Below are 60948 nucleotides of genomic sequence, written 5' to 3'. Positions count from 1 at the left end.
AGACTCTAAAGTCGCGCTGAAATCCATCCACGCGCACCCATTGTCCAAAACATACATTATATAATAGAAACAGCCTGTCCAGCCTAACCCAACTCAGCTCAATACCCCAAACCAGGAAGCCGTAGCTATAGGACAGCCAAATTAAAATCCACAAAAGTTTAAATTAGAGACCCCAAAGACTGAAACAGGAATAAAAGGATGTGAATAAATATTTCACGTCTTCATTATGAGTCTGTCCCATCGCGAATGATTCGTGTGACGCGGTGGATTTGGCGTCTCTCCCAGTCAGCATCTGTCCTCGCTATCTCTGGTGGAGGGATGCTCAGCAGAGCGCACCTGACATTAAGGCGTCGTGCTACAGGGTCGGGCTGGGCTGTGCACAGAACATTGCGGGGAGAAGTGCAAGCGGGCCATATGCATTAATAATGTGTACGTGGAATATTGTCCTCTGAATACAGCATCCTCGAGTTTACCAATAGGCCAAAAATAAACATATTTTGTAATTTAAAAAATACGACTATTTAATTATATACCTGCCTCAGGCCTGCAGGTTCAAATACGTGTGTATTTGAGTATTTGTTATTTAAATACTTTTTTTTCTGTGTATTTGAGTATTTTCAAATAAACAGCCCCAAACAAGTAGGCCTACTTTTATTTGATTATTTAAATAGTTACTTGTAAATACTTATTTCAAATACTATTTTCAAATGGCAGGGAGTGTATTTTAATCATTGTATTTGATTATTTTCAAATACTTTCCAAGTGTATTCCCAAATACATTCCAATATTCAACTATTTGTTTTTTCATATAAAGGCAATCTGATTACTTGTTTTTAATTGTATTGAAAAGTAATTTAAATACCTGAAATAGTATTTGAACCCAGGTCTGATCTGCCAAGGCTACCCCATTACATGTTGTGCAATCACTCTGTAAATATGATTCATTATTGGGTTGGCCCTAAACAACAGACAAGCCTACATGTGATATAGACACATTGATCTATAAAGACCATTTTCCTACTGTACAATTATTTCAGTGCCAATTACACTTAGCCACAGAGACGTATCCAGTTTGGACCACCTGCTCTTTATCCATTCAAGATTAACTAAACTGTGTTTAATGGTCATATAAGCATATAGGCTAGTAGACTAGCCTTTATGAACGAATGTGTTGAATCCAAATGTATACTAAGGAAAATATTTCTGTAAAAAGCTAGGGATGGGGCTGGAGAAATGTAAGCACTCTCAAATTCATAGACAATGCTATGAACCTGGGACCATTTACCAGATTTATTTATTTATTGGCTCTTAACCAACCATGTTATTTTTTTTTTCTTTTTTTGCGTTGTTCATAACCTGTTTTGCACATAATGTTGCGGCTACCGTCTCTTCTGACCGAAAATAGCTTTTGGACATCAGAACTGCAATTACTCACCTCAGATTAGACAAAGAGTTTTTCTTCAATGAGTCGGATGGGAGGGAAATACTACAGACACCCAACCAAGCCCAGATCCCCATCATTCACAGGAGAAGGAAACTGAGATTTCGCAGAAAAGGATCAGGGTGCCTTGTGAGGATCAGGCGACGAGTAGCTAATATGCCTATCCATAAATATATAAACAACAGCTGGTCCACGATATCTAAGGAAGTCTCAAGGTCTCAAGGTCTTTCTCCCCTGAGGTAGAGCATCCAGAGGTGGCACTCCTAGTGGCCGGAGACTTTAACGCAGGAAAACATAAATAAGTTTTATCTCAGGGGGAAAAAATATAGGTCACCTGTACTCCACACACAGAGACGCGTACAAAGCTCTTCCTCGCCCTCCATTTGGCAAATCTGACCATAATTCTATCCTCCTTTTATAGACCGAGTCACTGGTGCAGGAAGCACCAGTGACTCGGTCTATAAAAAAGTGGTCAGATGAAGCAGATACTAAACTACAGGACTATTTTGCTAGAACAGACTGGAATATGTTCCAGGATTCTTCCGATGGCATTAGGAGTACACAACATCAGTCACTGGCATTATCAATAAGTGCATCGAGGACGTCGTCCCCAGAGTGACTGTATGTACATACCCCAACCAGAAGCCATGGAACACAGGCAACAAGAAATTCCGCTATGCCCTCCGACGAACCATCAAACAGTCAAAGCGCCAATACAGGACTTAGATCAAATTGTACTACACCGGCTCCAATGCTCGTCGGATGTGGCTGGGCTTGCAAACCATTACAGACTACAAAGGGAAGCACAGCCGAGAGCTGCCCAGTGACACAAGCCTACCAGACGAGCTAAATAACTTCTATGCTCGCTTTGAGGCAAGTAACACTGAAACGTGAATTAGAGCATCAGCTGTTCCGGACGACTGTGTGATCACGCTCTCCGCAGCCGATGTGAGTAAGACCTTTAAACAGGTCAACATTCACAAGGCCACAGGGCCAGACGGATTACCAGGACGTGTACTCCGAGCGTGCGCTGACCAACTGGCAAGTGTCTTCAATGACATTTTCAACCTCTCTCTGTCTAAGTCTGTAATAGCAACATGTTTCAAACAGACCACCATAGTCCCTGTGCCCAAGAACACTAAGGTAACCTGCCTAAATGACTACCAACCCATAGCACTCACGTCTGTAGCCACGAAATGTGTTGAAAGGCTGGTCATGGCTCACATCAACACCATTATCCCAGAAACCCTAGACCCCCTCCAATTTGCATACTGCACCAACAGATCCACAGATGATGCAATCTCTATTGCACTCCACACTGCCCTTTCACACCTAGACAAAAGGAACACCTATGTGAGGATGCTATTCATTGACTACAGCTCAGTGTTCAACACTATAGTGCCCTTTAAACTCATCACTAAGCTAAGGACCCTGGGACTAAACACCTACCTCTACAACTGGCTGCTGGACTTCCTGACGGACCGCCCCCAGGTGGGTAGAATAGGTAACAACACATCTGCCACGCTGATACTCAACACAGGGGTGTATGGAGGTGTGTGCTCAGTCCCCTCCTGTACTCCCTGTTCACTCATGACTGCACGACCAGGCACGACTCCAACACCATCATTAAGTTTGCTGATGACACAATGGTTGTAGGCCTGATCACCGACAACGATGAGACAGCCTAAAGGGAGGTCAGAGACCTCAGCTGCACCATCGAGAGCATCCTGACAGGTTGCATCACTGCCTGGTATGGCAACTGCTCGGCCTCCGACCGCAAGGCACTGCAGAGGGTAGTGTACCCAGTACATCACCAGGGCCAAGCTTCCTGCCATCCAGGAACTCTACACCAGGCGGTGTCAGAGGAAGGCCCTAAAAATTGTCAAAGACTCCAGCCACCCTAGTCATAGACTGTTCTCTCTGCTACCGCACGGCAAGCGATACCGGAGCGCTAAGTCTAGGTCCAAGAGGCTCCTAAACAGCTTCTACCCCCGAGCCATAAGACTCCTGAACAGCTAATCAAATGGCTAACCAGATTATTTGCATTGCCCCCCCCCCCCTTCTACGCTGCTGCTACTCTCTGTTATTATCTATGCATAGTCACTTTAATAACTCTACCTACATGCACATATTCCCTCAATTACCTCGACACCGGGGCCCCCGCACATTGACTCTCCAAAACCTAGGAAGAAACCTAGAGAGGAACCAGGCTATGAGGGGTGGCCAGTCCTCTTCTGGCTGTGCCGGGTGGAGATTATAAGATGGAGATTTATATTTGAGATGCTTCCAAGTAGCCACCCTTTGCACACTCTTGGCATTCTCTCAACCAGCTTCATGAGGTGGTCCTGGAATGCATTTCAATTAACAGGTTTGCCTTGTTAAAAGTTAATTTGTGGAATTTCTTTCCTTCTTTGAGCCAATCAGTTGTGTTGTGACAAGATATGGGTGTGTAGTGGACATTTCAGTACTGAGAGAGACTTGGACAACTTTCCAAACAATCATCTTTTTCAACATCGACTAATTATTGCAATAATTAAACTGTCGACCACACACTCTAAGTTGTGTTGCCGAGAGCTTAACTGATAATGAAAAAATAGAGATCTCATATAGGCCCTAAATGCTCAGTCAGTAATTTCTACTGTTCCCATAAGCAATCTTGGTCCATCTCCTAGTTATTATCTACACGGGATGTTGTTTGACTTCCAACCCAGCTTAGTTTCCCAGGTACCAGGAAGATGAGACAATGAGGCATTGTTCTAAACTCTTCCAGGCTATCTCAGGTCACACACATCTTGTCTATAGAATGCCAGCTTTTAAACACCAAGTCATTGTAAGCTCAAGCTATCCCTAGCTAAACCCATTTCCTTAACCAGACACCCAGACTAACTGCAGGAATCTATTTTGATTTTACTAGGCAAGTCAGTTAAAATCTCCTTGGGCTAAGATCCTGCTAACAGGATCGATATGACAACAGCCAGTGAAAGTGCAGGGCGCCAAATTCAAAACAACAGAAATCCCATAATTAAAATTCCTCAAACATACAAGTATTTTAAACCATTTTAAAGATACACTTCTTGTTAATCCCACCACAGTGTCCGATTTCAAAAAGGCTTTACGACGAAAGCAAACCAAACGATTATGTTAGGTGAGTGCCTAGTCACAGAAAACACAGTCATTTTTCCAGCCAAAGAGAGGAGTCCCAAAAGCAGAAATAGAGATAAATTCATCACTAACCTTTGAGTCAGAAATAGCATTATAAATATTCACTTACCTTTGATGATCTTCATCAGATGACACTCATGTGACTTCATGTTACACATTACATGTATGTTTTGTTCGATAAAGTTCATATTTATATAAAAAAAATCTCAGTATACATTGGCGCGTTATGTTCAGTAGTTCCAAAACATGCTGTGATTTTGCAGAGAACCACATCAATTTACAGAAATACTCATAATAAACATTGATAAAAGATACAACTATTATGCATGGAATTACAGATACACTTCTCCTTAATGCAACCGCTGTGTCAGATTTCAAAAAAGCTTTACCAAAAAGCACACCATGCAATAATCTGAGTACAGCGCTCAGAGACCAAAACAACCCAAACAGATATCCAGCATGTTGTGTAGTCAACAGAAGTCAGAAATAGCATTATAAATAATCACTTACCTTTGATGATCTTCATCAGAATGCACTCCCAGGAATCCCAGTTCCACAATAAATATTTGATTTGTTCGATAAAGTCCATAATTTATGTCAATGGACCTCCTTTTTATTCGCGCGTTTAGCCCAGTAATCCAAATTCATGACGCGCGATCACTAGGTGCACACGAAAAGTCTTAAAGTTCCATTACAGTCCGTAGAAACATGTCAAACGATGTATGGAATCAATCTTTAGGATGTTTTTAACATAAATCTTCAATAATGTTCCAACCGGAGAATTCCTTTGTCTGTAGAATTGCAAAGGAACACAAGCTAACTCTCATGTGAACGTGCGTGTCAGCTCATGCCTCTCTGGCAGACCTCTGACTCATTCCCCTCTCATTCGCCCCCACTTCACAGTAGAAGCATCAAACAAGGTTCTAAAGACTGGTGACATCTAGTGGAAGCCTTAGGAAGTGCAATATGACCTCATAGACACAGTGTATTCAATAGGAAAGGAGTTGAAAAACTACAAACCTCAGATTTCCCACTTCCTGGTTGGATTATTTCTCAGGTTTTTGCCTGCCATATGAGTTCTGTTATACTCACAGACCGAGTGTTTTCTATCCAAATATACTAATAATATGCATATATTAGCAACTGGGCCTGAGTAGCAGACAGTTAACTCTGGAACTTTGAAAGTTTCTTCAAGTGCAGTCGCAAAAACCATCAAGCGCTATGATGAACCTGCCTCACACAAGGACCGCCACAGGAAAGGAAGACTCAGAGTTACCTCTGCTGCAAAGGATAAGTTCAATATCGTCAACTGCACCTCAGATTGCAGCCCGAACAAATGCTTCACAGAGTTCGAGTAACAGACACATCTCAACATCAACTGTTCAGAGGATTCTGTGTGAATCAGGCCTTCATGGTTGAATTGCTGCAAAGAAACCACTACTAAAGGACACCAATGAGAACATACTTGTTTTGGGCCAAGAAACAGGAGCAATGGACATTAGACAGGTGGAAATCTGTCCTTTGGTCTGATGAGTCCAAATGTGAGTTTTATGGTACCAACCGCTGTCTTTGTGAGACGCAGAGTAGGTGAATGGATGATCTCTGCATGTGTGGTTCCCACCGTGAAGCATGGAGGAGGAGGTGTGATGATGTGGGGTGCTTTGCTGGTTACACTGTCAGTGATTTATTTAGAATTCAAGGCCCACTTAACCAGTATGGATACCACAGCATTCTGCAGCGATATGCCATCCCATCTGGTTAGCGTTTAGTGGGACTATCATTTGTTTTTCAATAGGACAATGACCTAACACACCTCTAGGTTGTGTAAGGGCTATTTGACCTAGAAAGAGAGTGATGGGGTGCTGCATCAGATGACCTGGCCTCCACAATCACCCGACCTCAACCCAATTGAGATAATGAGTTGGACCGCGGAGTGATATCTTCACTATTATTCTACAATGTATAAAATCGTAAAAATAAAGAAAAACCCTTGAATGAGTAGGTGTGTCCAAACTTTTGACTTGTACTATGTGTTTGCATCAATTTTAATGCGGGATGAAACGCCAATTCTACTATTGTGGCTAATCGTTACTGTGGCTCAGTTTAGGGAGGTCTTTACTTGGAGACAAAATACATTCAATTCTTATCTCTAACCTATAACTTTGCTCCCACCTACTGGATGAAAATAATAAAACTGAAGTATCAGACTTGTTGTAGAGTGCTCTCAATCTAGTCTGTTGTTTCCCAATGCTTATATACATGTTTGTATTATTTAACCTTTATTTAAATAGGCAAGTCAGTTAAGAACAAATTCTTATTTACAATGACCCCCATCCCGGCAAGACCCTCCCCTCCTTAATTGAATATCTCAGTATGGAATACTATAATTTCATAAATATGGAATACTATGTTCATGTTGTATATGTTTTAATAGACTCTTTGCTTCAGTACTATCTGTGACCATATTTTGGCAATCAGCCAAACTCTCAATGTGGTTCAACTAGCAGAACCAGCAAGTTACTCAGCTCTGTCAAACAAACACTTTCAGAGAAATGAAACTTAACAGGAAGACAACACCCTAAACTCTTGCCACTGTTCAGTCGGTTAGTCTGTGTATCAACATGGCAGAGGCAACTTTAGAAGATAAGGATTTGATTACCTGTTCAATCTGTCTGGACCTACTGAAGGATCCAGTGACTACTGCCTGTGGACACAGTTACTGTATGGGCTGTATTAATGACTGCTGGAATCAGGATGATCTTAAAGGTAACTACAGCTGTCCCTTGTGCATGGAAAGATTCACCCCAAAACCTGTCCTGAAGAAAAACATATTACTGGCTGAATTAGTGGAGAAACAGAAGAAGACAGGACTCAGATCTACTCCTCCTGCTCTCTGTTATGCTGTACCTGGAGATGTGGAGTGTGACTTATGCACTGGGAGAAAACTCAAAGCAATCCAGTCCTGTCTGGTGTGTCTCGCCTCTTACTGTAAGACTCACCTCCAGCCTCACTATGATTCCCCTGCCTTTAAGAAGCACAAAAAGAAGCTTGTCGAAGCCTCCACACAACTACAGGATAAGATCTTTCCTCATCATGGCAGTCTGCTGGATGATTACTGCTGTACTCATCAACAGTGTATCTTTCTGTTGTTTGTGATGGATGAACATAGAGGCCATGATACAGTTTCAGCAGAAAGGAGAAAGAAACAGGTACCAAACCACTTCTATGCAAACTATTCCAAATCATACATTTAACACATTATTAATAAATGATGTCTTTCAAAACATACATTTAAAAAAGTTATAATGATTTCATCTGAGTTCCATAGAAATGAAGCACTGAGTAAAACTGTACCTAGTTAACACTCGGTGACAGACAGACAGACAGACAGACAGACAGACAGAGTTATTTTAAAGATAATGGTAGGAGTAGTTACAAAATCTTTATTCTTTAAAGAAGCAGAGGAGACCCGGCCATCGCTATGCAACCCAGGTCATGAGGCCACAACATTTTCAGTACATGCAACTGACCATGAAGCCCACCTTCCAGGCTGCAGCGCCTTGCATGTTTTCCACTCAGCACACGTCCGGTCAGAACATGGGCCTCTGCTTATTTATTAGTATTGTTTTGTTTGTTTGGTTGTTTTTACTGTGAAGAGTTGAAATAGTAGGATACATAAGGCACCATTTTGAAAGGTCGTAGTGTGCAGCAGTTTTCCTCGTTATGTCAGTCACTGCCAGACCTACGCAGGCTATTTACTATGCCTACCTGTCAGAAATGTCCAGTTGATCAATTTAGTGACAGAGACAGGACAAGCAGGGCCCGTGTGCAAAATATTTATCACAGTGGGGGCACAACCAAATCTCGCCAGGGGCCCCCAAGAAGCGGGCCAGTGAAACAGAAGCAAATGCTGGGCGAGCGCCTCTTCCCGCTCAACCAGAATATGCACTGCAGCCTGGCTGGAAAGATTGACATGTTGCTGGAGAGTCTCCAGAGTCTCTCCGCGTCCAGTTGGATGAAGCCATGGCAGTGCTGCAGGTTTACCACAGATGATGAACTACTCATCTGGTGTTCCAAATGTCTAATAAGCCACTGAATTGGAAACCTTGAATCTCACTTGACTGAGGAAAAACATAACATTGAAAAATAACTAAAACATAAAACAATGCAGGAAAAATAAAACAATATTTTAAAGAAATGAAAAGGAAATACCTTGATTGAGCTTTGACTAGGCAAAAAAATGGTTAAAATAAAAAAATCTTAAAGTATTGGATTTTAAGAATGATGACAGAAAATGAAATTACTGAAGTAATGCCTGGGATATCCTGAATACATTTTTTTAAATATATTATATTTTATAAAGTGGCGTTGATGTAGGATTAGGGGGCACTACTCCCTGGTCTATAAAGCCAGGGTGAAGTTGCCTCTAGACACTGGTCTATAAAGCCAGGGTGAAGTTGCCTCTAGACACTGGTCTATAAAGCCAGGGTGAAGTTGCCTCTAGACACTGGTCTATAAAGCCAGGGTGAAGTTGCCTCTAGACACTGGTCTATAAAGCCAGGGTGAAGTTGCCTCTAGACACTGGTCTATAAAGCCAGGGTGAAGTTGCCTCTAGACACTGGTCTATAAAGCCAGGGTGAAGTTGCCTCTAGACACTGGTCTATGGTCAGTTGGTCATTTGGTCATTTGTCAGCAAAAGGCAGTAGGATGACGTGTACCATTGCACAGACCACAGACCCTCTATCCAGATCATCTGTGAGTATACTGAGACCTATTTAGTGATCAAGAAGTTGTGAGCTTCTGCTGGTGGGCCTTTTCTATATCCAGGGCAAGTTAAGGGTTGCGGTCGAAGTATGGTTTAAGACAATGTTAAATAGTTTGGACTGTTGTTCTCTCTCCTCTCTCCCTCCCTCTCCCCACCCCCCTCACGTAAACTATGAAAATGTAATATTATTTTAACAAACTCTACCATTTTATTCATTGTATATGACATGTCATTGTGTAAAATAAATACATGAAGTATTCTATGAGTCATGTGAAGTGAATCAATCATCTGTGTTTACACTCAAGCTTTATTGGGAAAAATGGCATTCCGATCTTGCTCAGTAGGCTACATTCAAACTTTATATACCATTCTAACCTATAGACATACATATTAACCATACTACATCCGCTGTTGCACAGTGTTGATTTTTATAACAAATACTCACAACAGTTGTGTACAGTATGTCAGACTGTCTAATAAATGCACAACATATAGAATGCTCTCTCTATGGCAAAACGCAGCCTCTCTAACAAGATGAGATCATCCAACTGAAGTTGTTATAGAGCGCAACCACCTAGTAGTCTTCCCAGTGTTCACTCTAGCTCTTCTTGCCACAATTTACGATGTGTGTGTTTGCTGGGACACAGTCCCTTCATGAAAGGAGATGAGACTCACCTGTTGCAAGATGGCCGACCCCAGGGAAGGATCAGTAGTCAGCTCCACTCTCACTGAGAGAGAGAGAGAGAGAGAGAGAGAGAGAGAGAGAGAGAGAGAGAGAGAGAGAGAGAGAGAGAGAGAGAGAGAGAGAGAGAGAGAGAGAGAGAGAGAGAGAGAGAGAGAGAGAGAGAGAGAGAGAGAGAGAGAGAGAGAGAGAGAGAGAGAGAGAGAGAGAGAGAGAGAGAGAGAGAGAGAGAGAGAGAGAGAGAGAGAGAGAGAGAGAGAGAGAGAGAGAGAGATGATGATGCTCGCTCTCTGATGATGCTCGCTCTCTGATGATGCTCGCTCTCTGATGATGCTCGCTCTCTGATGATGCTCGCTCTCTGATGCTCTGATGCAGTGGCTCCTGAGTGGCGCAGCGGTCTAAGGCACTGCATCTCAGTGCAAGAGGTGTCACTGCAGTCCCTGGTTCAAATCCAGTCTGTGTCACATCTGGTTGCGATTGGGAGTCCCAGGGTGATCCACAATTGGTTTGGCCAGGGTAGGCCGTCATCGTAAATAAGAATTTGTTATTTTGCCTAGTTAATCTTTAAAAAATGTGTTTGTCTTGAAGCAGACTTTCAATTCTAAATCTTTGCTCCCACCTACTGGATGAAAATAAACTGAAGCTTAGATTTGTGACTGTGCTCTCAATCTATTGTCATGTTTCCATTTGCTTATCCCCAAGTACTCTAAAGCATGTGTAGTTTGCTATTTGTATCGCTTTATGGAAAACTAGGATTTCATTAGTCTCCTTCCATTCAGTACTAGATTCAGCCAACACCACACCCCCTGCTTGTGCTAAGCGCACACAGAACCAGGAAGTAATTCCCACTGCAGCACAAGCATTTCCAGAGAAATGAAAACAAGCAGGCAGATAACATCCTAGTGTGACGTCTGCAATGGAAGAAAACTCAAAGCCATTAAATCTTGTCTGGTGTGTCTGGCCTCTTACTGTGAGACTCGCCTTAAACTTCACAATGAATTCAACCCAGGAAAAAGACAAGTTGATTGATGTCACTGGACAACTACAGTAGAAGATTTGCTCACTTCATGACAAACTGCTGGAGGTTTACTGCCGTAGCGATCGGCAGTGTATCTGTCTGCTGTGTGTGATGGATGAACACAAAGGCCATGATACGGTCTCAGTTGCAGCAGAAAGGACTGAGAAACAGGTAAGGACCAAAACATTTCAATGCAAGCTCTTTCACACTTTCAAAATACATATTATATTTAGGCCTATAATGGTTTAATCCTTCAGAGTCTGAATCCATGCTAATAAAGCACAAAGTAAAACGTTAACTAGTCAATACTCAGTGCCAACACACACACTCTTTACGATAACTGTGGAGATTGTTCTGCAGAAGCAGTTGGGAGAGAATCAGCAGAAATCCCAGCAGAGAATCCAGGAGAGAGAGAAGGAGATGTAGGACCTGAAATAGGCTGTGTGTTGGACCGTATATACACTGCTCAAAAAAATGAAGGGAACACTAAAATAACACATCCTAGATCTGAAGGAATGAAATATTCTTATTAAATACTTTTTTCTTTACATAGTTGAATGTGCTGACAACAAAATCACACAAAAATGATCAATGGAAATCAAATTTATCAACCCATGGAGGTCTGGATTTGGAGTCACACTCAAAATTAAAGTGGAAAACCACACTACAGGCTGATCCAACTTTGATGTAATGTCCTTAAAACAAGTCCAAATGAGGCTCAGTAGTGTGTGTGGCCTCCACGTGCCTGTATGACCTCCCTACAACGCCTGGGCATGCTCCTGATGAGGTGGCGGATGGTCTCCTGAGGGATCTCCTCCCAGACCTGGACTAAAGCATCCGCCAACTCCTGGACAGTCTGTGGTGCAACGTGGCGTTGGTGGATGGAGCGAAAAATTATGTCCCAGATGTGCTCAATTGGATTCAGGTCTGGGGAACGGGCGGGCCAGTCCATAGCATCAATGCCTTCAGGTGCTTCAACAAAGTACTGAGTAAAGGGTCTGAATACTTGTGTAAATGTGACATTTCCATTTTTTTATTTTTTTAAATAAATTTGCTAAAAATGTCTAAGCCTGTTTTTGCTTTGTCATTATGGGGTATTGTGTGTAGATTGATGAGGGGATGAAAACAACTTAATCCATTTTGAAATAAGGCTGAAATGTAATAAAATGTGAAAAAGGGAAGGGGTCTGCATACTTTCCGAATGCACTGTATGTGTGGAGTTTAGTTCAGATTATTTGTTTGCAATATGTGATCTATAGGCTAAGAGATCTTCATAAACTGTTAATTTGATTGTGGGGTTTGAATAGTGTGAGAAGACAACATATTTGGTAAAGAATCACAACAGAGTACAAAATCAATTTTAGCTCTTATAGGGGAAGTAACCTACATTGGGTGTACAGTTTTCAATTACAGCATTATTTAGTCTGCAATTACTCTTCTGCTATTTATTTTGTTACCAATAGTATTTATAATAGTATCTTCTTCTTAAAATGAATTTGTCTCCCCTTTTTTTTACTAAATGGAATGGCTTGTCCAGCACTTTGTAAAAACCCAGAGTGCATTGAGTGAATATTGGAAAAAGATCTTGGTTCCTTTCTAAACATAACAATGTGAATGCAAAGAAGACTCAGACCACTAAATAGGCGATGTGAACTGTCAAAAGAATTGAGTCCTCATTCAAAGGCCAGGACAGGGTGAATACAAAGAGAACTGAGTTCTTTAGCTTCTTTTTATTTACCCCAGAATTCACTTTAAAGAGGACTGAGATCAGTTATTTAAAAGAGGACTATGTGTGAAAACCCAACATAAGGCCAAATATACACTGGAGTTCCTTACCAAGATGACATTGAATGTTTCTGAGTGGCCTAGTTATAGTTTTGACCTAAATTGGCTTGAAAATCTATGGCAAGACTTGAAAATGGCTGTCTGGCAATGATCAACAACCAACCTGACAGAGCTGTAACTGTTGCCAAAGGTGATTCTAACATGTATTTATTCAGGGGTATGAACCAAAACCAAATATTAGATAAAGGGAACATGAGTAAATAAATTACACAAAAAATGAATCCTTATTAATTTGATTTAATTAACAAAGTTACGCAACACCAAATGCTCCCAGTGTTTACCCCCAGTGTTGTTTTTTTCCACACATGACGGGAGCCATGTAATCCAAAAAGTTCCACTTTTGACTCATCGGTCCATAAAGCATTCTTCCAGGAGTCTTGGCGATCATCCAGGTGCTTCCAGGTGCTTTTTGGCAAAGTTGAGTGTACTTTTGGGATGAAGTTGGTCCCGTTATGTCGGGCGAAAACCAAACACTGCATTTCACAGTTTGAACCTCATACCAACGGCCAAGCATAGTGGTGGTAATGTGATGCTTTGGGATGCTTTGCTGCCTCAGAACCTGGACAACTTGCCATCATTAAAGGAACCATGAATTCTGCTTTGTATCAGATAATTCTATAGGAGAATGTCAGGCTACCCGTCCATGAGCTGAAGCTGAAGTGCAACTGGGTCATGCAGCAAGACAATGATCCAAAACAAAAAATCAAGACTAGAAATGGCAAAAAAAAGCTACAAATTTGAAGTTTTTGAATGGCCTAGTCAAAGTCCAGACCAAAACCTGTTGAGATGTTGTGGCAGGATCTGAAATGAGCAGTTCTAGCTCGAAAACCCACAAATGTCGCTGAGTTAAAGCAGTTCTGCAAAGAAAACTGGGCCATTCCTTCACAGTGATGTGAGAGACTGATCAACAATTACAGGAAGTGTTTGGTTGCAGTCATTGCAGGTAAAGGTGGCACAACCAGTTATTGAGTGTAAGTTGCCAATGACCTTTTCACTAAATGAATTAAGTATACATTTTGTTGTGTTACACACACACACACACACACACACACACAGCAGCACGTGTTATGAAAAGTACATTTCACTCACTTTCTTTTTTCACTAACTTCCTCAGACTCCCACCAACTCACTGTGGATCCTAACACATCACATACAAAAGTCTGTCTGTCTGAGAGGAAAGTAACATACAGTGGCAAGGAGCAGCCCTTTCCTGATAATCCAGAAGGATTCCGCAAATCTCAGGTGCTGTGTAACGAGGGTCTGTCTGGAACCTGCTACTAGGAGGTAGAGACGGAGGGGGACACTCATAGAGGAGTGTCATATAAAGGGATGAGTAGGCAGATTGTCTTTGGAAATAATAATTACAGCTGGAGTTTACGTGCTTCAGACTGAAATATCTGTTCCCTGTTTCTCCATAGTAGGCATGTACCTGGACCACAAGGAAGGAACTCTGTCATTTTACAGTGTCTCTGACACAATGACCCTCCTCCACAGTGTCCAGACCACATTCACTGAACCTGTCTATCCTGGGTTTGGAGTTTATTGGCCTGGGTCCTCTGTGAAGATACTGACACCGTAAGTGATTGATTTAGGAGTACAGTCATCTTAATGATCAATTGACTCTTTAGACACCTGAGTCCCAGTACATAGGCATAATAACACTCTCACAAAAAATCTATAAAATCACATGGTGGATAGGATATCAGAGTGTACCAGGGTTGGGATCAATTTGAATTGAATGCAGTCAATTCAGGAAGGGATTTGAATTTTAAATTGACATTTTATCCCTTTTTATCTGCATTCTAAAATATTCCCTCACTGTTACATTTGGTATACAGGTATATTTAAATACACTTTTGTTGAGAGTATGTCCCTTTATTCAAGTCTTAAGAAAAACAGATAACGAACACAAAATATATAATTTTTCAGTGTCCTAAACAAACTACTGAACTTGATCAGAATAAAAGCTTTTGATGATCTGTCTATTATCAGGGAATCTGCAGCCAAAGTGAATCTTTTTTTCACCATCTGAAATCAGGATGGTTCATGTTTGTTTTCTAAAATCTGTCTTTGTGTATTTTCATTTATTTTGTCTGAACCTTTTTATATTTTCACCATCCTTTACGCAGGGTCATTAGTTTCAGGGTTGGTTATTCACTGTAATGTTGAACTTACTGCAAGGGAACAACGTGATTTGTTTTTTCTGGGTGTACTGTAAGTAAATAAATAAAGAATAAATGGAAACAAATACATTTTTCCTAATGCTAAATTCCCTATTCTTCTTGTGGAAGATCTCTCCATCCACATTCCCTTTCTCATCAGTTGTTCCTTTATCTGAGACACAGAAATAATATTGGCTTCATGAATATACGCTGAGTATACAAAACATTAGGTATACCTTCCTAATATTGAGCTGCACCCACCTTTTGCCCTCAGAACAGTCTCAATTCTTCAGGACATGGACTATACAAGGTGTCAAAAGCGTTCCACAGGGATGCTGGCCATGTTGACTCCAATGCTTCCCACAGTTGTATCAAGTTGGCTGGATGTTCTTTTCTAAACACCTCTTTTCGCTTTGTCATTATGGAGTATTGTGAGTAGATTGCTTAAGAAATAGTTTTATTTAATCCATTTTAGAATAATGCTGTAATGTTACAAAATGTGGAAAAATTCAAGGGGTCTGAATACTTTTCAAAGGCACTGTACGGAAGCGTCAAGTAGTCTTCCCAGTGTTCACTCCAGCTCTTCTTGCCATAGTCTACAATGTGTGCGTTCTGAGGGACCTAGTCCCTACATGAAAGGAGATGAGACTCACTTGTTGTAAGATGGCCGAGCCCAGGGCAGGATCAGTGAAGGTCAGGGGTCAGCTCCACTCTCGCTATCTGCGTCCTACTTAACACAGGTACTGACAGAAAAGATAGGAGAGAGAGAGAGAGGAGGATCAATACCAGGCAAATGTTGTATAAGACATTTGTTCTACCATTTATGCCGTCAGATACACATGATGCTATGTTTACTCTAATCATCAGTCAATAATACACACTAACACAATCTGTGTGCAAAATAAAGAGAGAGAATGAAAGACCAATTCTCTAATGGTCCCAACAATGTTGAATGACTGACAAATGGAAGTTGAAAATCACAAAATCACACACCCATGTCTCTGAGTTTTCATTCATCCCAGCATTATCAGGTTCAAGGATCTCTTCTGTCTTCCAGTACCTGAATGAGGAGTCACTTTGGTCTGACCACCTCCAGGAGTATCTGAACAGGCTGATCAACATCTCTCCTGTCACCATCTTATGGATGTCCTGGTTCTCAGACTGGTTCCTCACACTCACCAGGTCATTGTGATGATTTCTGCAGTTGCTCTGGGCAGCTTTTCACATCTGGGTCTTCTTGACTAGAATGAACTTCTCAGAGAGCAGACGTTCACCCGTCAAACACGCAGACAGGAGAATGTTTTGAAAAATGTCATGTGAATGTGTGGTCATTGTTATCTTGATATGTGAGCATGAATTGTACACGTACTGTTTTTCTTGGTTTTCTTTCTGTAGACTGTGTGTGTGTGTGTGTGTGTGTGTGTGTGTGTGTGTGTGTGTGTGTGTGTGTGTGTGTGTGTGTGTGTGTGTCTTGCTGGTGGTTTTTGTGAAATCCCCATTCCCAATTAGACTCGCTATCGTAGCAAAGAGCACTGTCAAATGTCTGACTACATTCTACATCATTCCACTTTCCTTCTTGGTCCATCCCCACACAATTCTCTCTACCATACCCATTTGGTTCCCCACTCTTCCAGTTCCAAAACGTAGCCTCTCCATCACTATAGGGCCCATTGCCAATCCAAATCCTGGCTTTTAGAGTCCCATGAACACAGGTTTGAACCATCATTTTATCATTATAGTATGTTGTATACGCTCTCTCTCTCACATACATACACTGACCTGAGATCAGCAGGGACGAGCCCCACAACCTCAAATGATCACCCTGTAATAGTAAATATTGTGGATTAATAATACATTTGGATGACCGTTACTGCATGTTTGGCACTGCAATACTGTTTAAAGTACAGTGCCTTGCGAAAGTATTCGGCCCCCTTGAACTTTGCGACCTTTTGCCACATTTCAGGCTTCAAACATAAAGATATAAAACTGTATTTTTTTGTGAAGAATCAACAACAAGTGGGACACAATCATGAAGTGGAACGACATTTATTGGATATTTCAAACTTTTTTAACAAATCAAAAACTGAAAAATTGGGCGTGCAAAATTATTCAGCCCCCTTAAGTTAATACTTTGTAGCGCCACCTTTTGCTGCGATTACAGCTGTAAGTCGCTTGGGGTATGTCTCTATCAGTTTTGCACATCGAGAGACTGACATTTTTTCCCATTCCTCCTTGCAAAACAGCTCGAGCTCAGTGAGGTTGGATGGAGAGCATTTGTGAACAGCAGTTTTCAGTTCTTTCCACAGATTCTCGATTGGATTCAGGTCTGGACTTTGACTTGGCCATTCTAACACCTGGATATGTTTATTTTTGAACCATTCCATTGTAGATTTTGCTTTATGTTTTGGATCATTGTCTTGTTGGAAGACAAATCTCCATCCCAGTCTCAGGTCTTTTGCAGACTCCATCAGGTTTTCTTCCAGAATGGTCCTGTATTTGGCTCCATCCATCTTCCCATCAATTTTAACCATCTTCCCTGTCCCTGCTGAAGAAAAGCAGGCCCAAACCATGATGCTGCCACCACCATGTTTGACAGTGGGGATGATGTGTTCAAGGTGATGAGCTGTGTTGCTTTTACGCCAAACATAACGTTTTGCATTGTTGCCAAAAAGTTCAATTTTGGTTTCATCTGACCAGAGCACCTTCTTCCACATGTTTGGTGTGTCTCCCAGGTGGCTTGTGGCAAACTTTAAATGACACTTTTTATGGATATCTTTAAGAAATGGCTTTCTTCTTGCCACTCTTCCATAAAGGCCAGATTTGTGCAATATACGACTGATTGTTGTCCTATGGACAGAGTCGCCCACCTCAGCTGTAGATCTCTGCAGTTCATCCAGAGTGATCATGGGCCTCTTGGCTGCATCTCTGATCAGTCTTCTCCTTGTATGAGCTGAAAGTTTAGAGGGACGGCCAGGTCTTGGTAGATTTGCAGTGGTCTGATACTCCTTCCATTTCAATATTATTGCTTGCACAGTGCTTCTTGGGATGTTTAAAGCTTGGGAAATCTTTTCGTATCCAAATCTGGCTTTAATCTTCTTCACAACAGTATCTCGGACCTGCCTGGTGTGTTCCTTGTTCTTCATGATGCTCTCTGCGCTTTTGACGGACCTCTGAGACTATCACAGTGCAGGTGCATTTATACGGAGACTTGATTACACACAGGTGGATTGTATTTATCATCATTAGTCATTTAGGTCAACATTGGATCATTCAGAGATCCTCACTGAACTTCTGGAGAGTTTGCTGCACTGAAAGTAAAGGGGCTGAATAATTTTGCACGCCCAATTTTTCAGTTTTTGATTTGTTAAAAAAGTTCTAAATATCCAATAAATGTCGTTCCACTTCATGATTGTGTCCCACTTGTTGTTGATTCTTCACAAAAAAATACAGTTTTATATCTTTATGTTTGAGGCCTGAAATGTGGGAAAAGGTCGCAAAGTTCAAGGGGGCCGAATACTTTCGCAAGGCACTGTATATATACTATCATTTGAAAGTATGCTACAGATTGTAGTTCAACACTTGATGTTGAGGACACTGAAATAGGAACTTTCTGTATTGTCTTTCCTCCCTCACCAACCTCTCTTTTCGCTTACTAAATTCTCAGAATGCATTGCCAGAGAAGATACAATGTTCCTCCCTCCCAATGTTCCTCCCGCCGTGCATTTTATTGTGAGAAGGAAAGGTGAAGAAAAAGGACAGGAGAAATTGAGAATAAACCATTAAGAAATAGCCCTTGTCTCTCATTATCAGGTAACTGCCAAAATAAAGGAAACACCAACATAAAGGTTCTTAATAGAGCTTTGGGCCACCATGAGCCAGATTAACTTCAATGTACCTTGGCATAGATCAGGGATGGGCAACTTTGATGGGGGTTGAGGCCACACAAAAAAATCTAAGTTTTAGAGTTAATTTCATGCAATTCTATACATTTTGCCAAGTGGTGTAGAGACAATGTTGCAGTTTTAAAGCAAGTTTGCTGCAATTTTGCAACAACAAAAACATGTAATGGGGGGGGTCTTCAAATAAGTTGCCCATCCCTGGCATTAATAAAACATTGATTGATTATTGGCATCAATTTATGCAGTAATCTTAATGCTACAGTTTGACATGAATAGGATCTCATAATCAACCCTTTTTTACATTGTTTTAATGAACCTTTATTTAATTAGGCAAGTCAGTTAAGAACAAATTCTTATTTACAATGCTCTCCTACCTAAAGGAAAAAAAAGGCATCTTGCGGGGATGGGCGCTGGGATTAAAATAAAAATAAATTAAATAAAAATATAGGACAAAACACACATCCCACAAGATTCACATTTACATAGATTCATGAAAATTGCATCACATTTTCCCAAGGACCACTCATTTTGTCACTTTCCCCCACAAGAAGATGTTCCTTGATGATTGATTAGATTTCAATATATTCTTACTCTTCTTATGGACCATATGCTAAACCATCACCCCTACTCCTTAGATGGAGTGTTTACCAGAGTTTGACCACTGGTGTGAACTGACCATTAGGATAAAGGGAGTATTTGGTTTCCAGTGGCCCTTGAAGAGCATTCATGCTATCAGGAGTTTGTGTTTGGTTACACAGGCCCTGCTTCCTACTGACAGACACTGAAGGTGACTTGAAGGAGGTTTGAAGTAAATGTTCTGGCTGTTGTAGGAATGTATATACGTTATTCAAATAGAGGTTGTGAAAATCGAACAAGAAGTGAGAACGAATATCCCACATCCCAAAAGTGAACTTTGGGACGCTGTACAATATTGCATAATAACTAGCCTTTGTCTTTATTGATGAAGTAACCGGGTTGTACCCTGGTCCAGGTCACATTTATCAACATGGTTCATTCCTGCCCATTCGTGAGTATGGGCACTCACTTTAAAACTCATGAAATTGTGTATTTATATAACAAATTACTTATTTAAAAGAATGTGGTTCAAGTAGAAAAAACACAAGTCGCTTTCAGGGGACAGCTCCCTTGTTACTAATTGGGCGAAACCAAGAATGAAAAGGGGTGGTTCACAAAAAATCCTTTAGAATTTCTGAGAAAAGTGATTATGTGTAACATGTCTAACTTTTTAATATTTGTGTTGTTAATTTGGACCTATTACATGTATTACGTTTTCTCGTATTAATGTCAATCGTTTATGTGAATTGTTTTTGTACCCCCCAAAGCAAGGAAGTGCTGCTGACTGTTTCTGCGTAGCAAGCTAGTTTGAAATGGTTGGTCAGACAAAGGCAGCACAGGAAGAATCCCACAACAGAACCGAAATGCTAATAGAAACGTTGTATTTTAATCGATGACACAGAAGAAACAGAGACTGCGGTTTTCATAAATACATTTCTACTTTTTGTTTTGAAAATGAACGACCGACTGGATCCGTTTGAAGAACGACAGCGGTCATCTGACTTGAAATTGGGTAGAGTCGCCTGACCGTCACTGTTTTCCGCCTTTAAGTACGCTAACTAACGTTAGCTATCCCAAGTTTTTGTAGGACGTAGCTAGCTAGCTATCTCATTTGATTAGAATAATATAATTATAACCTAGCTATTATAACACAACCTCCACACTTCTTGTTGGATATGCATTATGAAGAGATGGTTGGACTTTGAACAGGTTATTTTCCTGAGTAACATTACCTAATTTAGCTAGCTAACAGTTAGCTAGCCTACTCGAATAAGCGGATACCTGGTTAGTTTTATCTAACCTCTCCCTTTCCAAACATGTTTGAAATGGAAACGCACATATCTGGCCTCTTCCCGGAAATTTTAGCTATAATTTTCAGTTACTTGGACGTAAGGGACAAAGGTAGGGTTGCCCAAGTGTGTGCGGCCTGGAGGGACGCTTCGTATCACAAGTCTGTGTGGAGGGGGGTGGAAGCGAAGTTGCATCTGCGGAGGGCCAACCCGTCCCTGTTCCCCAGCCTCCATACCCGAGGCATTAGGAAGGTCCAGATCCTAAGCTTACGACGAAGCCTAAGCTATGTAATCCAGGGGCTGCCAAACATCGAAAGCCTTAACCTATGTGGCTGTTTTAACCTCACGGACAACGGCCTCGGACATGCGTTTGTTCAAGACATCCCGTCCTTGCGAATCCTCAACCTCAGCCTTTGCAAACCAATCACAGACTCAAGCCTGGGTAGGATTGCCCAGTATCTCAAAAACCTGGAGGTGCTGGAACTTGGAGGCCTCAGTAACATCACCAACACAGGCCTTCTTCTCATCGCCTGGGGCTTGCACAAACTCAAGAGCCTTAACCTGCGGAGCTGCAGGCATGTGTCAGACGTCGGCATTGGTCACCTGGCTGGGATGACCCGAAGCGCTGCCGAAGGCTGCCTTTCCCTGGAGCAGATGACACTACAGGACTGCCAGAAACTGACAGACCTGTCCCTCAAACACGTCTCCAAGGGACTAGCCAAGCTCAAGGTGCTCAACCTCAGCTTCTGCGGAGGCATATCGGATGCAGGTATGATCCATCTGTCGAACATGAATCACCTGTCAAGCATCAACCTGCGGTCCTGTGACAACATCAGTGACATGGGCATCATGCACCTGGCCATGGGGTCTCTGCAGCTCTCTGGCCTGGACGTTTCCTTCTGCGACAAGATAGGTGACCAGAGCCTGGCCTACATCGCCCAGGGGCTGTACCAGCTCAAGTCTCTGTCCCTGTGCTCCTGCCACATCAGTGACGACGGGATCAACCGGATGGTGCGCCAGATGCACGAGCTCAAGACGCTGAACATTGGGCAGTGTGTACGCATCACTGACAAGGGGCTGGAGCTGATTGCTGACCACCTGACGCAGCTCACTGGTATCGACCTGTATGGGTGTACCAAAATCACCAAGCGGGGCCTGGAGAGGATAACGCAGCTCCCGTGCCTTAAAGTTTTAAACCTGGGACTCTGGCAGATGACGGAGAGTGAGAAAGTTAGGTGAAAGCCAAACTGGGATGAACTGCCAAGTGGGGTTTTCACTGTAATATTTTTCATCCACAGAGATTACCTGAGCGGAACAGCTCGTAGACTATTACATTATCTTTAAAAGCTACAATACTGTGACTTAATTTTAGCAGAAGGAAACACTTTTTAAACATTCACTGTCACAGCAATATTCCACCCCTTATTTTGGTAAAATTGCTTTCTTATTTCAGTGTTAACTATCCTGTCCCTGTATCACATCTATAAGGTTTTGACTAGCTACCTCATCCATTCAAGAAACTGTACTGTCTGGGACACAACCACACTACACAGCATCTTTCCATGCAAAACAAACTCATTTTTAAACTTTCCCTTTAACTGTTTACCAGTATTGATGATAGACATGACTCATGCAAAATATCTCTGTTCAAACACAGTCCCTAACACTGCACAAAGGCGTTAAGGCCTTGGATTGAAGGTGTGAGCAGGGGATTTCTTCAGCTGAAGTATTTTGCTTATGTTGATGAAGGTATTTTTTATGAATGGCTGTAGTCCAGAACATTGTACTTCAAATTGAAGTGTTTTGTTTTTTAATTGGTAGTTCCCATTCCTGAGGAGTTACACTGTATCAAACATTGTAATATGCCTTACTCCAGCTTGTCAACATGAACAGTGTGGATATGACAGGGGTAAACTGCCTTTTCCTCCTGGGGACTTTAGAATGGAGAGTGGAAATAGACTTTGGGCTCAATTCAATCTTTATCGCGGAAGTTGTTACAGCATGATTGAAATTTCAAGGCACTGTTCCCACGTTAGTGGAGACTGCATTCACGGTAAACGCTGCAAATGTCGGCGCAATCGGAAATAACCTTTAAATCTTTTAGCAATTTAATGCTTCAGCGATAGATTGAATAAAGCCCTTTATCTTGTCCGTGGTTATCAAGAATATGTATTTCTGTATGCAACATATCAATAACCTACATATTTTCTCCTGTAAAGCCTCCAAGGAAAGATATTGGAGTGTTAAGGCTAATTTAAAATGTTTATATTCATACAATAGTGATATTTATTAATAAAAACGCACAATGTTTATTGGGGGGAAATTCTTTAATTTGAGTTCTGTCGTCCAGTAAGTGGTTTACCTATTGTAAAAACAAGGCAGAAGGTGCAGGGTGTTGAACATTATTGCTCTATTATATGCCTGGTCCAGAAACAATTATGACCAGATTGACTATAGGTTTGAGATTGCACAACCAGTTTGACAAAATTGGGCCACTCTGTTTCTATCCCCTTTGTGTGCTGATATGAACCTGATACATATGTAAGTAAAATGGTGGATTACCACCTACCATGGCGTTAGGAGTTTGTCACTGCTTACACACACCTATCCAGAAGTTGAGGGGAGGGCTCATCAGTCACATTTGACTGGATTAACAGCAGGACAGGGTCTGAGAGAATGAAAACCATTCTTAGCAATTGAGGCAGATATTAAAAATAGAGACAAATGTTAATTCTGCTGATAAATATACACATGGTGCTCCTGTAAACAAATCCCCAGAGTCAAAGATTGATAGGATATATTTATTTACATACATATACAAAATGCAAATACTCATCTTTATTTTTTACATAGTTTAACTTTTTTTCATCAACACAGAAGGCAGTACATTAACTTTAAACGCAAAAAAAAAAGTGAACCATGACTTTGGTAGTAGTAGCCCCTTTAACAGCAAGCACTGTTCCGAAATGAAAAACAAAGTCATCACAGAATGGTAAGTCCACAGACATTAAGGCAAAGGCAGGGATACACAGGCTAGGGCCCTGTTCCTCCTTCCTAGAATCAAACTATATTCTAACGACCTGGATAGGTGAAAGCTGAGGAGTGGAAACCTTTGGTTTGACCTCGTGATTTTTTCAGATCAGTCATTACTTCTGGGATTGCCAGGATGTGATTAAAAATTAGTATCATCATAGGGCCTATAGACAAGAGGCAGGATAAAATAACCTGAACAGTAACCTAGTCTCCAACTCTGGTCCTGGAGAGCAAGCTGAACTGTAGGTTTTTATTATTGTTCAAACATTGACTGATTGGCATAGGGATGCACTGTATATAGCAGTTACAAAATGCCAGACTGGCAGAGAGTGATGTCTGTTCTATACAGTACAACTCTCACTAATCAGGCCACAGGACAAACATGCTTGGAGACCACTCGGTCCTAAAGGGTCAGACTACTATGTGAGAGAACATAAGAGGAACACAGTCTAGGGAGCGTCATTCCCACAAACACCCATTCACATCTCAAACATGAAAAAACAAAACACTGGAACCTAAGAGTAAAAGGTTTACATATGTGGCAAAAGTGTATATATAAAAAATGAACAATTTAGAAATAAATGCAAAAAAAAAGTAGTCTCCCTCTACACAGTCACGGTTTGAAAATGTTTGTAGTTAATTTGACACATTAAACATTTGACACATTTCTCCAGTTTTAGCTGAGGACACGATCCACAACTTTGTTCAGAGGGACTTGCTCCTCACGATTCTGCAAACATTTCAATGCATATATCCATATGGTCAACATCATACTTTGTATATGTATATATATTTATAGAACATGACTTTGCGACTTATGGCAGTACTGTCAAATACATCTTGTCTGCAGACAAATTGAGACACACGGGACTGCACTGCTTTAGCTTCTCACTTGTATATATATTTTTTTAAACAGAATTCACAACATCTTCCACTGGGTTACCTTTATATAGTCACTGTACGTATTTGATGAGTTATTTACAAACTGATTTAAAAAGTCCAAACCCACTGAGAAGTGACCGTCATGTCTTTAACTAGGATTCCCTATAATCTCATTACATTACAAACCCTAGTTAGCTCTGAAGCGTTGGACAGATGCAGTGAACGGGGGCATCTGAACATTTACATCTAAGGGAATGTAATTCAATAAAAAAAAATGAAACAATTATAGTTTTTAAAAGTCATATCTATAGAAACTTTGGATGAGATCATGTGACTGGTGGATTAGATCTTTATTGATGTCTTATGCCATGCTGTAGCACCAATAGAACTGAGGAATAAAAAAGGTCCCTCATTTAGGTCCAGTACTGATCCCTGTGCACGCTCAAAGGCCACTCTATGGTAGCATCCTAAATGACCCCCTATTCTGTTTAGTGCACTACTTTTGACAAAATAAGTATACAATGTGGGGAATTGGGTATCATTTGGGATGCTGGCTATGACTGAAAATAAACTTACATTGCATACCTCATATAGAAGGGAGTGCTGTGTGCAAAACCATTCAAATCAACTTCTCTCTCTCTCTCTCCCTAACTCGAGAAGCTAGTGTACCTCAGTTTCACATAAATTAGACATTGATGTCAATAGGAAATGTGTGTGGAAATTCAAGTTCGGATTCTTCCCTCTTTCTTAAGAGCCGTTCACAGAACACGCAGTACGTCAGCCATAGCTAAAGCCTTACATTTAGTCAGCAAAACTCAGCTAGGGGTTTCTCGCAATAGATCTAGGTGGGGAGTTGAGGGAAAAGGTTTGTTGTCCAGTAACTCACATAGGAGATTCTGAAGGCCAATCAAAGGAAATAAATTAGCAAAAAAAAAAAGTGGTTTAAATCACTGGTTCCTAAATATTTTTATTCCACGACACTCCACCATTCAGAAAAAACACTGGTTTAGATTCAAAGAGAAAACAATGGTTGTGTCAGTAGGGATGAATCCAGAGAAAACATTTTGAAAGTGCTACCTGTGTTTTCTCTTTCAAAACGTTTTGGTATGACGTGCCCTACTGAACACAACCCATGACTGGCAAGCCGCTACATCCCTCCACCATTAGGCCACTTTGTGGCTGTTCTTCATCATCATCATCATGTCCTCAGGCTGGTCAATATCCCCAGGAATGATAATTGGGCATGTGGGGGTGCAGTACAATCGCCCAGTCTTCCCTCTGCCCTGATCATGCGTGAATAAATGGGAGGAAGGTTGCCTGAAGCTCATGCGGGGTCATGAGGTGGTAAAGGTGAGCGGTCAGCAGGACTCCTCCAGCGCGTTGACCACCTGCTCCAGGATGTCAGGGCAGTAGTCAGCGATCTGCTGCAGCACTGAATTGGCATACTCCTGTAGCTCCCCACTCTCCTTCTCACACAACTCCAACTCCAGTTCCAACTAAGAAAGAGAGATAATGCGTTAGCATACTTCTCCAACCCCACCCCCATTTTTTCTTGAGGCAAATCAAAACATTAGATAACACAGAGTGCAGAAAGATAAAGAGGGAAAGAAAGACAGGGAACAAGAGAGGAAGGGATAGTCCAAGTCGGTATTAAAAACAACGTTGCACCCTCGCCCGCCTGTGGATATGCTTGTTTGGTTATTTGTAACATACAGGACCAGTCAACAGTCTGGACACCTACTCATTCAAGGGTTTCTCTTTATTTGTACAATTTTCTACATTGTAGAATAATAGTGACGACATCAAAACTATGAAATAACACATTTAACTCATGTAGTAACCAAAAAAAGTGTTAAACAAAATCCAAATATATGTTATATTTGAGCCACCCTTTGTCTTGATGACAGCTTCGCACACTCTTGAAAAACCCTTGAATGAGTAGGTGTCCAAACTTGACTGGTACTGCACTTCTCGCCTTAAATCAACTAACTACATTATACCTAAAAACATTTTCATTCTAAATGTAAAAATGTTAGCATGAACAGACAGACTGTGGCATGGAATGTACATCACGATTCTCAGCCAAAGGGACGATTCCAACAGACTAACTAGCAAGCCCTGCTTTTAAGATGCCGAAAAACTATTGCATATCATTTTGTTAGTCAGAGAAAAAAGACCACCAAATTAAGTTTCATCAACTGCCCAAGGAGAAGGACCAGGTTAGACGAACCTCACGGTTTCAGGCTATTATGTCACAATGAAAATGGAAAGCTGTGGGGTCTGGTTACTCAATACATTTTCGTATATTGCATAAAGCTTGCTAGTTAGCTTGTAGTAAGGACTAGTGTGCTGTATCCATCCAAATTAAAGCTAGAATATCCTTCTGCAATTGGATATTTATGCAAAACTGGAGATTCCACCAAGTAGGTGGGATTCGCCGTGGGCTACTTGGGGCCATTTGGTAGGGTTGTCTCCCCAGCTGATCTCTGGCAAGCAGAAAGGACATATAGACAAGCCAACAAGAAGCAACTTTTCTAAATACCTAGACCGTTCAAGGGCAGGTAAAGACTGGAAGTAGTTATGCAACATATCTAAGATGATAATTTGCTATTGTGACAGCCAAGTAAGTCAATTACAAAAACTACTGAACAAAAATATAAATGCACCATGTAAAGTGTTGGTCCCATGTTTCAAGAGCCGAAATAAAAGATATACATTTTCCATACACACAAAAAGCTTATTTCTCTCATATCTTGTACACAAATTTGTCTATATCCCTGTTATTGAGCATTTCTACTTTGTCAAGATAATCCATCAACCTGACGGGTGGCATTTCAAGAAGCTGATTAAACAGCATGATCACTACACAGGTGCACCTTGTGTTGGGGGACAATAAAAGCCACTAAAACATGCAGTTGTGTCACCTCACAATGCCACAGATGTCTCAAGTTTTGAGGGAGCGTACAATTGGCATGCTGACTACAGGAATGTCCACCAGAGCCGTTGCCAGATAATTGAATGTTCATTTCTCTACCATAATCCGCCACCAATGTTGTTTTAGAGAATTTGGCAGTTCGTCCAACCGGCCTCACAACTGCAGACCACATATATATATATATATATATTAACGTGTGGGAGAGCGGTTTTCTGATGTCAACTTCATGACCAGAATGCACCATGTGGCGGTGAGCTTATGAACACAATTGCATTTTATCTATGGCAATTTGAATGCACAGAAATACCATCACAAGGTCCTGGGGCCCATTGTCTTGCCATTCATCCGCCACCATATGTCGCAAGGATCTGTACACAATTCCTGGAAGCTGAAAATGTCCCAGTCCTTTCATGGTCTGCATACTCACCAGACATGTCACCCATTGAGGCTGCTTGGGATGCTCTGGATTGACGTATACGACAGCAGGTTCCAGTTCCCGCCAATATCCAGCAACTTTGCACAGCCATTGAAGAGGAGTGGGACAACATTCCACAGGCCACAATCAACAGCCTGATCAACTCTAGGCCAAGGAGATGTGTCACACTGCATAAGGCATATGGTCACACCAGATACTGACAAGATTTCTGATCCACACCCCTACCTTTCTTAACGTATCTTTGACCAACAGATGAATATCTGTATTCCCAGTCATGTGAAATTCATAGACTAGGGCCTCATGATTTTATTTAAATTGACTGATTTCCTTATATGAACCGTAACTCAGCACAATCTTTGAATTTGTTGCATGTTGCGTTTATATTTTTGTTCAGTATACATTTAAGAAAAGTACATGAAGATTCCTTTACAACATTGCCTGCTCTCAAGCGTTATTACTACTTAGAAAAACGTCATACTGTAGGGCTTCCCTCAGTGCTGTCATGAAAAGGGGGCATAACATTAGCCATGTGAGTGCTAGCTAGATACCATGCAGAACATTAAGCTAGTCAAGACCAACAAACAGACTATAATGTTACTAGTGAGCGGAGTTACGAACAGAATATACTACCACGAGTCAAATGTCTTACATGTGATTAACTGTTTTTCACACACATAGCTAGTGCCTTCAGAAAGTATTCATACCCATCGACTTATTCCACTTGTGTTAGTCTGAATTCAAAATGGAATAAATGTGTTTTCTTCTCTCACCCATCTACACACAATACCCCACACTCACCCACAGTGACAGTTTTAAAAATATATATCAAATACAGAAATATTCCATCAGCATTCACAGCCTTTTTGCTATGACAGTCAAACATTTTGCTCAGGTCCATTCAATTTCCTTTCATAATCCTTGAGATGTCACTTCAATTTGATTGGAGTCCACCTATGGCCAAATCAATTATGTGGACATGATTTAGAAAAAAAACACCTGTCTATTTAAGATGCCACAGTTGACAGTGCCTGTCAGAGCAGAAACTATACCATGACGTCCAATAAACTGTCCTTAGATCTCCAAGATAACATTGTGATGAGGCATATATATTGGGAAGGGTATAAATCTATTTCTAGAGTGTTGAATGTTTCCACCAAACTGAGCAACCGGGCAAGAAGGACCTTGGTTAGGGATGTGACCAATGACCACTGACAGAACTTCAGAGTTCCTTGGCTGAGATGGGAGAACCTGCCAGAAGGACAACAGTCTACAGCACTTCACCATTCTGGGCTTTATGGGACAGTGGCCAGACGGAAGCCACTCCTAAGAAAAGGGCACATGACAGCACGCCTGGAGTTTGCAAAAAGGCACGTGAAAGACAGATCACAAGGCAAAATATTCTGTGGTCTGATGGGACAAAATTGTAAATCGTTGGCCTGAATGCAAGGCGCTGTCTGGAGAAAACCAGGAACAGCTCATCACCCGTCTAACACCATCCCTACCGTGAAGCATGGTGGTAGCAGCATCATGCTGTGGGGATACTTTTCAGCGGCAGGGACTGGGAGACTGGTAAGGGAACAATTAATGGAGACAAATACAGGCCAATCCATGATGAGAACCTGCTTCTGAGTGCAAATGACAGACTGGGGCAAAGATTTACATTCCAACCAGACAAATCACCCCAAGCATACAGCCAAAGCAAGGCTGGAATGGCTTCAAAACAAGAATGTGAAAGTCCTTGAGTGGCCCAGCCAAAGCCCAGCCTTGAATCCCATTGAAAGTCTGTGGAAGGTGCATTCAGTGCATTCGGAAAGTATTCAGACCCCTTGACTTTTTCCACATTGTTCGTTACAATTTTATTCTAAAATTGATCAAATTGACTACGCTCCCAGTCCCTGCCGCTGAAAAACATCAAAGGGTGTTTGGTTTTCCCCAATTTGTGGGCGTGGTCGAGGGGAATTCCTTCTTATGACATTAAATACCGACTGTTACCTGCTCCAGAGTCAACTTGTGTAGCTCCTCCTCCCAGGCTGCTGGGTTGGCGTGGTGATAGTGGGCGGGCGGGGTCAGGTCACTGAGGATGCTGGGGTCTCGGTCGTGGCAGAGGTCAGTCAGGTGGTCGATGTAGAGCTTCAGCTTACTGCGATTTTCACTCAGGGACAGGAGAGGGGGGATCATCTTGAGGGGACAATGGGAAGGGGGAGAGGGAGGGGAGAAAGAAATGAAGGAACCAGTTGGATAAAGGAAGAGATAAGAAAAATGACATTTCATTAGGTCCCAGTGTGTTTTCAGCGGCTTAACCATGCTAAACCAAAAGCATGGAGCATGCAGAAGGAAGAAGAACAAGGCTGCATCTCACATGCATTAAGGAGATGGGAATGTGGAGTATGGTATGTTGGACAAAAGTGTGTCCTGCTGTGTGTGTGTGTGTGTGTGTGTGTGTGTGTGACTATTTGATTTACTCAGTTGTTCACAGACACAAGCTACAGTATGTGGTTGGCAGACAAACACAATGCATTGCCATAACTTGACAGAGCACCATTACCATGGTAACACATTAACAACAGTGATAACATTCCCACAGAAATTACAAATGTGAGAACAGACAACATGTACCAAACACTGCATGGACCAAAGTAAAATGGTGAGAGGAGAAACGGATGACAAGACAAAATGGCGGAGCAGAACTAACACACTGAACGATGGAGTAAGAGAAAACCAGGGAGGAGGTGAAGAATGGACAGATGACTGGCGTTCATTCATGCTCACCCTTCTGAACAAATTGGCAGAGAGAGAGAGGGGAGGAGGGCACAGGGTTGGCTATGCCCAGATACCCTCCTCATCATCCTATTGGACAGATGGTTTAGCCAATTGCAGCATTAGAAAATAACACTTGGTTAGTGTGTGTGCATGGGACAGAACAAAAAGAGTGTGAGAGATAACACTTAGGTTTAGGTGCTGAAGAAAGATAAAATGTTATATTAGGAGTGATGATTCAATATCACTTTAGGGACAGAAAGACAGTTGACATGACTTCATATAGTGGAGAAAGAAAGCGTATTCTGGTTAAGCTGCAGATGTGTTATCACAACAACACGTTTTATCTAGATATATAGGATTCTGTTTGGTTGACTGGGTACTCACCTGATCTGGAGAAGGTTTGTGATTGGTCTGGTCGGGGGCGGTCTTCAGGTGGTCGTCCCCATAGTTGTCTGCCATTAGCTTCATACGGTTCTGAGTCTGAGAGAGCGAGAAAGAGGGAGGATGGAGGAGAAAGGGGGAAGAGAGGAGAATGTGGAAAGGATTTCAGGGAGAGAGACTTAAGGAAAACATTTTACCAGCATACTCACGGTGCATCGAGCAGCCAGCTGTGCCGAGAGGAGTTTAAGGCTGCCTACTCTTGATTTTGACAAGATTTCGCTGCAAAGTCAAAAGCTATAAACTATCTAAGGTCTGTTTAGTCTCTCCCCATTTCAGGTAAAGGAGAGGAGATGAGTAGAGGAAGAGACTTAGCATTATTGAAATACATCTTTAATGTCACAGTGGCACATGTGGTCAGACCCAGGTCACCTGACGAGGTAGTGTTCCATACCTGCTGTTTGAGCTGTTGTACCAGACGGTCCTTCTCTCTCTTCAGCAGAGCCACCTCATCCTGCGTCTTCTTCTTCTTGGACGATGACAGCTCCAGCAGGGCGATGTTGGCATCCTTCTCACTGATGGCTGCCAGCAGCGCCTCCTGTCTGCACCGAGGAGGAATTACAGGGTGGTATTTCAGAATAATGAGTCATCTACACGGTGCAGGATATTCTATTACCTGGGAGTTTTACAACATTACCTGACTGTAACATGTTTGTTGACTTGGTAAAGTGGTGGTGTGGGGGGGGGTGGAAACAGTGTATGTTTGTCTTACTTCATCTCCAGCACCTCCTCCAGGTGTTTCCTGCGTTCAGCCCTCAGCGTGGTCAGATGGGCCTCTTTCTCACACAGGGACTGCTGGGTAGACGACAGCTTGGCCCTCATGGACTCCAGCTCCTGTTTCACCTTCTCCATGGCGCCCAGCAGCTCCTCAATCTGCACACACCATAGAATGAAGATAGTACAAACACACGAGCAGAGAAAGTAAAAATGTATGAGACGTGTTCATCATTCAAAGAAACTGTACAGACCAATTTTTGTGAACTGTCAATCAAAGGCACTCTAAAGAGGTAGGGCCATCAGAGGTTGTATGTTATTGAAAACATGGCTCTATCCAGAAAGAACCCCTAACCCTTAGACACTAGCCCTTACACCCTAGCCAGTGGTAAAAAAATACTTTAAAGTACTACTTAAGTAGTTTTTTGGGGTCTCTCTACTTTACTTTTTATATTTTTGGCAACTTTTACTTCAATACATTCCTAAAGAAAATAATGTACTTTTTACTCCATACATTTTCCCTGACACCCAAAAGTACTAGTTACATTTTGACAGGAAAATGGTCCAATTCACATACTTATCAAGAGAACATCTCTGGTCATCCCTACTGCCTCTGATCTGGCGTACTCACTAAACACAAATGCTTTGTTTGTAAATGGAGTCTGAGTATGCCCCTGACTATCCGTTAATGTAAAAAACAAGAAATGTATTTTATTTATTTAGCCAGGCAAGTCAGTTGAGAACAAATTCTTATTTGGCCTACCCCGGCCAGAACCTAACCAGGACGACGCTGGGCCAATTGTCTGCCGCCCTATGGGACTCCAAATCACGGCCAGTTGTGATACAGCCTGGAATCGTACCAGGGTCTGTAGTGACGCTCCTAGCATTGAGATGCAATGCCTTAGACCACTGCGTACTTTTGACACTTAAGTATATTTAAAACCAAATCATTTTGGACTTTTACTCAAGTAGTATTTTACTGGGTGACTTTCACTTTTACTTGAGTCATTTTCTATTAACGTATCTTTACTTTTACCCAAGTATGACAATGAAGTACTTTTCCCCCCTGCCCCTAGGAACTAGTGTAAATCTGAATGGATTGATGGGTAATAGACCAGCAATATGGTGAACAGGGCTAGGCAACTAAATTCAGCTGTAGGTTGGATTTTGTCGGATCGACTGGTCAGGGGTCGGAACATAATTATAATAATTTGTACACTGCAAATTGACCACAACTAAGCCCAAAAAGAGATTGTATTTTAAAAATCACACTAATTTCATACTTTGATTACATAGAGACATGATCACGTCTCTTTTTTTTTTAATAGTGGGAATACTTGAACAGATTCTCATTTTTAGCTGAAAACGTTTGACCAAAAACTAAAATCCTTTCATAAAAAATAAATCCTTTGCTGTGTGGTTTTGCCGACCCCTGGGCCAGGGTTTGTTTCTGGACCCAACGCCACTGAGGAGACGGATGTACAACAAGGGGCTCCAATGACAGCTCTAAACAGCACTAAATATACTGCTCACTGTAGTACTTTCATTTACCTGGCATTTACATAGAAGTCACATTGTTAACAGTACAACTCAATATGGCTAAATAATAACTATTGAATTGTCTGGGGTGCATTGTAAATACTAAATTATACCATCAATACATATGTTAGTATAATCATCGATTACCAACTAGTTACAGATTGACATTACTAGAAATATGTACCACCAATATTAAAATCTGCACACCGTGTTTTAAAAAAAGAAAAAATTAATTTTAATTGTAATTTAAAAAAAAAAAAATTAAAATCGGCCGATATTGGCCTTTTAACTCTATAAATCGGTATCGGACGTTAACTCCACCGATATTCAATAAATAAGATGAAAAAAGTGAATCTCATGCTTTTCTGAACACTGGCAGCCATTCTCATGTTGTGTCATTGACACAATGTATGAAATTAACATTTGAAGCATAGTTATTGGACATTTTATGAGAATTCAGTGTGGGAAACACCTTTTCGATTTCCGATGTAAAACAGTATATCTGCAAATATATCGGTACGTTTTGCCTCCTAGACATCGGAATAGAACTCCCAAAATAACATGGGTCAGGCTCTAACCAGAAGGTTCTAGTTTAGTTGACGCCATGCCATTTCAAAGGGAATAGTAGGTAAATGGTACATGATAACATGGTCTAAAGAGCTACTGATCCAAAGGGTGAAATACAACAGAGGGGGCATTATTATGTCATACCTTAGACCACTTAAAGTGGGCGTTGTTGGACTCATGCATTGGTTTGTGTGAGTGCTTCTGAGAGGCAGTGAGTAGCAGAGATAAAACAGGAGAACATTAGAGATAAGAACACTGAGAAAAGGAGGGATAGCAGGGAGAGTGAAACGTAGCAAGCAGGGCTGACAGAAGCCGTCTGTGTCTGTGTTCGTGTAGCTTTGTACGTGTATGTGTGTGCGCACTTCTCAAGCTGTTCTTTTAGTGTGTGCGTTTGTGTGTCCACTTGTGTTGCATGTGTGTGTATTTGTGTTGCAAGTTTGTGTGTGGGTGCGTGCATGTGTACTTCTGTTGCATGTGTGTGTATTTGTGTTGCAAGTTTGTGTGTGGGTGCGTGCAGGTGTACTTCTGTTGCATGTGAGCGTACCTGTTTTTCCTGGTGGTTCCTGGCAGCCTCCTCCTGTGCCAGCACCATCTCTCTCTCCGCTGTTATCTGAACACTCTCTCGCAGAGCCTCCTCTAACTCCTCGATACGCTCCGTCTTCAACCGTAGGGAGTCCTGGAGGGGAGAGGAAGAGAAGAGGACAGGAGGAGGGGAGAGGAAGAGGACAGGAGGAGGGGAGAGGAAGAGAAGAGAGGAAGAGAAGACAATTAAGGATATTGATGTCAAACTACATTTAGTACAACAAGGGCAGCTTTCTTTGAGTGTTGACATTAGTCGCATACATTGATACAGCCCGCCCCGCCCCCCCACCCCCACGCCTCACCTTGACCTGTTGAGAGCTCTCGGAGATGTTGTCCTCTCTCTTTTTGGCTTCGTCCACAAGTTGGGCGTTCCTACTCTTCTCCACATGCTCCTTTTGTCTCAGTGATGCCACCTTCTTACTCTGGTCCTTGGTCTGTCTGCAGGGCACCATGGGACACAGGAGGACTGGGTTACACACAATCCCATAGGCGTACACACATTACACTGAAGCATCACATAGTGAGAGGGAGTTAGACAGAAAGAGGGGGGAGAGAGAGAAAGTGCAGCGGGGTGAAGAAACTGGTGAAAATGAGAGCAGGAGGGGAGGGGGAGGGAGAGCAAAAGCAATTGAGGAGAAAATGAGAGGGGGGGTGGGAGAATGGGATGGAGGAAGTCAAGCCAGTACATAGATGCCATGTAGAAAACATGTTACTAACCTGGAGGACTGACTGGAGAGGAGACAGAGTTCCAGCGAAAAGACAAGGCAGGAGAGAGAAACACAGATTCAGAGAGCAAGAAGATAAGGAAGGAGAAGAGTAGGACCGTGTGGTATTTCAGAAGAAAACAACTACATTAGACCATGTAGGAGCGCATACACATTTCTATAGATAGACTGCTGTTTACAGAGACTATGAGTCAGACACACAGACACAAACAAACAGTCAGGGTCAGAGAAAGATAAACACCACACACACCTCTCCAGCTCATTGATCTTTCGGTCCTTGTCATTCTTCTCATTCTCCATCTCTCTCAGGATCTCCAGCAGTCGGTCCACCTCCGCCTGAGCCTTCCCAGAATCCTCTCGGTGTCGGCTAACTTCCCTCTCCAGGGAGGTGATGCGCTCCGACAGCTCTGTGTTCGCTTTGGCCTCCAACGTCGCATTCTGGGCCTGGAAACAGACACACACAGTCATACACACACGCACACACAGCAAAAGTGGTCTTAGATCAGTGTCTAAGGCAAATACCTCACCCTCTTGAGCTGGTTCTCCAGTTTGAGACACGCCTCCTTCCTCTGCTCCAGAGAGATCTCCATAGTCTTCAGCTTGGAGTCTTTTTTCAGCCCCGAGGAAGCCAGGGATGACGCATGCTCCTTCAGGTCCAACAGGTTAGTCTGGAGAGAGGGTAGGGTTAATAAAATGTGTCAACAGTGTGTGTGTGTGTGTGTGTGTGTGTGTTCACCTCTCTGTCAGACAGATCTCCCTGCAGCAGACTGACTTTCTCCTTCAGATCCTTCAGCTCTTTCTTGTTGCTGTCGATCTCCTCAGTCTTCTCCCTGTCGTCTCTGTCTCTCTGCTCCTTCAGACGCTCGATGATACGCTCCTACAGGGGAGAGAATAGGAGGGGAGGCACAGAACAACATCATCGTCACGTCAATTCAGAGCCCATATGAGAGGACTACAAACATCCAGGACAGACACGGCATGACTTTAAATAACACACATTGCTTGTGTCTCTCTGTTGGAGTCAGTGTGTGTGTCTGCATGTGGGTGTACCTTTTCAGCAAGGGACTCCTCCAGGGTGGTGAGAGCAGTGTCTGTGTTAGAGGTGTCTGCCTGTAGAGATTTGACCCTCTCCTTCAGGCTGCTCATTTGCTTCTCCTTGTCTCTCAGCTGCTCCTGCAGGTTCTCAATCTGGACACACACACAAAATTAGACGAGCTTGACAAAAGACATAGAAAACAAGTCTACTAAATAGGACGTAGTACGAGGTAATGTATCACATTGTATTATACAGCGTGCTATTTAGTCGAGGCCCACCTTCTTCTGCAGGACGTTGACCTTGCGCTCCTTGACCTCCAGCATGTCCTTGAGGTCGTGGATCTCTCCATTGAGCGTGCCCTTCTCCTCAGACATCTCCTGGATCTGTTTACTCTTCTTGTTCAGTGTGGTCTCCTTCTCCTCCAGACGCAGACGCAAAGCATCCACCTGGCCAGCAGAGGGCAGAGGAGAACTACTCAGCATACTGGGTCTGTGTGTGTGGGCTGTACACTCACCGAACAGTTTATTAGGTATACCCATCAATTATCGGGTATTGCCTCCAGAACAGCCTGCATTCTTTGGGGCATTCTACAAGGTGTTGTAACGTTCCACAAGGATGTTAGTCCATGCTGACGCAATGGCATTCCTCCATCTTACAGATTGGACAGTGGTACATTCATGCTGAGAACAGCCTATTTCATCTCAGCCCAAAGATGCTCTATTCAGTTGAGGTCTGCAGGCCACTCAAGTAAACTGAACTCACTGTCATGTTCCAGGCAATGTTTTTCCGCTCCTCAATTGTCCAGTGTTGGTGATTGCGTGCCCACTGGAGCCGCTTCTTCTTGTTTTTCACTGATAGGAGTGGAAACCGGTGTGGTCGTCTGCTGTAATAGCCCATCCGTGACAGACTGACGAGTTGTGGGTTCCGAGATGCCATTCTGCACATCACTGTTGTACTGCGGCGTTATTTGTCTGCTAACTTGCACGATTCTTACCATTCTCCTTCGACCTCTCATCAACAAGCTGTTGAGGGTGGCGGTTTCTAAGATACTGGATCCGGCATGCCTGGCACCGAGGATCATACCACACTCAGTCGCTTTAGGTCACTCTTCAATCACACAGTAACAATGCCTCAATGCCCATCTGCCTGCTTTATATAGCAAGACATGGCCACATGACTCACTGTCTGTAGGGGCAATCCATTTTCGTGAATGGGGTGGTTTACTTAAACTGGCCAGTGAGTGTCTATATACTTATATTGCTTGTTCTGAAATGTGTGTGTACCTCTGTCTGTAGGATGGCAGCTCGTTGTTCTTTAGCAGTCAGCGACTCCTTGAGGACCTCGATGTGCTGCTTGCTATCAGAGAACTGGTTGGTCAAAGTGTCCAGCTTGGTCTGCAAACCCAGCAACTCTGTGTCCTTCCTGGACAAGTCCTGCTTCACCTGGTCCATCTGAGACAGTGAAAGACAGTGAGAGAGAGGGAGGAAAAGAGGAGAAAGAAGGGAGAGGTGGAGGAAGAGGACAACAAGAGCAAAAGAGGGATGTAGAGGAGAGGTAGAGGGTGATGAGCAGAGGAAGGAGGGTTGGGATATGAAGAGAACATGTACAACTACAGAACAGATTGATATTGAGCTGATTGGAAGGAATTGTACCGACCTCTGACCTCTCAGAACCAAGGGGACTTGAAGCCTGACCAATATAAACTGATAGAAATAGAATTCTGATCAATGGAAACCGAGGGGAAGTGACCTCACACCTTGTTCTTCATAAACTTGGTGTGGCTGCGGTAGACTTCCATCTGTTTCATCTCCTCTTGTCTCTCCTCACAGCTCAGCAGCCCATTGGACTTCAACATAATCACCTCCTCCTCCATGTCCCTCAGACCTCGCTCCAGAGAGTTGATCTTAGCATCCTGACACACACCAGACAGATAAGGGGTTAATGCACTAGGGCTGTCCCCGACAAAAAAAAATACAAATCTTGGTCGACCAATTGTTCTTTCGACCAATCGGTTGGTCTAAATTTTAAAATGGGTATCTGATACTTGAACACTGTTTTATGAAATAATTAAGACACACAAATGACTAGAGGGATTCAGACTTGCTGCGTTGTGTTAAAATGACAGAGAGTGACTGTGTGACTAGTACCAGTTGTCTCTCTCGCCTCCCCTGCTGCAGAAACCACCACAGAACATCTGTGTTTATCGCGTTGTCCTTGTTGCAACATAATTACAGCCATTTCTGACTGAAAATGTTCTTACTGAAATCCCTCATTTGTTTAGGAAATATGTTCCCCATTCCCTCAAACGTTGCTCTCTTTACATGAGACAGGTATGCATCGCATGCAAGTGACCAATAGGGTCTGTCCTATAGCATATCATAATCACATCAATAGTTAGTTAGTTATAACAAACTTTTAACACCGTAACAGCAAAATGGATGCAGAGGACATGAGAAATAAACTCTAAACGGGGGAATGTTTACTGGTTGAGGGCTGTCGCAGCGAGGGCTGTCGCAGCAAGGGCTGTCGCATTGTTCTCAACACCAATATGCTGGTTAACTTTGCCATTATGCACATAGCAACATGGTTTAGGAAATGGTGCCAATTCAACAGCGTGTTTCAGTACTGTGGACAGCGACTGCTATCCAACACGGGAGAAAGCGCATTTGTTATACAATAATCATATTTTTTATTTGTGTTGCACCATTGTTGTTATGTAATATAGGCCTAAGCATATGCAATTTCAGTAGCACATGTCTTAAGAGTGATGACTGTGCCATCCCCACAACCTCCACAGTGGATTAGTCCACTTAGGCGCAAATCATACAGCTTTCTTGTACACCATGATTTCTTTTGGGTGTGGGGGGGCTACTGTTCGACTGAAGAAATCTTGGTCGACCAGCAGTCTATCGACCAAACAATCGACCAGACGACTAAATGGGGTCAGCCCTATAATACACTCACTCACACATGCACTTACAGACACACACACATACAGATGGGTACCTTCATGTCGATGACAGTCTGTAGAGCCTTGGTTTTTGTGGACTCTGGGGTTCCCTCGTATCGACGGTGCAGCTCCTAAAGAGAACAAGGTCGTTACGCTCCACACGTTGTCTACTACACACCAATCAATCCCTAATAGTTTGTGTTGTGACCCAACTTAAGCTCAATTTGTTACCTCCCTCCCTCTCCTCTCGCTGAGTCCCTCACCTCTCGTAGAGCAGTCGTCTCCCTGTCTCTCTGGTCCAGTAGGGACTCTAGATGGTGTCTGTGCATCTCAGCATCAGCCAGTCTCCTGGTTCTCTCCTGGTCTTCCTCTGACGACTTAGCCGACGGCCCTGGAATATAATACAATAATATGGCCATTTAAAAGATGTGTTAATAGAAAAACATTACTAATACAGCCACAGTGTTTGGGGCATGGTATCCCACCTTTGCTTTGCAGCATCTCCAGTAGTTTCTTGATGGACTCATCCCTGGCGCCCAGGGTCTGTTTCTGGGTGTCTATCCTCAGCTCCATCTCCTCCAGGGTCTTTCTGAGCAGGAACAGCTCCTTGGCCTGACGCTCGTGGTCCCCGTGCAGCCGACGGTAGTTCTCCTCCGTGGGTTCAGAGGTCAGGGCCAGGTCACGACCTTGGCTGGCAGGGTCCTGCTGAAGCAGCTGGTTCAGGTCTCTCTGTATCCTCAGTTCATCCTGCAAGGCCTGGACCGTCATATGGAGGTGCTGGGGGAGGGGGGGGGGGCAACAGAGAGAGAGACAGAGGTTATCTATTTATGTTTCACCTTTCATTTCAGGGTGCTGCATAAAATAAGATGGAGTAGGGATTCATTTGTTTATTTATCAAATAAGAGGGGGAAGGGGAGAGAGAAGGAGAAGTGGAGCGAAGGTTAGGAGGATACAGCAACTAGTAGGACACCATCTACTCAAATCAGGGCATTCCCATCCAGTGGTATACAGAGTGAGCAACAGTACAAAATCAGCCAGCATTCATTCTTTGGAGCCTGTACTGCCACAGTTTTTTGACAGACCAGCTATGTGACAGAAATACAATGCTGTGTTCTATTCTCTCATTTGGATCAGCTGGGAGATGTTTCAGACAACAGCACAAAAACAAGTCAGTGCCTGTATCCAACGCTCTCCTCCTATGCCACTCACTATGTCTCTTTCACTCATTCACCCTCCCACCTTCCCTCATTCTCTCTCCTCCTCCCATACCCAGTGACTAAGTCTGACTCACTGAGATCTCGCTCTAAGAGACAACAGAGAGGTGTTTAAAAAGGTACAGTTCAGCCATTTTGATCTCAAAATCTCATTTCTGGATAACAAGTAGCCCTTCACACTCATATCTGTATATGGGTTGAAAATAGCAGATTTGGGCACTGGTAACGCAGTGGCTGTACAGTAACATGCTATAAATGACAGAGCTCAGACTGCGCTTCACAGCGCTGTATGACTGACAGCCGTTCTGAACTTGAGAACTGCACGTGACAACAACTTGCCCCTATCCCTTCCACTAACTGGCCAACTTTTGAAAAAGATGTCTCTCTATTGAGAGATTAAACATTGAGTATAAATAAATGCCGCTTTGATATCATACAAGAAAGCCACATTTCCATATCATAAAACTAACGTCATATACAGTGTCAATGATCACCATGTCTGATGTAGTTACAAGATGACGTGGTGTCATACCCTGGGTTGTTCAGAACAGAATGAGACGGTCTATTGTGAAGAGAATTTGCAGCGAAACACGCACTTGAATGATCCAGTACAGTTGTAGTGGTGTGTTTTGGGGATTTAAAAAGATAATCCATGACTCCTTACTGACTCCTTTCTTTGCGCACCAAAATTACGATCCGTTTCTCTGAATTGCCTTGTAAAAGTCTAACACTGGAAGATGGTATTTTATAAATTAGCTAGTCATGTTGGAAATAGAACAAGCTTAAAATGATGGCCACCTGACCCAGATAGCGATTTCATAAACAACAGTAATTGTGTGATGGTGAGGATGCAGGGTTGTGTTCCAAACAAAACAACTACAAGTGTTCTTGCTCTAGTTCCACAACGGCAGAGCTAGGAGAGAGAAAAAAAAATAAACACCTTTTAGTTGAGTACTAAAAGTGCATTGAAATGACTTAGGAACTGCACACACTTTGGAGAGGTGTGTGGCCACTTAGAGAGAGACACCAATTAGTCCGCTCACTGAAACCCTTGTCATTTTTTTGTGTAATCTTGCACCTACTCCACATTCCCCAGGAATAGTCTTAACATGTTACTGAATGTACAGTGGGGAAAAAAAGTATTCCAGAGTATTTTTACATTTTGTTATCAACAAATTCTGCAAAAAGTACAGTAAATGTAAAATGCACATAAAAATGAACATTGTAATGTTTAAGATTCAGTCTTGGGTCAGGTGAACTGTTGTGTCCTCAACTTTAGTCTAATACTTTTCCCATAATCTCTCAATTGTTCCCTTTCAATTGCTACTATGTTTATGCATATGCATTTCATATTTATTCTGGAAGAAACATTTCAATTTAGCTCTATCTATAAAGGCCAATTGATAGGACTGTAAAGGATTGTTTTTGTTGAAAAAAATTGTCAAAAAGAAACAAAAACATTGCTCCTTAGCCAAGAGCAATTTCTCAAGCAATAATTTTGCTAGGACTGTCTGTGAGTGGTCTAAGTGGGGAGGGGAAGGCAGAAAACTAGCTGTTATTGGCAGAGAGTTTTGAAACCGTTTCTTACTGGTCTATTAAACTAATTTGCCACCTGGTGATATCACCAGGCCAAAACTCAACCCCACCAAAACAAGCTGAAATGTCAGGTCTATTCAAACAGCTCTTACACTAAAAGGGCATTATCATTTTCACAATATTATTCTAACCTCAGTGTAGAAATGTTTTTAAACCACAGCAAAATCATGTTTTTGACTGCACTTGACCTTTATGAGATGAGATGCAGCAAGCTGATCTAAACAGAACACACACAGTAAGCAAGGCTCTGCTACAGAGGGTCAAATCTACAGCACAACACACATTGCTATGGGTCAAACGTACAACAAACACTAACCTCACTCATCTCCCTCCATCTCTTATCACATATCTGTTATAGATCCACTTTAATTGTTGCCAATTAAACATATCTTATATTGAACATTCTGACATGACAAATAGTGTATTTGAATGGAGAGGCGAGAAGTGTTCAGTGAGTAACGGGCAATGTAAATTAGTTGAGTATCAGTGGTGCTACAGCAGGAGATGGAATATGACAGCCATTTTACAGCGTCTGCCACGCATTCAAAGACTAATAGCAGTCACTTATCACTGCGGATGAGGGGGATCAATGTCTTCTATCTTATACTAGGGATTACAAGAGAGCTGCAGCCAATGCACACACACACACACTGCATACACGAACATACATCCACACACAGCAGGTCTTTCTCTCTCTTTGTTCCTCTACAGTGGTCTCTCTCTTTCTCCTGCTCTCCTCCCCTCTTAACACTTGCTCTCTCTCTCTCTCTCTCGCTCTCTCACACACACACACACAAACGGGAGAGTGCTTGGCAGTGTGAGGGACTGGACGTGGATGGTTAGACGGAACAGTAGTGGGGCATTAGATAAGTGTGTGTGTCTCAGCAGGCCATAATGGGCTGGAACAGAAACACCAAATTATCCAGATCAGACCATCCACTCCACTAGTCATTAAAGACATGCCTTCTGTCAGGGTGCCAGCGTTCAGAGGGGAAATACATTGATTTGATTAGTGAAGTACAACACGAGGTGAAAAATCCTCCAGGTTTTCCAGACATCTGGTTCATACCAGATGGTTTCACTTGTAGATGATACACTAGTCCTGAAACAGAACTGGTCCCTGTTTCTTGTACACTTAATCTCCTGTTAAACCAGGATTGTGATGCCTGGAAAAGCATTGCAAGAGCTAAGGCCAAAATGAGCATAATGCACATCTGCACGCACGCGCACACACCTATGTTAGAAGTCCGAAGGTTCAAGTGCAGAAAATCTCCCTCCCAACAGTCACATATTTATACACACACAGTGATGGAGTGCTGAGCTGGTCATTAGACTAAACTAGGGGTAGGAAACTACAGTTTACGAAACTACATTCAGCTCTGGGATGATTTGTCTGAAAGTCATCTGTTCTTTCGACAAATCGATTATAGCACTGTATGACATTGGCTGATGTAAAAAGGGCTTAATAAATACATTTGATTGATTGGTCGACATTTTTAAACATGCATTTTTCCATATATAGACAGACCCTATGTGTTTTAATAAAATCTCCTATATTCATTGAGCTTGTCTGATGTTTAAGCTTAAGGTTTGATAATAATACAAATGCGTCAAGAGGGAGCCAGAGATCTAGACAACTAGAAGAAAAAACATAATCCAACTATTCTCCTCCCACTCCAGCAGGCTTTCAGATTCTGCCATTACTCTACTGAAGTTTCCGGTGATAGGCTACATGAGGAGTAGGCAACCTTTCTCATGATGAATGGCAATTTATCTTACTATTTTGACCTATTTGCGTGCAAGTCATGGTTTTCATATGCACATTTTTTGAAAGTTTCAGTTAATTTATAATAACGTCTTTCGATCTCTAAATAATTATCATGTGGTTAATCAAAATTCTATCCAAATTAAAATGTTACAAAGCTAAAAAGTAACTTCTATAGCTATCTATGTAAAAATAGCCTAAATAAAGTTAACAAATAAAATCATTGCAGCCTGCAGGTAGAAAATAATCAGATAAAAATAAATATCCTATAAATCACATTGTTGCAGACAGGCCATGTGTAGCCAAACTTGAAACATTGCATCAACTATTAACTTGGGTCTGGCCCGAAGCTTGCGCTAACGAACTTGCAACTTTGCATGAAATATTCTGGGCCCTCTAGAGTTCCCTGCTAGAGTGAGCTTGGAACAGACATGGCTGTAGGCTATTTGCACAATGGAAAATAAACCGTTTTTGACTTTGGCAGGAGCTTACCGGAGATGAGTACAGGCAACTCAAATGTTCTACTGCTTGAGCTCCTGTTGCTCTTATAGAACATTAACTCAAAAATATTGTGGAACTCCTGCACCTAAATATAGACAGTAACAGCACGCAAAATGAGTACAGAAACTTATTTCAGTCCAAGACAAGCACTGATAAGATATAAAATAGGCCTAACTGATTACAACATTTGCACTGGATAAGAGCGTGACATTTTTCCCTTTCATGCTGAGTGGTTATCGAAAGGGAGAGAGCAGAAAATATTTTTCAAATACATTGAGCAACTATTGTAATTCTCAATGGATGCAAAAACAGACTCTGTATGGTTGCTGTTTGAGGTGAAGCAAACATTACGTTGAGACACTCAACAGGTGGTGTGTTAAGCCAATCAGAAATACTATCAGATCCCAAAATGGACACATTTATATGCCTACAGTGCCTTCGGAAAGTATTGAGACCCCTTGACTTTTTCCACGTTGTTAGGTTACAGTCTTATTTTAAAATGAATTAAATATATAATTTCCCTCAGCAATCTACACACAATACCCCATAATGATAAAGCAAAAAAAGGTTAAGAAATGTTTCTAAATATAAAAAATAAAAATAAAAATTAAGATATTCACACCCTTTGCAATGAGACTCAAAATTAAGCTCAGCTGCATCCTGTATGCATTGATCATCCTTGAGATGTCTCTACAACTTGATTGGAATCCACCTGTGGCAAATTCAATTGATTGGAAATTATTTGGAAAGGCACACTCCTGTCTATATAAGCTCCCACAGTTGACAGTGCATGTCAGAGCAAAAACCAAGCCATGAGGTTGTTGCATGGCGCCGACAGAGATGGTCGCCTCGCTTCGAGTTCTAAGGAAACTATGCACTATTTTTTTTTTTTTTAAGTATTATTTCTTACCCGAGGAAATCTTAAGTCTTATTACATACAGCCGGGAATAACTGTTGGATATAAGAGCAACGTCAAATAACAAACATTACAACTTTCCCGAAGCGGATCCTCAGTTCGGACCACCACCTAGGACAATGAAGATAATTCCAGTAGGCGATCCAAAACACTGCAGTAGGGGCAGATGGAGCAGCCACCTGGCCAGGCTCCGTAGACGTCCACATCGCACACTACTCCCAAGTATACTACTAGTGTCCAGCCTATTGACAACAAAGTAGACGAATTTTGAGCAAGAGTTGCCTTCCAGAGAGACATCAGAGATTGTAACATTCTCTTTTTTACAGAAACATGGCTCTCTCGGGTTATGTTGTCGGAATCTCTTCAGCCACCGGGCTTCTCCATCCATCGCGCCGACAGAAATAAACACCTCACTGGGAAAAGGAAGGGCGGGGGTGTATGCTTTATGTTTAACGACTCATGTAATAGTAATCATAACAACATACAGGAACTCAAGTCCTAGAATTCCATTTAACCTACCAAGAGAATTCTCGTCAGTTATAGTCACAGCTGTGTACATTCCCCCTCAAGCAGACACCAAGACGGTCATCAATGAACTTCAATGGACTATACGCAAACTGGAAATCTTACATCCTGAGGCTGCATTTATTGTAGCTGGGGATTTTAACAAAGCAAATTTGAGAACAAGTCTTCCTAAATTATTACAGCCCATTGATTGCGCTATGCGCATGCGCAATACGACCACTGCTACTCTAACTTCCGCGATGCATACAAAGCCCTCCCTTGTTCTCCCTTCGGCAAATCCGACCACGATGCCATTGTGCTCCTTCCATCTTGTAGGCAGAAATTCAAACAGGATGTACCAGTGACGAGAAACGTTTTGAAACGTTTGACCGAAGTTAAACAATTTAAGGGCAATGCTACCAAATACTAATTGAGTGTAGGTAAACTTCTGACCCACTGGGAATGTGACGAAATAAATAAAATCACTCTACTATTATTCTAACATTTCACATTCTTAAAATAAAGTGGTGATCCTAACTGACCTAAAGCAGGGAATTTTTACTTGGATTAAATGTCAGAAATTGTGAAAAACAGGGTTTAAATCTATTTGGCTAAGGTGTACAGTATGTAAACTTCCAACTTCAACTGTATATACTGTATTTTACACCATCTATTGCACCTTCGCCATCGCTCATCCATGTACTTACACATACATATTCTCATTAACCCCATTAGATGTGTATTAGGTAGTTGTTGGGGAATTGTTAGATTACTTGTTAGATATTACTGCACTGTCGGAACTAGAAGCACAATAATTTCGCTACACTCGCATTAACATCTGCTAACCATGTGTATGTGACAAATATAATTTGATTTGAAAGGAATGGTACTTAGAACAGAGACAGGATTGTGTCGAAGCACAGATCTGGGGAAGGGTACCAAAAAATGTCTGCAGCATTGAAGGTCCTCAAGAATCTAGTGGCCCCCATCATTCTTAAATGGAAGACTGGAAGTTTGGAACCACCAATACTTTTCATAGAGCTGGCCGCCCGGACAAACTGAGCAATCGGCGGAGATTAGCCTTGGTCAGGGAGGTGACCAAGAACCCGATGGTCGCTCCAGAGCTCTTCTGTGGAGATGGGAGAACCTTCCTGAAGGACAACCGTCTCTGCAGCCCTCCACCAAATCAGGCCTTTATGATTGAGGGGACAGACATAAGCCACTCCTCAGTAAAAGGCACAGGACAGCCCACTCAGAGTTTGCCAAAAGGCACCTGAAGGCTCTCAGACCATGAGAAACAAGATTCTCTAGTCTGATTAAAGATTGAACTCTTTGGCCTGAATGCCAAGCATCACATCTGGAGGAAACCTGGCATCTCCCGGTGAAGCATGGTGGTGGCAGCATCATGCTGTGGTGATGTTTTTCAGCGGCAGGAACTGGGACACTAGTCAGGGTCGAGGCAAAGATGAACGGAGCAACGTACAGGGAGATCCTTGATGTAAACCTTCTCCAGAACGCTCAGGACCTCAGACTGGGGCGAAGGTTCACTTTCCCAACAGGACCATGACCCTAAGCACACAGCCAAGACAACAGAGGAGCAGCTTCGGGACAAGTCTCTGAATGTCCTTGAGTGGGCCAGCCAGAGCCCGGACAAAGTCAAGGGGTCTGCATACTTTCCGAATGCACTGTATGTATGTATGTATGCAATGGGGAATTAATAAACACTAACAAACAATCTGACCACATATTCGGATCGAGCATAAATTGGCTTTTAGTCTAGGCCTCCACAATGGATTAGTTACAACAGGAACGCACAATCCCTCCATCAGTGTTCAGACTGTCCGCAATAGGCTGAAAGAGGCTGGACTGAGGGCTTGTAGGCCTGTTGTAAGACAGGTCCTCATCAGACATCACCGGCAACAACGTCGCCTATGGGCACAAACCCACCGTCGCTGGACCAGACAGGACTGGCAAAAAGTGCTCTTCATTGACAAGTCGCGGTTTTGTCTCACCAGGGGTGATGGTCGGATTCGAGTTCATCGTTGAAGGAATGAGCGTTACACCGAGGCCTGTACTCTGGAGTGGGATCGATTTGGAGGTGGAGGGTTCGTCATGGTCGGGGGCGGTGTGTCACCGCATCATCGGACTGAGCTTGTCATTATTGCAGGCAACCTCAACGCTGTGCATTACAGGGAAGCCATCCTCCTCGCTCATGTGGTACCCTTCCTGCAGCCTCATCCTGAAATGCCCTCCAGCATGACAATGCCACCAGCCATACTGCTCATTCTGTGCATGATTTCCTGCAAGACAGGAATGTCAGTGTTCTGCCATGGCCAGTGAAGAGCCCGGATCTCAATCCCATTGAGCACATCTGGAACCTGTTGGATCGGAGGGTGAGGGCCATTCCCCCCAGAAATGTCTGGAAACTTGCAGGCGCCTTGGGGTAAGAGTGGGGTAACATCTCACAGCAAGAACTAGCAAATCTGGTACACTCCATGAGGAGGAGATTCACTGCAGTACATAATGCAGCTGGTGGCCACACCAGATACTGACTGTTACTTTTGATTTTGACCCCCCCCCCCCTTTTGTCCAGGGACATATTATATTTCTGTTGTCGTTTAATTTTAAGTTAATACAAATATTTACATGTTAGGTTTGCTGAAAATAAACACAGTTAACAGTGAGAGGACATTTATTTTTTTGCACCCTTTGCTTTGATGACAGCTTTGCACATGCTTGGCATTCTCTCAACCACCTTCATGAGGAATGCTTTTCAAACAGTCTTGAAGGAGTTCCCACATATGCTGAGCACTTGTTGGCTGCTTTTCCTTCACTCTGCGGTCCTGCTCATCCCAAACCATCTCATTTGGGTTGAGGTCAGGTGATTGTGGAGGCCAGATCATCTGATGCAGCACTCCATCACTCTCCTTCTTGATCAAATAGCCCTTAGAGCCTGGAGGTGTGTTTTAGGTCATTGTCCTGTTGAAAAACAAATGATAGTCGCACTAAGCCCAAACCAGATGGGATTGCGTATCGCTGCAGAATGCTGTGGTAGCCATGCTGGTTAAGTGTGCCTTGAATTCTAAATAAATCCCTGACAATGTCACTAGCAAAGCACCCCCACACCATCAACCCTCCTTTTCTATGTATCAGGGTGGGAACCACACATGCAGAGATCATCCGTTCACCTACTCCGCGTCTCACAAAGACACGGCCATTGGGACCTTAACTCTCAAATTTGGAATCATCAGACCAAAAGGACAGATTTCCACCAGTCTAATGTCCATTGCTCGTGTTTCTTTGCCCAAGCAAATCTCTTCTTATTGGTGTCCTTTAGTTGTGGTTTCTTTGCATCTATTCGACCACGAAGGCCTGATTCACACAGTCTCCTCTGAACAGTTGATGTTAAGATGTGTCTGTCACTTGAACTCTGTGAAGCCTGTCCTGTGGTGGTCCTCACAAGAGCCAGTTTCATAATAGCGCTTGATGAATGTGACTGCAATTGACGAAACTTTTAAAGTTCATAAAGCTTTCCGGATTTAATGACCTTCATGTCTGTAAAGTAATGATGGACAGTTGTTTCTCTTTGCTTATTTGAGCTGTTCTTGCTATAATATGGACTTGGTATTTTACTAAATAGGGCTATATTCTGTATAACCATCCCTACCTTGTCACAACACAACTGATTGGCTCAAACACATCGAGGAAAGAAATTCCACAAATTAACTTTTAACAAAGCAATTAACAAGGTTAATTAAAATGCATTCCCCAAAAGTGTGCAAAGCTGTCATCAAAGCAAAGGGTGGCTACTTTGAAGAATCTAAAAAGTATTTTGATTTGTTGAACACTTTTTTGGTTACTAAATGATTCCATGTGTGTTATTTCATAGTTTGGATGTATTCACTATTATTCCACAATGTAGAAAATAGTAAAAAAAAAAAGTAAAAAACCTTCAATAAGTAGGTGTCCAAACTTTAGACTGGTACTAGATATATACACTGCTCAAAAAAAATAAAGGGAACACTAAAATAACACATCCTAGAGCTGAAGGAATGAAATATTCTTATTAAATACTTTTTTCTTTACATAGTTGAATGTGCTGACCACAAAATCACACAACAATTATCAATGGAAATCAAATTTATCAACCCATGGAGGTCTGGATTTGGAGTCACACTCAAAATTAAAGTGGAAAACCACCCTACAGGCTGATCCAACTTTGATGTAATGTCCTTAAAACAAGTCAAAATGAGGCTCAGTAGTGTGTGTGGCCTCCACGTGCCTGTATGACCTCCCTACAACGCCTGGGCATGCTCCTGATGAGGTGGCGAATGGTCTCCTGAGGGATCTCCTCCCAGACCTGGACTAAAGCATCCTCCAACTCCAGGACAGTCTGTGGTGCAACGTGGCGTTGGTGGATGGAGCGAGACAGATGTCCCAGATGTGCTCAATTGGATTCAGGTCTGGGGAACGGGCGGGTCAGTCCATATCATCAATGCCTTCCTCTAGCAGGAACTGCTGACACACTCCAGCCACATGAGGTCTAGCATTGTCTTGCATTAGGAGGAACCCAGGGCCAACCGCACCAGCATATGGTCTCACAAGGGGTCTGAGGATCTCATCTCGGTACCTAATGGCAGTCAGGCTACCTCTGGCGAGCACATGGAGCGCTGTGCGGCCCCCCAAAGAAATGCCACCCCACGACTGATCCACTGCCAAACCGGTCATGCTGGAGGATGTTGCAGGCAGCAGAACGTTCTCCACGGCATCTCCAGACTGTCACATGTGCTCAGTGTGAACCTGCTTTCATCTGTGAAGAGCACAGGGCGCCAGTGGCGAATTTGCCAATCTTGGTGTTCTCTGGCAAATGCCAAACGTCCTGCACGGTGTTGGGCTGTAAGCACAACCCCCACCTGTGGACGTCGGGCCCTCATACCACCCTCATGGAGTCTGTTTCTGACCATTTGAGCAGACACATGCACATTTGTGGCCTGCTGGTCATTTTGCAGGGCTCTGGCAGTGCTCCTCCTTGCACAAAGGTGGAGGTAGTGGTCCTGCTGCTGGGTTGTTGCCCTCCTACGGCCTCCTCCACGTCTCCTGATGTACTGGCCTGTATCCTGGTAGTGCCTCCATGCTCTGGACACTACGCTGACAGACACAGCAAACCTTCTTGCCACAGCTCGCATTGATGTGCCATCCTGGATGAGCTGCACTACCTGAGCCACTTGTGTGGGTTGTAGACTCCGTCTCATGCTACCACTAGAGTGAAAGCACCGCCAATATTCAAAAGTGACCAAAACATCAGCCAGGAAGCATAGGAACTGAGAAGTGGTCTGTGGTCACCACCTGCAGAACCCCTCCTTTATTGGGGGTGTCTTGCTAATTGCCTATAATTTCCACCTGTTGTCTATTCCATTTGCACAACAGCATGTGAAATTTATTGTCAATCAGTGTTGCTTCCTAAGTGGACTGTTTGATTTCACAGAAGTGTGATTGACTTGGAGTTACATTGGTGTTGTTTAAGTGTTCCCTTTATTTTTTTGAGCAGTGTATATAAACTCAGCAAAAATAGAAACGTCATCTCACTGTCAAATGTGTTTATTTTCAACAAACTTAGCATGTGTAAATATCTGTATGAACATAACAAGATTCAACAACTGAGACATAAACTGAACAAGTTCCACAGACATGTGATGAACAGAAATTTAATAATGTGTCCCTGAACAAAGGGGGCGTCAAAATCAAACCGGTCCGTATCTGGTGTGGCCACCAGCTGCATTAAGTACTGCAGTGCATCTCCTCCTCATGGACTGCACCAGATTTGCATCAGAAAACTTTAGTGTCCTAAGTTTTCATAACTGTGACCTTAATTGCCTACCGTCTGTCTGTAAGCTGTTTGTGTGTTAATGACCGTTCAACAGGTATATAATATATATATATATATATTAATTGTTGATGGTTCATTGAACAAGCATGGGAAACAGTGCTTAAACCCTTTACAATGAAGATCTGTGAAGTTATTTTGATTTTTACGAATTATCTTTTAAAGACAGGGTCCTGAAAAAGGGACATTTCTTTTGTTGCTGAGTTTATATATACTTTCAGATGGCTACTTTTCTTTCCATTTATAATCTAATGCTAAATTACAGGTTTTGCAGAATATATTGTCTGCAAAGAACGTCCCAGCGGCGTATATGCATGCTCTTTTTTCAAGTGATATTCTGATTTAGAATTGCTTATATTTTCTGGTTGGATTCATAGTCTCTCCACTAACTGTCCTAATTGCCACATTTTTAAAACCTCCTATGATCAGGGATTGAGTCTGTTGGAGAGGATCAGCTTGAGCAAATTGAGGTGTAGAACCACTGATCTACAAATAGTATTTCCTGCCAAATATTAGTCTTTGTGCAATTAAGATTCGTAAGCTACGCCTGCCCTGGTTTAGACCATCCCCCCACAAAACCCTCCTGACATTGAATGATTGATTGGAGACAGCTTGTGTCAATTAAAGAGCATTTCCTAGGATTTTCCGCCTGCAGCAAATCCAGTGGATAATGCTGGCAATACTGGTCAAACAGAAAACTACCAAAACACCTAGACTATAGGCTATAACCTATCCTGTGCTTGAGGTAGTAAATTGCCGTCAACCCAAATCTAGGATCAGATTATCTAAACCCCAATCCTTTCTTTCACAATTACATGGATGAAAAATGTCACACACACACACCTGGGTCTCATCCTGCACCACGCGGTACTGTTCCTTCCAGACAGTGATCTTGGACACCTCGTCCTTCCTTAGGGCTCTCTCCTTCTTCAGCTCAGGGCTCCAGAAAGTCTTGATGGAGTTCATGGAGGAACTCAGCTTGCTCTCCTTAACCTCCACCTCACGACGCAGCAACTCGTTCTCACGCAGAACCTGAGGGACCAGCAGACTCAGTCAGTAAAACATACACACACTGCAAATACAAAATGTTTTCACACAAAAAGCAGAACACTCAACATCAAAGTCAAACTAGATCTTCTGCTCAAAGTAGGGTACATGTCAAACGATTTATTACTAACTTTCCTTATGACATCACAGCATTGAGCTTTCCTTGTCCATTGTCATTATACAGACAGACTAACATTACCAACTGTGGCTACTGACCTCTTTGAGTTGGGCCTGCAGGTCCAGTATGGTGTTGTCCCGGGCCTGTCTCAGGGAGTGAGGGACCGTGGAGGCCATGTGGTGATCCCCAAAAGCCAGGGCGTCACCTGCCATCATTCCCCCAGGGAGCACAGCGTTGGCCTGGGCAGATGTGGCGATGTTGGGAGTGCTAGCTGCCACCCCTCCACCCCCTCCTGCGCTTGCTCTTGACCCGTAGGTCACCCTCTGTCGACCCATTGTGGTCATCTCTCGACCACTCTTGTTAACGTGGTCGGACATGGCAACCTCGTTGTCGCTCAGGTACATGGGTCCTGAGGTGGCATAGGCGGCATTGAGGGACTGGATGTTCTCCATGGAGAGGGTCTTACCCCCCGCTCCGCCTGGACCCCCTCCACTGCCCCCCGTGCTGTTGGTGCGACGGTGGCCCATCCGTGGGGAACGGGGGAGATGAGGGGAGCGACCCGAACCCTGGCTGCTCCCCCCATCTCTCCCTCCGCTGTGGTTGGCATCCGCTCTGCCCACGGAACGGGAGCTGCCGTACATGTTCACTGAAGCAGAGGAGTGAACGTATTGATGGTGGGAATGAAGAGGTGCAGTGTCTGAAATGTGAGGATGTAGCTTTGCCTAGTGTGTGTGTGAGAGATTTTGACAGCAGATCTGTGAGTTTGTGCTGACGTGTCTCTGTTCCGGCTTCAACTGGAGTAAGTGAGCGCTTGATTCATGTGAAATTGTTGAGCTCTCTTCATGCTCACTCACTCTCAGAAGGGACTGGGTGACAGCTGTTCTTTGAGCGAGAGAACAGCCACTCAGAGAGTCCACACACAGGAAACTGATCTGGAAGAAGGAACAGAGTTTAAAAAGGATAATCAGCAGCTAGATATTGCCTGACTAGGTATCTCTCCTGACATGGGCATGTTTTCAATACAGAGTCCTTTTGTCGTACAATATTCCATAGAAGGTATCCAGACCTTATAAAAGTAGCACAATATTCCCTTAATCTTGTAATAAATCAAATCTAGTAATACTGTACATAACTGGACATTTCTGCCATCCAGTGTGACAGTGTGGGGGGATAATCAACCCTCCAATTAATGGCAATGCATTTCTTAGCCGCTATAAATGCTTGGTTACATAGTTTCTTCTGATAACAGTCTCCAGTTTCAACATTTCCAAGCAAACCAAAACCGAGAGAAGGGAGAATCTGAAGACCTGCTGAGACAAAAGAAAATACTCTTTGCCAGAATTCACCTAGCCTTCATAAGAGTATAACATATGCAAATATGACCCCTTCTGTGTTTTACACCTCCAGCTGAGGAATTACATTTCAGAGTGCATGATATTCAGTTTCACTGACATATAGTACATTATATGGATAGTCTTAAACTGCAGTCATTTATATCTGAGATTATATGAACATGACTGGGCATTCAAACATATAAGTATCCATTCGGGATCATCAAGTGTCTACCAGGTCTTCCTCATATTTTTGTTTTACATGTTTTGTGTCATCGGGAAAAGCCTCGATCAAGGTTTGTCAGACTGCCTTAAAATAGTTTCAATCTTTGAAGCTCCTGGCTTGTCCAGTGTTTGCTGCGCAGAGAGAATAAAGTGTAATCTCAGCACCATCACACACTGGTCTTCTCTGGTTGCTTGACCCTGCTGAGACCCCTGTCACCATCTGATTCTTCTCAGATGAGGCATGTCAAAGATTTACCTTGATGTACATTTATACATTATATTATCCAAGAATAGAATCAATTGTTCAATAATTGAAATGACCATTCTTCCTAGGTCCCAAACTGAAGCCTACCCATCAACTCAAGATGTAACTTTGTATCCATTCATTGATTGCTATATTATACTGCAAAATTCATCTTTCCTGGCTATCTGGCTTTGATTGGACATCTGTCACCATCTGTTCCTGCTAATAAATGATGAGCATAGTGTTATGTACTGACAGTTCACCATGACAGTGAAGCCTGTAGAGCTGTTTATACCGTGTCAGTGTGAAATGAAGGGAATTAACTAAGGAACCTGGCAGATCAATAACTTTACATTGCTATACTGACTAATAAAAACTCACAACGCACTATCAAAAAACAGAATATCAGGGTACAAAACATTTCCATACACACAACAGCTGTTAGACACTGCCACCTGACTGATAGCTAGAGGCTAGAGCTGAACTGGCTGTGGTAGCGTTAGTTCATTCACTTCAGACAGAACTTCAGTTGAGAAGGGATGAAACACTAACGTTACACGTCAGTTAAACTACTAGCTCAGCACTGGGAATAAATACTTTTTTTCTGTTAAGTCAAACAGCAGTTACCTTGCCAGCTACATCAGTCAAAGAGTAGCCAGTTTCTGCTTTGCTTGCTTTGACATCTCAGAGAAAAAGCAATAGGGGCGCATGTGCGTTATGCTATGTATCACGTGATCTGGCTAATGTAGGGAGGAGCGCCCCTTTTCAGTTGTATCAAATGACAGCGTTGTGGCCCCAAAAACGCTACAGAATTTGCACAAAAAAAACAATATATGCAGAATACATTTAACCACAACAATTTCGATTGCAGACTACTCATAAACGTAAGCACAGCTAGTTGGCAGGCTAGTTACAGCTAGCAGCAAAAGCTAAGTTAATATGGCTGGGTTATCAAGCGTTACAATGTAACGTTTTACCGCAATATCATTTTTTGTTGTAAAGTAGTATCTCTTTGGCAGCACTATAATGAGCAAGAAAGCGTGCTACATTTTCTTGTTCACTAGGTGAATCGCTACATTAACTGTGTTGGATACACCGACCTAAAGGGTTGGCCATTTAAACCTTGGGAATAAAAAAATGGGTGCAAGATATGCAGCTGGTCCGAGGCGAGGGTAATAATACAATTGTCAACTTAGATGGCAAGACGTCTAAATTATTTAGAAATGGACAACATCTAAAATGTTTTCTTCGTTGGGAATACAGACAAGGGGCTCAGGAGCCACCGAAAATCTCCCTCTCATATGTATCCCTTTCTCCTCCTCCATTGCTTCAGGGTTGAACATTATTTAGGGAGTTTTCCTTCATTAAAAGTAAGTCGCTCTCCCGTAAAAAACTAACACAAATGCCGTAATCGACAAAAACTCATAATATCCCGATGAATACTAATTAATAAATACCAGGAATCGGATATGGTCAAGCAGAACCCATTTTTTGTTGATTAGCAATGAACACAATGATTATGAAAATCACCTTTAGAGTGAACTAACGTACTTTGCTGTAGCTATGTCCGATGGGGTCAAGTCAGTTTGCTGTATCCTGCGTCAAATGGAAAACGGCTCCATATACGGACATTTTCCCTTATTTCTTCTGCATACCTCCATCCGATTTTACCCTATTTTTTGCCAACACAACCAGCGGCTTTCTTCTTCAGCAGCGTCTCGTCAGCTACACTAAAAAAAACTATTTCCGGGTCACAGAATTTCGGACATTTTCTAAATAAAAGTTCCCCATGTAATCGTACAAAAGTGACAATAACCTGTATTTATTATTCATGATATATGAAATAATATTTTCAATGATTCATATTTGTTCATGTTTAAGTGACATTTAAAAAAAAACATGTTCCAAGGTCAAATAAATGCCCCCACTGCAAGTAACCGTATATTAAATACATATTGGATTATAGAGCAAAAACTATTCGAGGTGCAGCAGTAAAAGTATTGTAGGGAATACTCAGTAGGATCTGTAGAATGTACATGGTGTCATTTCATGGGGCTCTGAATAACAAGGAGTGTTGCTGGCATTCTACTCTGCCTATTACATTGGCCACAATGCGCATCCCTGTATATGGAACACATATTGGCTCATAGAGCGCGCCTTTACACATTTAAAATCAGCCCATGGCCAGCCACGTGTGCCAAATGCATCAGGTCATCAGGTTAAAGTATAATAATCACTGCAAAACCTAAAATATCCATATGATTACAGGGTAAAGTGAATGGTGGCCTCATCTCAAACATACCCTTGTAAAACTGACCATCCTACCAATCCTCGACTTCGGCGATGTCATTTACAAAATAGCCTCCAATACCCTACTCAACAAATTGGATGCAGTCTATCACAGTGCAATCCGTTTTGTCACCAAAGCCCCATATTCTACTCACCATTGCGACCTGTACGCTCTCGTTGGCTGGCCCTCGCTTCATACTCGTCGCCAAACCCACTGGCTCCATGTCATCTACAAGACCCTGCTAGGTAAAGTCCCCCCTTATCTCAGCTCGTTGGTCACCATAGCATCTCCCACCTGTAGCACACGCTCCAGCAGGTATATCTCTCTAGTCACCCCCAAAACCAATTATTTCTTTGGCCGCCTCTCCTTCCAGTTCTCTGCTGCCAATGACTGGAAGGAACTACAAAAATCTCTGAAACTGGAAACACTTATCTCCTTCACTAGCTTTAAGCACCAACTGTCAGAGCAGCTCACAGATTACTGCACCTGTACATAGCCCACCTATAATTTGGCCCAAACAACTACCTCTTTCCCTACTGTATTTAATTGATTTATTTTGCTCCTTTGCACCCCATTATTTTTATTTCTACTTTGCACATTCTTCCACTGCAAATCTACCATTCCAGTGTTTTACTTGCTATATTGTATTTACTTTGCCACCATGGCCTTTTTTTGCCTTTACCTCCCTTATCTCACCTCATTTGCTCACATTGTATATAGACTTGTTTATACTGTATTATTGACTGTATGTTTGTTTTACTCCATGTGTAACTCTGTGTCGTTGTATGTGTCGAACTGCTTTGCTTTATCTTGGCCAGATCGCAATTGTAAATGAGAACTTGTTCTCAACTTGCCTACCTGGTTAAATAAAGGTGAAATAAAATAAATAAATAAAAAATCTGCAGTACCAGGATTCCCCTCGAAGGTCAGCGTGACCTGGAGGTGGACATTCTCTGCTTCCCCAAGTCCTACAGAATTGTTGAATGTAGCTATGAAAATGTTTAATAGCAACAATATGGAGATGTATTTGCGGCGCTGCTGGAAAATAGACACAGAACAAGCCACGGCAAGAGATCTTGACTTCTGTGTCATACGAGCATGCAAAAGTAATTTAATGCGACAGGCTTGTGAACTCTGTAAAAAAACTTACATGGTAAAGACGATAGGTATAGAGTTAGCATGTTCACTGAATGTTGAAAACATTACATAGACTGACCAGGTGAATCCTTTCCATGACAGACTGACCAGGTGAACCCATGTAAAAGCTATGATCCCTTATTGATGTCACTTGTTAAATCCACTTCAATCCATGTAGATGAAGGGCAGGAGACAGGTTAAAGAAGGATTTTTAAGTCTTGAAACAATTGAGACATTAATTGTATATCTGTGCCATTCAGAGGGTGAATGGGCAAGACAAAATATGTAGTGCCTTTGAATGAGGTATGGTAGTAGGTGCCAGGCGCACATGTTTGTGTCAACAACTGCAACACTGCTGGGTTTTTCACGTTCAACAGTTTCCTGTGTGTCCACCACCCAAAGGACATCCCGCCAGCTTGACCCAACTGTGGGAAGCATTGGAGTCAACATGGGCCAGCATCCCTGTGGAACGCTTTCGACACCTTGTAGAGTCCATGTCCCGACGAATTGAGGCGGTTCTGAAGGCAAAAGGGGGGTGGGGGAGTTGAACAGACATTCTAAAAGTGAACCATGCAGTTGAACACACTTTCTTTTTAATTCTCCCTGTAATACCAATTTGGTCTGACTTTTTGGCAGGAAATGTATAGACGTTTTCAGCATTATACAAGTCAAATCCAAGATAGAATAAGAAAAGTACAGCAATTAGTGAGGTAACGTTCAAAAACACAAGTGTGTTATTTCTTGTTGATACAGAACATAGAATTGACAAGTGTATTGTGAAATTGCACTCTGCATAAAGCTGGCCAGAGAGACATATGTGAGAAAATCTCATTTTGCAATCCCAAAAGGTAATGCATACTGCCGCAACCCGAGGAAAGCTGGGAGAAAAGGAAAAAAGCACCAAGGCATCTCCGTAGGTCTTCTCCTATTCCTCCAGCTATACAGTCTAAATCATTCGGAGTTAATAAATAGACAGGGATGAACAATGATCCTGTACTTATTGTGTTGTGAGCCACATTCGGTCAATAGATTGAAATCTCAGCAGGATTTCCTGAATGATATTAAAATAACAATATGTAGATTTGAAAACAGAGCTGCAAACTGTTGGTTCAACTCCTCCTTGCCATCTTTGTTACATCCCAGGATAGTGAAAACTACCTTCAAGCATCTTGACCCACAATCCATGACTGAATGTTCAGATATTAAAGATAACTTTGCTGCTCTCTTGCCTGCAGTTCAGAGGCCTGGACGCATCTTGAAGCACTGTGAGTTTGAGCAAGTTTTGATAGAGATGAACATGACCATTCCATCATTGGCATAATGTTTTTATATATCAATTACTCCCCTGGTTACAAGATTTGGGAATTAAAACAGTGATCAGTGCTATGCATACTCATAGCAGTGAAACTTGCAAAAACAGCATCTCACACAATGAGTATTACTTCGGCTCAATTTTTCAGGTTTGACTAAATACAGACACATCATCACTTGATATTCTAGTTAGGCAATTAATCACTAAATGGGGTGCACCCACAAAATGCGATGTGATGGTGTGTTGATTAGACAGATTGTTTGTTCCACCACACCAGATATTCGTGTTAGTTTTTGTTTCCCGTGTAGCACCATCCAGTACAATGGAAATCCCAGTCGTTGGCAGCAAGAAACAGATGTACAGATTAAGCTCTGTAATATCTCACTCGGGCACAAAATCTACAAGGGCGTATTTCTGGTCAGAACTGGATTTTGACACTTAAGATACGGGCAGATGACTTACACATTTCTGTTGGCACAGATAGGGAAGGAGTAGCCATGAGTACAGAAGGGGTTATATATTTCTATGAAGTTGTTAATGAGCCTCGGATGCAAACAAATTGCAATGATGTACAGTACAACCACTTGATTAAGAATCAGAGATTTATGTCATTCCACAATAGTGATTGGAAAATAAGGTGACCCATTTACATTTTTCTCGATACTACATCAGCATCTTCTGAATGCCATAAGAGATTACTTATTGCTGACCAAAGGAAACCTTCTCCTCACTTCAAAAAGGCAATTTCCCAGTTTGAAGCATTGAATTCAGCGACATTTTCACAATCCATGGTTCAACTTCATTACAATCCAAGAACAACTTCATTACAGTGGTGTAAAGGACATAGTTGAACATTTTGTTCAGGAAATTCTACCTGCAAATTTCTTGGAAAATGGTCTGCTCTACACTCACAGTCTAAACATTTCCAGTAAGTGTGATGCCCAGGCAGTGTATGGCCAGACTACCAAACAACTGATCGTAGAACCCAGGGACATTTCTGCAGAACGAGTAGGCCAATACCTCTTTGGTTTGAATCAACAGAGCAGAGCATGTAATAATATCTAAGAATTCAAAAGGCACTCAACATTCAAGCTTTTATGTAACCCATGCTCTAAAGACTGTGCTTGTAAAAATAGACAGGGATAGGATCAAATTACCTAGAAGCTTTACTCTCCTTTGCATATTTAGCAAACATACATATACTATTTCTAGTCGTCACATTTTCAGACAAATACCAATTTGTGAAACTGTATACATGTCATGACCAGTTTTGGCACGTAAACTGCACTGAGACATCAAAGTTGTCAGTTAGCTATAGATTAGAATTACTCAACAAATTGCAGCACAAAGACACATTTTGTCTCGTTGCATATGACCGGATAAGTAGAGGTTCTCCACTTTGGTCTAAAAGAAGTCATTCACTTACTG

The 60948-nt window shown here is 42.4% G+C and overlaps 2 protein-coding genes and 2 long non-coding RNA genes across 7 annotated transcripts; 3 read left to right on the top strand and 1 right to left on the bottom strand.

Annotated features, from left to right (window-relative positions):
• The first annotated feature begins 7143 nt into the window (after positions 1-7143).
• LOC149985239 (uncharacterized) lies at positions 7144-8785 on the top strand. Its single transcript, XR_016488498.1, has 2 exons — positions 7144-7812; positions 8060-8785. It is a non-coding gene; the product is annotated as an uncharacterized LOC149985239 (long non-coding RNA).
• Positions 8786-10691: 1906 nt separating this feature from the next.
• On the top strand, positions 10692-18864 carry LOC149985238 (uncharacterized). 2 transcript variants are annotated; one of them, XR_016488496.1, is made up of 2 exons: positions 10692-11239; positions 14028-16001. It is a non-coding gene; the product is annotated as an uncharacterized LOC149985238 (long non-coding RNA). The 2 variants fall into 2 exon arrangements; XR_016488497.1 differs by lacking the exon at positions 14028-16001 and adding an exon at positions 16133-18864 and having other exon boundaries at positions 10897-11239.
• Positions 18865-19785: 921 nt separating this feature from the next.
• Positions 19786-23149, top strand: LOC110496900 (F-box/LRR-repeat protein 14-like). The gene has a single exon (XM_021572919.3). It carries the CDS (start codon positions 20867-20869, stop codon positions 22076-22078), a length of 1212 nt encoding a protein of 403 aa, XP_021428594.3. The 5' UTR covers positions 19786-20866; the 3' UTR covers positions 22079-23149.
• Positions 23150-23626: 477 nt separating this feature from the next.
• Positions 23627-56520, bottom strand: LOC110496871 (ELKS/Rab6-interacting/CAST family member 1). Of its 3 annotated transcripts, XR_016488492.1 has the most exons (21): positions 56333-56514; positions 53080-53913; positions 52660-52848; positions 39922-40213; positions 39700-39827; positions 39493-39567; positions 38243-38398; positions 37770-37937; positions 36765-36932; positions 36501-36638; positions 36187-36327; positions 35978-36118; positions 35701-35894; positions 35028-35163; positions 34688-34819; positions 32036-32196; positions 31718-31865; positions 31270-31365; positions 30895-30972; positions 30118-30303; positions 23627-26250 (listed from the first exon to the last, which is right to left on the bottom strand). XR_016488492.1 is itself a non-coding variant. In XM_090208576.1 (20 exons), exons 2-20 carry the CDS (start codon positions 53620-53622, stop codon positions 26113-26115), a joined length of 3330 nt encoding a protein of 1109 aa, XP_090064702.1. In that variant the 5' UTR covers positions 53623-53913; positions 56312-56520; the 3' UTR covers positions 23627-26112. The 3 variants fall into 3 exon arrangements, 2 of the variants coding, with proteins under 2 accessions (XP_090064702.1, XP_021428579.1); XM_090208576.1 differs by lacking the exon at positions 30895-30972 and having other exon boundaries at positions 56312-56520; XM_021572904.3 differs by lacking the exon at positions 30895-30972.
• Between the last annotated feature and the right edge of the window lie 4428 nt (positions 56521-60948).

Source organism: Oncorhynchus mykiss, chromosome 2, assembly GCF_057628025.1.
Source record: "Oncorhynchus mykiss isolate SJ-2025 chromosome 2, ASM5762802v1, whole genome shotgun sequence".
Classification (NCBI taxonomy): Eukaryota; Metazoa; Chordata; class Actinopteri; order Salmoniformes; family Salmonidae; genus Oncorhynchus; species Oncorhynchus mykiss.
Note: the sequence above shows the minus strand (reverse complement) of the source record. Positions and strands in the feature narration are given on the sequence as shown.

Excerpts from the sequence above, each read along its gene's own strand:
- LOC110496871 (XM_090208576.1), bottom strand. The coding sequence starts at position 53,622 with ATGTACGGCAGCTCCCGTTCCGTGGGCAGAGCGGATGCCAACCACAGC. Across the intron at positions 52,849-53,079 it reads TGCAGGCCCAACTCAAAGAG|GTTCTGCGTGAGAACGAGTT; the intron begins GTCAGTAGCCAC and ends CTGGTCCCTCAG. Across the intron at positions 36,119-36,186 it reads GAGATCTGTCTGACAGAGAG|ACTAACCTGTTGGACCTGAA; the intron begins GTGAACACACAC and ends CCCTCTCTCCAG.
- LOC110496900 (XM_021572919.3), top strand. The coding sequence starts at position 20,867 with ATGTTTGAAATGGAAACGCACATATCTGGCCTCTTCCCGGAAATTTTA.